Here is a 72,089-nt window from a genome sequence, read left to right as displayed (position 1 = left end):
AAAATATCTTACTAAAACATCATTTCTTCCGTCTTTAGATGCCAGCCGTTCAATCCATGCTATGTGTCATTCTCATACTAGCTCTTTAAACCAATTTACCTGTGTGCATACTAGAAGTCAGCTACGCTTAGTGAGTTCAAGTTAATCAAGCAACTTACCATAGAACCACGTTTCTGCATAAATATACGTGTCCGAAGACACATAGTCATCTATCTAACCTGCTCACCTTACCCCTAACCCTCTCACTGCACCTATGTCTTAACCAATTGTTTACGGAAGCACGTAGAGGCTTTCCCTCCCACATACATACGTTACGCCACTTTAATAACGAATGCATGTAGAGGCTTATCCTCACACTTAATATCTTCATGCCACTTTGATAACGATGACATGTAGAGGCTTGTCCTCCCACGTACTATCGTCGTGCCACTTTACTAACGAAGGCACGTAGAGGCTTATCCTCCCATGTACTATCGCCATGCCACGTTAATAACAAAGGCACGTAGAGGCTCATCCTCCCATGTACAGTTGTCATGCCACTTTCACCTTTACCAACCCCTTTCAACTTCTACCACCCTCTAACCCTACCTGTCTACAACACACTTTCTATCATTATATCGTTTACATAAGAAACAAGTCACATCATAACATACATGCACACTAAGGATTCTTCAAAACATTCATCTAGAAATCATTCTCCTTGGCGATACACGAAATATCCGAAGATCATTCACACATCAACAAGCACTCATTCATAACCTCAATATAATAACTATCACATAAATCATATATAGCATACATTTACCATTTAAGGTAATTGTATTAACTAAACATATCGAGTATGCACACGGTCCCGAAAACATAACAGAGAAATGGGGCTAGAAACTCACCTATATCCTGATTCTGATGATGGTTATGTCCTTCCTTTCCAATGTACGACTGACTATGTAATAAGGCAAATTTATCAATTACTACTTCTAGAGTTCGTTTACTTCATTGGCCTTTCTTTCTAAATCCTACTCATTTTAAACGTTACCTTTTATTATTAATTAATTATTTATTCTTATCTTAACCATCATATAAGTCTATATCTATCGCTTACGTATGTATACTCCATTTATCTTTCATTATTTGGAAACTCACCTATTGTCCGTATAAATTTTGGGCGCATAAGTCCTTCCTCGTATAAGTCATCTTAGCGTGTAAGCTTATACGTCCGTATAAGTTATAACTTATACGCTGCGTATAAGTTACACGCACAAGTGACATATGCGTTCTTAATACACTTATACGCTGACCATACATATACGGTGCATACATACATACACGTTACATATACAAATACGGTGCATACATACATACACGTTATATATACATATACGGTGCATACATACTTACACGTTATATATTCATATACGGTGCATACATACATACAGGTTATATATACATATACGTCGCATACACACTTACATGTTATATATACATATACGGTGCATACATACTTACACGTTACATATACATATGCGGTGCATGTATACATACACGTTACATATACATATATGGCAAACATCTACATATATGCATAGCATACTTATACGCTAAACATACTTATACGATGTATATACATATACGCCGTCTGTTCAGACCAGCTTTCTCTTTACACGTTTTTTGGGTTTTTCTTCGATTCTGGCGCCGTCAACCGCTGTTAACCACCATGGTTGGCCGGGGTTTGATCGTTTATGACCTAGGTAGCTTCGGGGTGTCCAAATATGAGCTGAGGTGACCCTTAAGCTCATTTTTGGTTGATTAAACACCCGAATAAAGCTACTTCTAGATCCAAACGGCTCACTCGGCATCACGGGGCTGTGGTATCGGGTTCTAATATGTTGGGTTAGCTGAGATAAATGATTTCTTACCTTCGGTTGGTCTTGGATTGTTGAATGGAATAAAAAAGAGAGTGTATGGCTTAAGTGTATGTTTTTTATGGTGTAGGCTAAGGTGAAAAATGAAAGAGATGTAAACGATTTAGGGTTTTAAGGGGTATTTATACTCCTTAAGCCCATGGACCTTAGGCACATCTTATTCTTATGTCCATATTTACTTCTATCTATTCTAACCCACTATCCTTTATATTATTATTATTATTATTATTATTATTATTATTATTATTATTATTATTATTATTATTATTATTATTATTATTATTATAACTCAAATTAAGTCTTCCAATGTAAATAATATATTAAATGTTATCCATAGAAATTTCGGGATGTTACAAGTCTACCCTCCTTAAAAAGAGGTTTCGTCCCCGAAACCTAGCTATTACTTAAACAGGATTACTTCCTGCTATTACCCTTTCATAAACGTCCTAACCTTCTTGCTTACTGCTTTATCTTTTTCCTTTTCAATTATCGAGTTGATCATGAGTTTTAGCTTTCTTAGGTAGCTTTCCATGAAGTCCCCAATGATATGATTTACTACACTATAGAAGGCACATTATCCAATCATTATCGTCTACTTTTGGCTTGCTAGTTCAAGACCATCGGTCAATCACAAGTCATTCATAAGAACTCACAAGTCATTCATAAGAAAATATAAAGAAATCATTCGGGTTTACCAAATAAACATAGGTTCAAACTGTAACATAAGACACCTATAACAAACACTAACATAAAACAAACTGTAACAAGCCACTTATTCTTCTGCAACCTTCTTGGTGGCTGATAGATCATCCTTCTACGTGTCTTCCTTTCTTCCCTCCACCGCTATGGCTTCTCCACAATCCCTAGCTATGTGACCTGACTTACCACAATTGTAACATTTATGGTCCTCGGTGCACTCACGAGATATATGCCCCTTCTTTCCACATCGGAAGCACTGGCTTGGACCACCCTTGCATTCGCCCAGGTGCATCTTCCGGTACACTTTGCATCTTTCCTTGCCCGCAATCCTCTGTGTCTTCTTCACCGCATACTCCATGACATCTGCAGATCGTTTGGTTCCTTTCTTTCCTCCCTTATCTTCCACTTCCACATCATCTGCCGGCAGGTCATCATAAGCCACCTCTGCTAACTCAACTATGGAGTCAAAGGTAGCAGGTTTGTTAGCCCTGACTAACATGCGGACCTTCTGTGGAAGTCCCTTGATGTAGCACTTGATCCGTTTCGCTTCATTGTTCACCATATCCGGCACCAGCCTGGACAGGTGGTTGAACTCACTGGTGTACTCGCGGTGCGTCATCTTTCCTACCTTAAAGTTCAGAAATTTCATCTCCATTCTCTCCACTTCTATAGTGGCATAAAACTGTTTCAGCACCATTTCTTTCAGATCTTCCCACTTCATGGCCTTTATCTCCTCCTTCGTCTTCCTTCGTTCCATCGTTTCCCACCAAGACATCGCCTTGTCGCCAAAGGACTGGGTGGCGAATCCCACTGCTTGATCCGGACGACCGTCGCTAATCCAAATAACCTTTTACATCGCGGTTATCCATCGAAGGTTAGATATCGCGTCCTCCAAGCCAGTTAACTTTGGTGGGTCACATCCCTTGAACGGTTTGTAGCTACATCCACTTCGTCTCTCCCTTCACTTATAGAATCTTACTGATCGAACTTTGGTCGCTTTATATTTCTCATTCTCATAGCCCTTTTTACCACTCTCCCCTATCTTCTCTGTAGTCCTTACATGGTTCCCAGCAGGCCCTTCTGGATGCAGGTCTTCACTGCAGCAACTACAGCTTGAGCAATGGCGGCTTGAACTGCAGGATCAAGTTGATACTCCTTATTGTTACTCTAATCTCACACAATTGCGCTTATTTCCTATCTGGTTTTAGTAACTGGTTCTAAAATAGTTAAACTAGTTGACATTTTAAAAACTACCAATCTCAACCACTAGATCATAGATCCAATGGCCTAAATTTATTCTTACTCTTCCTAAAAAGCTATTTCTTTTTATTATAACCCACCCCTAGGGGTGGATTATAATAAAAACCGACATAGTTTCCTGGAATTGTTCTTTCACCATTATTTGTAATACCAAATGTCAAAATTTTGTTGGTTCTTACCATTCATATGAAGACTAAGAATAAATCATAGCCATTGAATCATGTTAATCTATTGTTGAGATTTAAAATTACCTATAACCGACATAGTTTCCTAGAATTACTGTTTTATCATTATAACCGACATAATTTCTTAGAATTGTTCTTTTATCATAATTTGTAATGTCAAAAAATTATTGGTTCTTACCATTTCTATGAAACTATTTATTCTTATTTGAACCCTTATATATATATATATATATGTATATATAAGGGTGAGGATCTTAAGAAAATATTTTGAAATTGAGAACTATTTTAGGCAAAAAACAAAAACTCTTCAAAATAATTAGAAAAACTATAATTCGAAAAAAATAAAATTTTAAGAATTTTATAAAACTAAAAAATTTAGTTTTCATTGCGATTTTATAAAAATAATAAAACCCGAATTATACACATATGCATATTTTTTTTAATCTTGATTTACATAATGTGCATATATGTTCATTATCATTATCTTAATTGTACATATGTGTATAAAGAACAACATGTATAAAAAATCAAAAATAAGTATTATACATATATGTATAATTTTGCTAAACCAATATATATATATATATATATTTTTTAATTTTTTCCATGAAATCGGGATGAAAAATAAAAAAAATTGGTTTTTTTACTTTTTGTATTTTTGCGCTTTTTTTGTTGTATATTTTTTTATTTTTCTTAAAAATAGTTTTTTTTATGGTACAGAATGATTTTCAGAATTCTCAATTTCAAAATGGTTTCATATGATTACAGTCATATATATATATATATATATATATATATATATATATATATATATATATATATATATATATATATATATAATTTCCTACCATGAAATCCCACCTGTCGCTATCAGGTTGTCCCCCCATTCTTTAGAGCCACCAGATTGTTTGATTTCTAATGGAGGTTTCTCATGCATTTGACCCGAAACAACGGGTATATGTCTTACCAAACCCAGATAGTGTTTAAATGGGTTATAACATCTCATTTATTTGTAAAACTCTTTCATAATCAAACAATAATTTTCGCGGGTCATGGGTCTCACCAAACCCAGATAACCCTTAAACGGGTTATAACATCTCATTTATTTGTGAAATAACCCCTTAATCATCAAAGAATAATTTACACGGGTTACGGGTCTTACCAAACCCTAATAGCTCTCAAATGGGTTATAAGATCTTATTTATTGGTAAATATTTTCATCCTCAAACCCTAATTTAATTTATCTTCTTTACATGTTCTCCTTTGCTGGTTTATCATCTCCATCGCCGGTTAACTTCCGATACTACCCGACATCGTCAACTACATCAACGTCCCCTTTTCATTAGACAAATATTTGTGTTCATGTTTGTTCATTTAAATATATCAACATGTTCGTGTTCGTGTATTTTTGTTCGTTAAAAATTAAAAAACTTACACATCTCAATTGAAAATACCAACACGCAAAAAAATATAATAACAAACTAATATATATATATATATATATATATATGTATTAAATTAAAACAAACTACGTTAAAAATAAAATAAATCATCATAAAATAGCAAAACGATTAAAAACAAAAACTTAAATAAACTCCCGTAATATGGGAGAATCAAACTAGTATATATATTTATAGGGGCTGATATTTTGAGAACTTGATGTGTTGAAAGAATTTTAAGAACTCAATATGGACCACACAATCAATTAATTGGGTATTGAATATGTGGTTAAGAATATATCTGATAAAAAAATTAATCATGAGAGAGAATAAAGATTTTTGATAATTACACTAGTTTAAATTTTAGTTACACATGTGTAATAAGTCAACTCGGTGTATAAAAAATACTGTAATTTTTTTTACGTTATTTACACTTACGTATTACTTGTGTGTAAAAAAATTCAAAAAAAAATTGTTACGTTGACTTTTTCAAGTTCTAAAACTCAAAACGGTTCTAAAAAGAAATCAATCATATATATATATATACACACTCATACTTGTGGACTACAAGGTTGTTAAAGAAGCCGTATTAACAGGTGGGTAACCAAACTATAATGACACAATTTTGTAAACTTGATATTATATGAAATTAATCATTCTTTTGTGGATGGTTATTGTCCAAAAAAAAGAACATCACATTAGGGAAGAGCGACTATCGGCATCGAATTTTCCAAAATCTTGGTAAGGTACTGGTATCGAATTGTTTAGTTCGATACCGGTATAGTACTGGTATTATAGCCAAAATTTGGTTAATACCGGTATCGTACTAGTAACAAAAATCTAAAACTTAGTACCGATATCGGTAACGACGGTACCAAATCTGTATCAATGCCCATTTTGCTCATCCATGCATCACATTATTGTTATAAGGGTGAAGCATTATAAACAAAGCATCTTGTAAGTGACACTAAAAATTCATGCTAAGAAAATATGGCATAGGTAAAGTGCCATTAAATACTTAAATTAGTCGCACAGAAGCTAATGTAGCATTTGGCATGGTGTAATGATCGAGGGTGGAATGGAATGACTCATTCAAACGCAATGAAAATAGGTATGTTATGTTGAAAATTGGAATGGAATAGGCCATTACCAAAAGAATGTCCTTGTAAAAATAGTTATTTCCATTTCTCCCATCCACCTTGTTTTTTTCCATTTCCTAACTTATTTTCATGTTACTTCTTTTTTTTGTCTTTGAACAATGATTATATAATTTTTATAATAAAATGTAGCAATTTAAAACATGTTCAATAAAAATTTCTTTTAATTTCACGTAAAAAAATTATAAAATCATTGTTCAATAAACATGTTCATTATCATTTAATTTCTTTAAACAATGATTTTATAATTTCGAGCTACTATAATTTTCTATGTAACTTACAAAAGCATGTTTAATTTATTTTATATATATATATAATTAACTAGTTTGATCCTCCCGTGTTACGGGGGTTTATTTAAGTTTTTGTTTTTAATCATTTTGCTATTTTATGATGATTTATTTTATTTTTTAACATAGTTTTTTTAATTTAATACATATATATTAGTTTGTTATTATATTTTTTTGCGTTTTGGTATTTTCAATTGAGATGTGTAAGTTTTTTAATTTTTAACGACAAAAATACACGAACACGAACATGTTGATATATTTAAATGAACAAACATGAACACAAATATTTGTCTAATGAAAAGGGGACGTTGATGTAGTTGACGATGTCGGGTAGTATCGGAAGTTAACCGGCGATGGAGATGATAAACCAGCAAAGGAGAACATGTAAAGAAGATAAATTAAATTAGGGTTTGAGGATGAAAATATTTACCAATAAATAAGATCTTATAACCCATTTGAGAGCTATTAGGGTTTGGTAAGACCCGTAACCCGTGTAAATTATTCTTTGATGATTAAGGGGTTATTTCACAAATAAATGAGATGTTATAACCCGTTTAAGGGTTATCCGGGTTTGGTGAGACGCATGACCCGCGGAAATTATTGTTTGATTATGAAAGAGTTTTACAAATAAATGAGATGTTATAACCCATTTAAAGACTATCTGGGTTTGGTAAGACCAATACCCGCGATTTCGGGTCAAATGCATGATTAGAAATCAAGCAATCTGGTTGCTCTAGAGAATGAGGGGAACAACCCGAGAGCGACACGTAGGATTTCATTATAGACAATTATATAGATGGTTAGATTGGATGATGTTGTAAAAACTGGTAAACAAAATTATTTTGTAGAATGGATATTTTGATCATTTTTATCGATTGTATTTCATTCTTTCATCTTGTCACATATACCCAAGAACACGATGTAATGATACATTGCATTATCAAATGATAACCAAACATGATGATCCATTCACTTGTCCCTTGCATTCCACTGTTTATTCCATTCTCTCGCTCATTTCGTTACCTCATACCAAACAGAAGTGTCATTAACAATGTGTGTCACTAAATTATTAGTGGCATACACAAAGTGCCACTAAATCATAATTTACTAACACTAAAACTAAGTGCCACTAAATATGTGTGCTAAGAAAAGATGACATAAGCAAATTGTCATTAATAAAAGAAATTAGTGACACAAAAACTAAATGCATTAAACATGTGGCACTATATTTTTAGCGGCATACATAAAGTGCCACTAAATTCACAAATTAGTGACATTAAAACCAAGTGTTACTAAAATTGTGTTATATGCTAAGATAGCATACGCAAAGTGTCAATAAAAACCTAAATTAGTGGCATACAAATTAATGCCATTAAAAATGTGTGACACTAGATTTTTAGTGACATACGCAAAGTGCCACTAAAATAAAAAAAATTCACTAAAAATGTGTGTTAAGAAAAGATGCATATGCAAAGTGCCATTAAAAACCTAAATTCGTGGCACAAAAGCTAAATACCACTAAAACGTGTGACCCTAGATTTTTAGTGGTATACGCAAAGTGCCACTAAAATAAAAATTTCACTAACAATGTGTGCTAAGCAAAGATGCACACGCAAAGTGCCATTAAAAGCCTAAATTAGTGGCACAAAAGCTACATGTCAATTAAAACGTGTGACCCTAGATTTTTAGTGGCATACGCAAAGTTCCACTAAGATGATAAATATTGGAATTAAATTAAGTGCAACTAAAAATGTGTTATAAGCTAATATGACATGCACAAAGAACCATAAAAAAAAACTAAATTAGTGGCACAAGTGCTAAACGTCATAAAATTGTGTACCACTAAATGGACTTTCTTTTTGTAATGAACCCACCATCAATAATTCCAGTCTTCTTTAATAAACTCTTCTGAGCCTCAAGTTCCCATAAATAAGATGAGACGTCAATAGAAGAAATCCACTAAGATTGTAGTTCGAAGTAAAAGCTAAAACTTCAACAACATAAATTCTCCAAGCTTTCAGTTCACCATGAATAAGCTAAGATTTCAAATAATCCACCTAGTTATAGCAACCCTCTTCATCGGACATGAACGGTTGAAGCTCATAAGGGCTTTAATCTGGTCATCACAAAACCTGGCCATGTAAAAACACACCTATAACTCATCCTCAATCTCAACCGACACATACATACTCGCACAACTGGCTCATGAGACTTTATAGGAAAGAACACTTTCGACAACCACAAGCACCCAAGAGAGCATTTTTACCATTCGAAATTCTTGTCTCAAAACCCAACGTCAGTTATGAAAATGTGTTAGAGTATCCCTCGCACTCCCACTATTACCAAATCCAAATTCATGGTTTTGAACTCCGAATGCACTTAAGCTGACAACCTGGGGCTCCAGAATTCTTGCTTATAAAATGAATCCCCGAAGCTCTAATTGATTCAGCAGAAAAGATTTTACTACTCGGAAGTTGGTTCACTCTTTCCAATGATACATAAGAATATACCTTCCCAAAGTCTTCAATAACAGTTTCACCGATGCTTCATTGTAGTAGGTAACAAGAAATGAAGAAAAACAATATCTTGAACTGTAGAGTCTTCACTGCCTTCATTGAGGCGCAATGCATCAACATAGACAAATTCTTAAAAGCACAATTTACTAACTTTGGACATTGACTATAAAGATATCATCCATGCAACTCTACCAAGCCAGATTATGCCCAACTCACACTGTCCATGTTATCAAAACCCATGCTAAACCAACACCCATGAGATGAATCCCCAATTGTACTTCCCCAGCAAATGACATTACCTGGCATAAGATCCTCGATTCTCTCAAATGTCGTACCACTGATCACCACCAAATATAAAATAACTTCTCCGTTCTAAGTGAACAAGAAGAAACATTTACGTAAAGTTCCAAACCAACTAAAAAATGAAAATGATTATAACAATAGTAGTGCTTTAAAAGAAAGCAAGCGGTACTAAGGGTTCAACGACCTTATACACTTTCATATAACACAAACCCTAACCAAAGTATCATTCGAACAAGAAATAACTCACCTGACTTGCTACTAAACTCCTTTTCACTTATGTCATCACCAGAACATGCACTGGTTCCATTTTCTCCATATTTCCCATAATACCCCATTCAAATCCCCCCCTTGATAAACCAACCAAACTTAAAGTAAAATCATCTACTTTTGTTCACAACCATCCTGTCTCAGCTATAATAATAACAAACATAAACATATTGAAATAATGAAAACGACAAAAGAATGGACAAATCTGCTCCTGCAATGACCCACTAATCAGAAACAAACTGTAAATAGGTACCAGATGATCTCTGCAGATAAATCAGACCTAAAAAAACTGAATTCACACAACCCGGCTCCTCAATGCCACATATAATAATTTCCAGCCTAACCTGAACTTAGACAAAACATAAAATTCTAACCTTTACTTGTGAATCTAGGAGTATAATCAAACCCTAATCAATGACAACAATGAGTTTACCGGGTACTAAATCCACAAAATACCTGCCAAATTTTGACCACAAAGTGTCCATGGCTATAACAATTATAGAACCACCACCCAATACCCGACTATCAACTCAATCTCGACGACTCCAAGAAATTCACTCGCCGAAACTCGATGATTGAAATCCTAATATTGATTGAACCAAGCCGGTAAAAAAAGTTTGTGAGTCAAGAAATTGACCCAACTATTTGATTAACGAAAAAGAACCCGTTAACGATACCCACAATTAAAACCCATCTATCCGGCTCTAGCAGTCATCGATACCAACACCATCAAGAGTTATAAATAACTTTAACTGCAATCGAATAAAAAAAATATAACTGGCAAAAAACGATGGCTTCACAGTCTTTAACCAAAAACCTAGCATGGGTTGTACGTAATCATGACAGCGGAAGCAACAAATCTTAAAAAAACCAGTGATCCAAGGATTCACGACTTCCAAATTGAAAACTAAATCATCCGATCCAACTGAGCTCTAATCACCCAAAATCCTTTGAATCCGATATTCAAGTGAGAGAAACACCAAACTGCAAAGCGTCTATTAAGTGCAAAACCATGTGTTCAACAAGCCAAAGCTATGATACTACTTGTTAGTATTAAATCGAAGATGGCGAAACGACAACACACATGCACAAATGATTAAAAACCCGTAACAGAAAATAAATGAACACAACAAAATTAATTTATGTGGTACGAATCCAGTGGGGAACTTACATCAACATGATGCAACTAGGTTATTTTATTGTTGTTGCTACAACAAGTCATATATTACAATTACATTAGATATCATGATATAAAGACTTAATTAGAGTTCTAACTTAGTTCCCAAGAAACATCTACATTTAGTGGGCCTAACTAAAACAGTGCCAAAGGCCTTCACAAACCCTAACATAGCACATAAAACACACTCTTCACAAGTGTGTTTATTTCTTCAAAACAAATTTTCAACGTCTCATATTTCCATTATAATACAAACTCTTTATCTTCACAGTCAATTTTTATTCCACAACCTGATTTAATTTTCTAAAGAAAACCCTTCTTCCCTAAAAATCTTATCATATGATTATAGTAATATGTATTTTCAAGTTTCAACCATATTCAATCCCATTTTGCTCCCAGAAACTAAGGGTCTGTTTGGTATGGGTAATGAAATAGAGGAGTGAATAGAATGGAATGGACAAAGTAATGGAATGTGTCATTACCATTCCATTACCTTGTTTGGTTACGATGTGAAAATGAAATAAATCATTATTATGTTTTGTTTGGTAGGCATGAAAAGACTAAGGAAGGAAATAAAATAGACGGTGACTCGTGGTGGAGGAGGAGGTGGTGGTGGTGGTGTGTAATGACCCGGTCCTGGTGCCCTAATTAGCTTTTGATTTACTCATAAACATAGTTTCAAATATCATAGTGAATTAAAACTTTCACGAAAACATTATACTTCAACCATATATTACATACCCATTCATATCTCGTCATAAAAATCACACACTTGTCTTAAAGCATAATGTAAAACTTCATATTAAAACATCATAACATTTTTCTCAAGATGCTAACTTATTCAGTCCAATGTCTTGTGTCATCCCTCGAGCCAGTTGTTTTAACCTATTTGCCTGCGTGCATACTAAAAGCAGCTACGTTGAGTGAGTTCTAGTTAATCAGGCAACATACATTACGTACACATACTTACATATACGTGTTCGAAGATGCATATAATATACATAACTTGTTTAACTTTGTTTCATATATACAAACGTACATAACTATCTCAACGTTTTAAAGAGCATTACGCCCAACTTCCTTAGATAATATCAGGGTCTGGTCCCTTCTGTAACACCCCGAAAATCTTAATTAAGACAGCGGAAGACTTTGACCAAGTCATTCAGGTGGTGACAGACGCCGTTTCGGCCAATCATAACTAAGTACACATTTATAATGAAAGTTGAACTTTATTTGACCATCAGAGTTATTACACGTGCTATATTACACGATTATTATTCAAACTACAAGTTCAACATAAAGTCAACATTTTTCCATTCAAACACACGTCACTATTTTCCCGAACTCTTCACGAAGCTTCCATACTTCCTTTAATTACCTGAAAAGCATATTAAAATATCGATCAACACAATGTGTTGGTGAGTTTCCCTTTATATCAAAATAGTCCGTATATATATATATATATATATGAATCGAAAACAACATCCATATAATGATCTTTTGTCCGATATGAATTCGTGTGTAATCGTCACTACACCCCGAATTATATCCAAAATATCCAGTGTAAAATGGTCTACCGCCATTATATCACCAAGCCGTGTGTAATGATCTACCGTCATTACATCACAAAACAATAGGCATTTTATTTCTTAAACAAATTGAGTTGTTGTAGACGAGCAAAGAATACAACATTACGTATCTATCATAGTTGATAACCCGATACATACAATACTCAAAATATAACCACTTTTAACCCAGCGTGAATGGAAGTGGGGGGCGTCACCCCAATAGATCTACCAATATTTCTGTGCCCCTTTCTAGGGTTAACTGTTACTTATCCCAACTAGACTCATCCCGCATTGTACACCAATTTGTAAAATAAAATGCCCTTTTAAAGAAAAATATTAACGAAAATAATATGTAATAAAGAATATGTTTTTCCCCCAAAACACAATTAAATATCGTTTTGAAAACATTTCCAGTTAAAAATCGAGAGGGGTTCGATAGAGAAACTCACTGTCTTGTAGCCTTTCCGAAAATCCCGTGTCCTATATTAGAACACGTTTTGTTAATAAAAACTTGATTTTAGTTTTTATACAAAAGTCCTTTTAAATTTATTAGTCCTATTCTAATGTACACATAAGCACATAGCACATAAGCGAATACACATAGTTCGGTTTTCCGTTAGTTATTATTTAATTAATTAATATAATAAAATATTTTTAAGTTTTAGTTGCTGGAATTTTTAAAAAAATATTAATCTTTTATTTTTCACAAAACTTGACGGTTTCGTCGGTTTTGTCCGTTTTGTGATTAAAATGCGTTAATTCGGTTTTTGGTTTAAAATGTAACTTATAAATTATGAAAAACACTTGTTACATAAATATTAATAAAGTTTTACAAGTTTACTTGTGAAAATATATTATTTTCATTTTTGTTAAATGAAAATACACATATATATAACCACATTCAAAAACGAACATATAAGTACCTTTATTGCAGACAAAGTAACAAACTTTCATGTAAATTTTGTTCTGTTTTTTTGCCATTTGATGTTACAAATTTTGTATTCATTTGATGTAGTTAACCCAATAAACCGGGAAAAAAAGTGGCATTGTGTATAGTATTTGGCACTTTTTTTCTCCTTTCTTATAATATACCAATGAAAAGTGGCCTTCCGTTCTTGTCTTGTTTAACAACACTTTCTATTAAGGTATTTATAAACAGTTGAAACTTGAAACCAACCTGAACCGCCTAAACCGAAACAAGCTGATCGGTTTGACTAGTTTGAGATTCAAACGGTTTTGAGGTTTTGACAGTTTAATATTTTGATTTGGTTTAAAACTTGAAACCGGATGTGTAAACCTAACCAGCCATTTAACCTTTGTTATTTATATTATTTGTTCGTTTTTGAATGTGGTTATATATATGTGTATTATAGTTAAAAATGATCTTAGTTTTCATTTTTGTTAAATGAAAATACACATATATATGTGTATTATAGTTAAAAATGATCTTAGTTTTAAAATGTAACTTATAAATTATGAAAAATACTTGTTACATAAATATTAATATTTTCTTAAAATAACAACTTTTTAACGTTTTTGTGTCGGTTCTCGCGACACGAACCGTTTAGGACTAAGTTTTACCATCTTGTCCATTTCGCATGTATTAACTTATGTTATACATGGGTATTTTAACACTTTAGGTGCTGTTCTAAAACAGTCCCTAATAGTTGTGTCGATTTTGCTTAAAAAGCCGATTTTTCGACCGTTTAAGTTACCGACTAGTCAAATAAATTACAAAAGCCTATACTAATCATCATATGAACTAAATAAACATATAATAACATATAATTTACCATAAATAGCAGTTTTGACTATATATGTTCATAAGATACTTTAATCGAGTTTTTCAGTTCCTAGTTCGTATTTTAGATTGCCTTAACAATGTTACTAGTTAAGCTTGTTATTTTTATATGAACAAATATCATATTAATACCTAAATGTCCATGTTCAAATCATCATATCATATATGTATAAGTTCAAGTAGTTAATTAACCAATCAAAATATGAATTTTCTAAGTTTAACTAACAAAGTTTCCTATTATAGTAACTTTTAATTTTTGATAATTCTATCTAATTCAATCTTCCCACTTTGATTAATTACAATTCTAAATTTAATTTATTAAATTAGTTTGATAGGGTTTCATGCATCCTAAGTGTTCTATCCAATTTTGTTCTTTCAATTTATCATTCAACAAAGTTTTTTTATTTAGTAAGTTGTTGTCCATTTTAACCAAAGTGTTAACTAATCCATGCTTCTAATCATGCACCCTATCTTAGTTCAAAGTTGTTATTAATCACATTCATCACAAGTATTCACATCAAAATCCAAATTTCAACTTTTCTTAAATTAAAGTTTCCTTATTTAGTAATTTTAACAATATTTGTTAATCTTCAAGTTCCAACTATTAATTCTAGCATATAACTTATATTACTTTCAATTAAGTTATTCCATATCACTTTTGATTCATCAATCTATCCAAAATCCAAAACTAATCCAAAACCCAAAAATCCCCAAATTTCAATTATGAACAAACTCTTGTTTTTTTTATCTTTAACAACAATTTGTCAATAATCCAAGTCCTTACTAACAAGTGTGTAAGGCCCCAAACCCGGTAGCCCTACTTTCGTGTTGGATTTACTCATAAATGCAGTTCTAAATGTGAGAGTTAATTAAAACATTCGCGGAATATAAAAGCTTTCATAAAACATTTCATAACAAAACACGTCTTGTCTTAAAACATCATTTTGTCTTTCAAAATTAACGAAACATTAAACTTAAACGTCTTGAGTCTTCCGATGCCAGCCTCTTATTCAGTGCCAGTGTCTCCTCAAGCGAGCTGCCTCATCCTACTCACCTGCGTGCATACTAAAAGTCAACTACGCTGAGTGAGTTCTAGTTAATCATACACTATACAATACACATAAACTTATATTCTTACATTCATACTTTCATACTTTCTTTTGTATTAACTTACTTTCATATCGTACGTTATAAAGAGCATTACGCCCTACATTCCTCGAGTATTATTAGGGCTCGGTACCCTCCTTCCTCGAGTATTATTAGGGCTCGGTACCCTCTTTCCTCGAGTATTATTAGGGCTCGGTCCCTCTTTCCTCGAATATTAGTAGGGTTCGGTTCCCTAGTTCTCGAATATTAGTAGGGTTCGATTCCCTCTTCGTTACCATACAACCATCCTTTCCTTCTTTTATTAACTTTATCACATTCATACATATAAGCATACATATCATACTTACTTTATACTTAGCGTTACAACCTGACAGTACGTGCAATATCCGAAGATCGTTCACGTACCGTCAAGCCATCATTCATACATATCACATCATTCACATAAGGCATACACTTATCTCTTAGGATAAGCGTATTAACAAACATATCGAGTATGCACACAGCCCCGAAAACATAACACATAAATGGGGCTAGAAACTCACCTGAATCCTGTTACGCTCTCCGTTAATAGTTATCCCTTTCTTCAGTTGTGCACGGCTGACTGTATAACAAGTATACGTATCAATTAACTACTACTACTCATGTTGTATTTCTATCTTTATATGACCCACAACGAACGGGGGTCCGGGGGCAGCGCCCCTGGCAGCGGGGTCTAGGGGCGGCAGCCCCTAGCAGGGTCCAAGGGGCAGAGCCTCTGGCTAGGCGAAGTTAAACCATAGGCGGACTTAGCTTTATGCGAAGTTAAACCATAGGCGAACTTAGCTTTAAGCAAAGTTAAACCTTAGGCAAACTTAGCTTTAGGCGAAGTTATCAGTTAGGCGAACTTAGCTTTAGGCGAAGTTATCAGTTAGGCGAACTTAGCTTTAGGCGAAGTTACCAGTTAAGCGAACTTGGCCGTAGGCGAAGTTATCACTTAGGCGAACTTGGCCTTAGGCGAAGTTACCAGTTAGGCGAACTTGGCCGTAGGCGAAGTTATGCTTTGAAGGCGAAGTTAAGCTTTGTAGGCGAAGTTAAGCTTTTGCAGGCGAAGTTTCCCAATTCGCAGGCGAAGTTGCCCAGCATCGGCCTGTTCGTCCTTAACCCCCGTGATCATCTTCGTTTCTTAACCAAATAACTCGATTTAGGTATCAACGGAATCGTCTGACCAGCGCCTTCAAACCCCAACCATCAAATCGGCCTAACATCGATGTTTAAGGGGTGCGATTTAGGCATATAGGTTACGGGTTCTTTTATCAATCGATTAACCCATCAAATCTTAACCATTTTCAGTAAGTTTAGCTTTGTTGGATTCGTTTTTACCATACAAACACCGATCTATCATTTCTATACTAATCCAAACCTAAACGAACAAGTTATCGATATAAACGTACTGTAAATGAGTCGAACTACGAACACGAGCTGGTCTTGCTGCTTTGGTTTGTCACGACGATCTAGCACCAACAAGCTCGGGTCCTCGTCTTTGGATCTTGGTTCGGGTTGTGTGTGTGTTTTGGAGTGTGTAGAGATTAGGATGGATAAATGGATGGAATGGAAAGGATTGGGGTTTAAGGGGGTATTTATACTCCCTTAAGCCCATGGACCGAAGGCCCATATTTTCTTTTAGTCCATATCTAATCCCACCTAATTATTCTACTAAGTCTTCATATTTTGCTATTATTATTATCGTTCCACTAACTCGTTTATTTCACCCGACAAAATAATATATTAAATATTACTTTAGAAATTTCGGGATGTTACAAAGTGTAAGACCAATAATCAATCCAAACTTCATTCTAACAACAAACCCTAATATCAGACTCTTTCAAATTCACCAAAAGTTCAAGAGATTATTAACACTCAATCATCAAATCTACTAATCAATATAGAGTCTTTAGGATGTATGTATGTATGTATATATTATTGAGTTTTGATCCTCTCATACATATATACATATACTCACGGCACACATACATATACATATACCACACACATTAGCAATCTTTCAAATCAAACTCAAGAACAATAATCCTTGTATATCTATAATCAATACTTAATTAACCATAATATAATACTTACTTGATTTCTTGAGATTGTGAAAGATGAAAATGGTGATTATGTGTGAGAGATGTGTTGTGCTTCCTTCCTAATAGCCCTTTAATAGCTTAATCCTTCCTATCTTTAACTCTATAAACCTCCATTGATCTTTATCTTGATTATTAGGTATGTGTGTTTATGTATATGTGTTAGTGATTTGAATTTGTGTGTGAAGAGAGTGTGTGTGTGTGAGCCGTGTATATAGAGAGAGTGAAAGGGAGTAGGGTGGTGAGTTGTAAGGTATAGATTGACAAGTGTTTGGTGTTAGAGTGTACAACACATGGGGTAATGATTAAGGTAATCATTGGGAATGTGAGGGGGTGTTTTGTGATTGGGAGAAGGAGAAGTAGAGGGGGTGAGGTGTCATAGGATGGTGGTTTTGAGAAAACATTGGGTGATGCAAATGGCTTTGGTTTAGTAAATAGGTGTTTAAACAATAATCTTAAGTTTCCATTTTAACGTCTAACGAATTTTAGCTAATCAAACGGATCCCTTTCTTAATAAATTTTTTTGTCATACTTTGAACGAAATTGGATCCTTGATAATACAAGCCTAAGAAACTAATTTTTGGAAATTATTGACGTTAGGTCCTTACCGGGTCATCCACAGACACTCGGGTTACATATTTTGCAATTTTTGCGATTTGAGTCTTCTAAAATTAAGTTTATACATTGTCTCGACTACTTTAATATGTACTTTATTTTTTCGAGATCATTTAGCCTCTTTTAGGATTTATTTACTTGTTGACTCGTTACCCGAGGTTATTCCACATCAGGCTCGTTAGGTGGCGATTTTTGCACTTTTTGTTGACTTTGAAACGTCTAGATTACTAATAAAGAAGATATTTCTCAAAAAGATCAAATTTTATTGCTAATCGAGATTATATTAGTCGCGGTTTAGGCTTATTTTTAGCCAGGTGTCACACCTTCACTCATATATTATTAGGGCATTTTCCCTACATTCATAGATATTGTTAGGGTATGTCCCCTTCATTCACATATCTTTTTAGGGTATGTTCCGTATATTAGCAATATTATTAGGGTTTGTTTCCTTCCTACTCATACAACCATACATCTATACATACCTTCTTTCATATCTATAGATAACCATATACATCTATACATGCACATTCACATATCATACACTTACCAGATATAAAGTGTATTAACCTAACACATAGAGTATGCACACAACCCTGAAAAATATAACAGAAAAAAAGGGGCTAGAAACTCACCCGGATCCTGTTTCTCTCGGAGTTAATTGTAATACCCTTCCTTAACTGTGTACGGCTAACTGTGTAACAATTATAAGTATCAATTAACTACTCCTAACTAGATCATATTCTAAGTAAGTGAAACCCCTAACGAAAGGGGTCCGGGGGAAAACGCCTCTAGCAGCTGGGTTCTAGGGGCGGCAGCCCCTAGCAGTGTCCAATGGGCAGAGCCCCTGGCTTGGGTCGAGCTAAAGTTTAAACGAATCGAGTTTCATTTGACTCGAGTCTCATTCTAATCAAGTTTCATTCTAATCGATTTTCATTCTAACCGAATCGAGTTTTAATTCTAATTGAATCGACTTTTCATTATGATCGAATCAAGTTGTCAATCTAATCGAATCTAGTTTTCATTCGATTTATTTCTTTTTTCGATGCGATCGATTTATTTCTTTTTTCGATGCGATGTGTTTTGTTTTTTTGATTCGTTTTGTTTTATTTTACAAAAGAATCGAGTTTTCTTCAAGAACTCGATTCGAATATACTTTTCCATGCCTTTCAGTTAAAAGCGTTCTCTTTCGATCCGATATGACTGTTTTATCAATATGACGGATTCTGGGTCATAATAACTTCATTTCCTTACTTTAACAAGATTCGAACATCACTAGTTCGTCCCGACTCATCCCAAACAACTTGTTTACTACAAAGTTTATGTTTTTCTTACATGGTAAGGTCTGATTTGCCTTAGTACCAAATCTTAAAAAAACCGACATCTGAAACCTAACATTTATATCAAGAACGTACCTTTTCTGGTTTGGCTTCGAGACTAGCTACGTAGATCTGGACATGTTTCTTGCTGTTTAGTGATGCTTGAATCACGAAATCTGCCCTCTTTTAGCTCGGATTGGATCCGGGTTTGAAGGAGAGTGTTTGTGTGTGTAGGCAAGGTTGACATGATGGTTTAGGGTTTTAGGGAGGTTTAAGCGTGTTTAAATACCTCTAAGTCATGGACCTAAGGCCCATCACCATCCTTATTCTATCTTTTATCGTCTAAGCCTACACTCTATTATTATTATTATTATTATTATTATTATTATTATTATTATTATTATTATTATTTTACTTAACTTAAATTATAGCACACCATTAAGTAAACAAAATTCTTTTATTTATTATTATCAAAAGTGTGATGTTACATGGTGGTTGGCGGTAGTGGTGGTGAGTGGAGGCAATAATTGGTGGCGGCGATGGTCATAGGCGGCATCGGCGATGGTGGGTGACGGTGGTAATGTTGGGCAGTAGCGGCAGCGGGTGGCGACAATGGTGGGGCGCAGCGGGTAACGGCGATGGTACCTGGTGGGTACTGGCGGCGGCGATGGGTGGTTGTCATGGTCGGAGTCAGCGGTGGGTGGCGGTGGTGGTGATGGTCGATGATGGTGGTGGGTGGGTAGCAGCTGTTGTAGTGGTGGGATATGGTGGTGGAGATGTAGGGTGAAAGATGAAATTAAATGAAAAACAAAAGAGTGATGGATGTAATGAATTTGAGGTGTTTTAGAAGGTGTAATGAAATGAATCATACCAAATGAATGAAATTTGTTTTATTGATCTACGAAGGTTAAACGGTGTTTGCCCCTTTTACACAATAACACTTATACTAAAATATATTCCAAGTTTTTCTTTGTGATTAATTGATCGAACGACGGACCCATCCCCTAGCTTTCATTAAAGAAGCTAGCCCACATTTCATATTATACATACCGATATCCCTAAACAAATATAGCGTCTCACTTTCAAACTCGTAGTCTCATTCTTAAACCTCAAACCAAATGACACTTAATTCTTTTAATCACACGATAAACCATATTAACAATGTTAAACATATTGATTTGTTATATAAAGGTATCGCAAAGATACAAATATATCAGTTATGCAGCTTCTGCAAATCCAACTCTAAGATTGTCATAATCAAATACAGTATGATAACGACGCATAAACGCATCACCCAATTTCCTGCATCATATGAACATCAATAAAGAAAGGTATGCTAAACATGATTTTGAAGAGTTTTCAGATATCCAAATTAATCTGAAGCTGAGTTGTCCCCGTTGATATCTTAGAAGCACCAAAAAAAGGACACTTACCAAAATGAGCCATGGGATGTTGGAAGATCCAAAGGAACGAAACCACTAAGGCATTGTACATCAGCACCCTTTCCAATCTTAAGTATGTACTGTAAAAGAATTACCATGGCGTTTAAGAAGTTTAACTAATAGTCAAAATACCACATAGCAGTGTGGTCTATCGAGTTTTATATGGTGAGAGATTTTAGACGTTCATGGTGTATGTAAAAACCGTCAAATCTTCCAACCAATCATCAGTTCCGTTTGGTTTCTTGGTCGTTTTTTTTTAAATATGCGGTAAGTTAAGGAGTTTTTCAAACTATATTGAATGGTTTGGTTTATGCTTTATACAATAACATAGTCAGGAAAAAAAAAAGTAAACCAAGCCATAGTATTTTAAATCTGGGCCTCTATTTATTTTAAATTTGGATATGTGAGAATTTTGCTAACCAACAATACAAGAGGAGTTGGTGTTTTACGTTTAACTTATGAAGCATTGTCCCTTATCTATTTTTATCAAAGTTTAAGAATTCTTTTTTATAGACGCACAATAAATGTAAACCATGAAACCAAACTAATGCCCAAACGCCTAGCAATATATTTGTTTGTTTCTAACCAATAATCAGTTTCGTTAATTGGTTTAGCTGACGGTTTAAACTGAAGATTATCAAGACCTGAATATGAACACCCCACCCGTAAGGAGAGATAACAAATAAAGGTGAAATATACATCATCTGGGGAAAGCTCAAACTCTTTGCCGCCAATGATGAAAGAAATAGTAGGCATCAAAGGAAGTCTTGCACAGTCAACCGTCATCTCTTCCATTGGCAGCAACTTACATATCTATAATATATGTTGGACCCGTCAATCGTCATATATAAAATCAACAAAACAATATGAGAAAAATTGTATTAAATTAGTGAGAAAGGAAACTCACCATGCTCACAAATCCTGTAATAGTATCTTTTGTCTGGTTTTTTGCGAATGTTTTTTGAAGAAACCCAACAATCGCCTTACAGATAGTGCAAGTTGGAGGAGCCATTTCTATTCCAAACGATGCATCATCATTCCTATCTACAACACTCGCAATACCAGTACTGCGCATCACACACAAGAGCAATAGAATTACATATCAAGTTGTTAGGAAAGAGAAATGATTTAATCTCTTTGTTGACTCATTTAGAAGTCCAACGTTTTGTAGTTGATTTTTCCTTATGTGAGATGAAATTGTTTGTCAAAAAATCCCTATCCACCAGCTTTTGCGTCTTCCAAACACTAAAAAAAACCATCACCGACGACTAAGACCTAATTTTCAATGTCTAAGAGAACATTTCTTGGTTAAATTTACTATTTTGGCATATTTCCCTTTCTTATAACCATGTGAAGAAACACGTACGAAGTGCATCATTTTGGTAAGGACCAAAATTTATAAAGTAAAGAATGCGTGATATAATTATACATAGAAAAATTACAACTTACTTCTTTTTGAATTACCTAAATTATGGAATTAGTCATTTTAAAAAATGAGTTTCATTTTTTATCATTTATTTGCATTTTTTCCTCGATTTTAGTCTTTTATACTAACCAACGATCATTCAGAAACCCAGTTAAGTCTTGGCATATACCAAATATATGAGGGCTAAAAGATAATTTTAAAACATAATGGCATAAAGGTAAATTTATTGTATTTGAAAAATAGTAAATAATATCAAAATAATCTAAATCCTTTTTTCACATTTAGTGGGTTTTCACATTATTTAAATATTATTTACTATTTTTGGCTTTTTAAAATACAATGAATTTACCTTAAATAAGGGGATTTCAGGTTAGTGAAGGCAATCAAGTTGTTGGTGGTGTAATATAGTGGGAGACATAAGGTTATCCGGTTGAAACAAAGGTGGCTGGATGTGAAATTGGGGTCATAGATAAGGTTTGAGAAAAGTAATAAGGTCACTGGTGACGGTGTGTGGATGATAGGACGTGATGGAAGATGGCAGCGGGAAAGAGTTGTAAGGGTTTTTAAAGGTAGAATTAGGGTTTGTTTAACATCGAAATGTGAAATTACGGTTTTTTGTAATTGATAGAGGAAGAGGAGCATTCAGGCCTCACAAGTGGGCTCTATGATGAAGGCCCAAGTATTGACGAACAGGCCATGTTATATTTGGAGGGCCATGATCGTGTCTTCAAAGTTGGCCCATGAAAACGGGTATAACTTGGCCAACAAAGCTCCGTTTCAAGCCTATTACCAGTCAAATCAAAGCTTGAGACGAGGAGCCCATTATGGCAAACAGCCGACGGTGGTTTGGCCCCTGTCCGAAGCCCAAAAATGCCTCCTAAATAAAGTTTTGGACCTTTTTATCTTTTTTCAGCACTTTTTATCTTTTTGTTTTTGGGTTTGTGTTTGGCCCATGACCTATTTTAGGCACATTTCGTATTTGGAAGTCTTTTTATATGCTTGTAATTTAATTCCAAAGGTTAGACTTGAATTTTAATAATTATCAATTTTCTCTTAATTTTCCCTAGAACCTTTGGATGGGATTTGGGAGTTTCGAAGTTCGTCACGGGTATTCACCGAATCAATGTGATTCGATCTTCATTTCGTTTATACCGCTGTATCAGTTGGTATCAAAGCTGAATTCCTGGTTCGAAAATGGCTCCAAGGAGACAACAGAGACCGCTCGATGAGGTTTACGAATGAGAATTGGAACAACGATTTATGGCGCGGGTGGAGCAACGATTGGATCAAGTGGTCGATCAACTCACTGATCGAATGGCTGACTTGATGAATCGTAGAAGACAGGTCCTGAAAACAGGGAGGGGCATGACTTCGATAATCCACTTTTTGGTCATGATGGTTCGTCTTCCGAAGAGGGGTACGAGAGGGGGCCAAGTCAAGAACCTGGTGGTGGCAACCGGCGTTGGGATGCTGGGATCCATACGGATATCCCAGAATTTGATGGGACTAGTTTGGATCCGGAAGGGTTCATCGATTGGTTGGTTATTGTAGAAGAGGTGTAGGAGTTCTGAGAGGTCCCTGAAAATAAGCTGGTCTCTTTGATCGCTACCAGACTACGTGGGAGGGCGTCAGTATGGTGGCAACAGTTGCAGATGACACAAAATAGACTCGGGAAGTCACGGATCATGACATGGGCCAATATGAGAAAGTGTTTGCGGGACACTTTTTTACCTCACAACTTTCAACGGTTGATGTATCAACATTTGCAGAATCTGAAACAGGGATCCAGATCGGTTGATGAATATATGACCGAGTTTTATCATTTGATTGCTCGTAATGATATTCAAGAAACCGATGAACAAATTGTTGCTCGGTATATTGGGGGTTTAAGGGTTCAGATCATGGACTCTGTAAATCTTTTTGATCCGTTAACAGTCGCCGAGGCATACCAACGGGCGTTGGCTTTTGAAAAACAAAACCGTCGGGTGGGCGGTTCGTATTCACCATCCCCTGCTGGAGGAAATTCGGGGTCGGGTAGTGGAGGGCCTCGTGTCGTGCCAAGTCAGCAGAGGTCGGGGGCTAACAACACTAGGTCGACTTCTAAGGGGGCTAGTAGTAGCGGGGTGAAGTGTTTTAAATGTGGTGAGACAGGTCATCGGCATGTTGATTGTAAACAGGCAGGTAAGAGGCATTTGTTTGTTGAATCTGATGATGAACAATATGAAGAATATGAAAAGGCCCCAGAGTATGATGAAGAACCCGAGTATGAGAAGGAGTTTGTGACCGGAGATGTGGGGGTGAACTTGGTGGTTAGGCGTTCTTGCTACACACCAAAAGGAGATGGAGACGGATGGCTTAAGCATAACATCTTCCACTCCACATGTATCATTCTGGGGAAGGTTTGCACGTTTGTTATTGATTCTGGATGTTGTGACAATCTGATTTCTGAAGAGGCAGTCCAAAAGTTGGCCTTGAAGACGGAGAGTCACCACAAGCCTTATAAGCTTCAATGGCTTAAAAAGGGGGGAGAGGTAATGGTCTCAAAAAAGGCCCTTGTTTCGTTTTCTATCGGGACCACATATAAAGATGATGTTGTGTGTGATGTGGTTCCTATGGATGCGTGTCACTTGTTGTTGGGTAGACCTTGGGAGTATGATCGAAGTATATAACATGACGGACAGTCAAATTCTTATAGCTTCATGTTTGGTTGGGTAAAGATAACGCTTGTTCCTAGCAAGCCCAAACAGCTAGTCACAAAGTAGTCGGGTAACCTATTGACCATTAGTCAGTTTGAAGATGAGTTGGTGAAGGCATACAATGTGTTTGTTTTGATAGGGAAGCCAGTGGCCGAGGAAGTTGAGGTTCCTGAAGCTATGATTCCTTTACTTGAGGAATTTTCCTATGTTTTCCCTAATGAGTTGCCTGATGGGCTGCCACCTTTGCGTGACATCCAACATTATATTGATTTGGAGCCTGGTTCACAATTGTCCAATAGGCCGCATTACAGGATGAGCCCAAGAGACATTAAGAGTTGCGTACACAGGTTGAGGAGTTGATTTCTAAGGGTCATGTTTGTGAAAGTATGAGCCCGTGTGCTGTTCCTGCTTTGTTAACTCCAAAGAAGGATGGTACCTGACGGATGTGTGTTGATAGTCGAGCCATCAACAAGATTACTGTGAGGTATAGGTTTCCTATTCCTTGACTCGATGATTTACTTGACCAGATTAGTGGTGCCCCTGTTTTCACAAAGTTGATTTGAAGAGTGGTTATTACCAGATTCGTCTTAGACCTGGGGATGAGTGGAAAACAACCTTCAAGACTCGTGAAGGGTTGTATGAGTGGTTGGTGATGCCTTTTGGTTTATCAAATGCGCCTAGTACTTTTATGGGTGTGATGAATCAGTTGCTCAAGCCTTTTATTGGGAAGTTTGTGGTGGTATATATTGATGATATTCTTATTTATAGTGCTTCTTTCAGTGAGCATGTCGTGCATGTCAAGAAGGTTTTGGCCTTGCTTCGCAAAGACAGTTTCTATGCAGCAACAAAGAAATGTGTGTTCATGACCCCAAAAGTTTTGTTCTTAGGGTATGTTATTTAAGGTGATGGGATACAGGTGGATGAATCTAAAGTTGCAGATGTTCAAAACTGGACAAATCCTACCACCATTACTGAAGTCCACAGTTTTCATGGTCTTGCTTCTTTTTATAGGCGGTTCATTCCACACTTCAGTTCCATTATGGCCCCTATGGCAGATTGCATGAAGGGAAAGACATTTGTATGGACGGAGGGTGCAGAGTTAGCTTTTTAGGTTATCAAGGAAAAACTCACTACCGCACCAATTATGGTATTGCCTAACTTTTCACAAGTTTTTGAACTTCATACTGTTGCCTCAAAGGTTGGGATTTGCGGGGTCCTCAATCAAGGGGGTCGACCAATTGCTTATTTTAGTGAGAAGTTAACAGGGGCAAAGTTGAGATATAGTACTTATGACCTTGAGTTTTATGCAGTGGTCCAAGCTGTAAAGCATTGGCGTCACTATTTGTTTCATAAAGAGTATGTTTTATTCACTGATCATGATTCTCTAAGGAATATTCGCACGCAAGACAAGATATCTCATAAGCACGGGCGTTGGTTAGCTTTTCTTGAAAAGTTTACTTTTGTGGTTAAACACAAAACTGGTGTTTCAAACCGTGTTGCAGATGCCTTGAGCAGAAGGGGAAATCTGCTTGTTGCTGTGAGAATCAATGTGCTGGGGTTGGATGTTATTCATGAGCAGTTAACCACTGACTCGTATTTTTCATTTGTGTTGCAGGATGTGCAAGCGGGTCAGAAGTCAGACTTTCTTCTGCATGATGGGTTTTTGTTCAAAGGGAATCAGCTATGTATTCCTGACTCCGGTCTTCGGTTGAAAATTATTCAGGAGTTACATGGGGAGGGTCAGGTTGGTCGTGACCGTACTTTACATTTGGTGCAGTCTTTCTACTTTTGGCCTACTATGAGGAAAGAGGTAGATCGTTATGTCAAAAGGTGTCGAATTTGCCAAGTCTCAAAGGGCACTGCTACTAATGCGTGTCTCTATATGCCTTTACCAGTCCCTTCAAAGCCTTAGACTAACATTAGTATGGATTTTGTGTTGGGGTTACCTCGGACTCAGAGTGGTAATGATTCGATCTTTGTTGTTGTTGATCGGTTCTCCAAGATGGTGCACTTTATTCCTTGCAAGAAGACGACAGATGCAGTTAATGTGGCTCAATTATTCTTTTGGGATGTTTATCATTTTCATGGTTTGCCTTCTTCTATTGCATCTGACTGGGACATTCGTTTCTTGAGTCATTTTTGGCGCAGCCTATGGAAAATGGTGAACACTCAGCTTAACTTCAGTAGTGCCTATCACCCTCAAACGGATGGGCAAACGGAGGTTGTTAATCGGTCAATTGGTAATCTTTTACGATGTCTTGTGGGTGATCATGTGAAGTCTTGGGATCAAAAGCTATGTCAAGCTGAGTTTGCTCATAATCATGTTTTCAATAGAAGTATCGGGTTTAGTCCTTTTCAGTTGGTTTATTCTGCTCAGCCACGGGGTCTCCTTGACCTGATGTCATTTCCTGTTCCTGGTTCTGTACCTAAGAAAGTTAAAGATTTTGTTGAAGGGCTACATGAGATTCATAAAGATGTGCATGACAACCTGGTTCGAGCCAATTCAAAGTACAAGCAGGCTGCTGATCAAAAACGAATACAAGTTGATTTTGAAGTAGGAGACTTTGTGTGGGATGTTTTAACTAAAGATCGTTTTTTAGTTGGGGAGTATAACAAATTGTCAGCCAAGAAAATCGGGCTAGTGGAGATTATGCAGAAAATAAATCTGAATGCTTACCGTCTGAAGTTACCAAGTCATATTTGTTGTTTGGATGTTTTAAATGTCAAACACCTGCTGCCATTTTATGGGGATTCGTCTGAATATGAAGTCACTGCAGATTCGAGGTCGAATTTTGTCTATCCAGGAGGGAAAGATGAAGGCCCAAGTATTGACGAACAGGCCATGTTATATTTGGAGGCCCATGATCGTGTCTCCAAAGGTGGCCCACGAAAACGGGCATAACTTGGCCCACGAAGCTCCGTTTCAGGCCTATTACTAGTCAAATCGAAGCTTGAGACGAGGGGCCCATTGTGACAAACACCGACGGCAGGTTGGCCCCTGTCCGAAGCCCAAAAAAGCCTCCTAAATAAAGTTTTGGGCCTTTTTATCTTTTTTCAGCACTTTTTTTTTTTTTGTGTTTGTGTTTGGCCCATGACCCATTTTAGGCCCATTTTGTATTTGGAAGTCTTTTTATATGCTTGTAATGTAATTCCAAATGTTAGACTTGAATTTTAATAATTATCAATTTTCTCTTCATTTTCCCTAGAACCTTTGGGTGGGATTTGGGAGTTTCGAAGTTCGTCACGGGTATTCACCGAATCAACGTGATTCGATCTTCATTTCGTTTATACCGCTGCATCACTCTACAAGGGAGGCCTGGAAAGAATGATGAAAATGGTGGTTGCATGGGGAGGAATGGTGGCCATCGATGATGAGCTTTGTGACCATTAGGAGTTGGGAAGAAAATATAGGGTCCGAGGTTTGGAAGATATAAAGGTTATTTTGTTTTTTTTTTTGTTTGACATGGGTCCCTTTGTTACTTTATCACGCATTTTATATTTATTTTAATAATAAAGGGTTGAAAATGACCAAAAGGTCCTCACATGTCAAGATTTATGAGTTTTTGGATAACCGTTATCCTAAAGGATTAAAACCAAGGAAAATATGTAAATAAGGAATAAAAAGTATAATTCATTTTTGAAAAGAACTCATTCCATAATTTAGATAATTTAAATGGTCAAAAACTGTAATTTTCTCTTATACATTAAAATCACAATGGAAAACTAAAAGGTAATATTGCATTTATATGACCCATTTTGGAAAGGGGTTCGTCCTTATAGGCTTTGGAAACGATTACAGGAAATTATCCACTTTTTGTATGTACTGGATGGATACTTATTAAAAAACTTTCAATCGGATAGGAAGTGAAAGTTTTTGAAAGATGGATGCGATGGGCACGGGTACTATCAGTGTTCGTTGGAATTTGTGGGTGCATGCATTAGATATGAGTGCCTCTCAAGTTGGGAAGCTCAACCTTTTTTCCTTTTTTTTTCACGTTGGCCACCAAACGTTTGAAAAGTCTCTGTGTCCCCTTACATAAAAATGGTCCATTTGGAAAACATATACGCACCGGTGAGGTGAAAAACCTTGTGTTTGTAGATCCACTAATGTTATCAGACAATATAGGGTTAATGGTGTACCTTAGGCAAAAAAAAGGTCGTGTGCTTTGTATGATTTTATCGAAATTATAAGTGTGTTCTATTGAAGTTAAACAAAATATTAGTTGTATTATAAGTTATAAAGGTTTGTTTGCTATTAGATTAAAGTTTGTTTAGGGGTAAAAGTGTCAATGTAAATAGGTTAAGATCAATATTGTAAACAGATTGGAACGGTTATTGTTGAAACGTCGCGACGGTATCGATTGGCAGGGTCTATATATACCCTCATCAATTCTTTTGATTTGTGTCAGACAATATTTATTAATCAAAGAATTTGTTTAACATCATCATTGTGTTCTTATTCAATATTCATATTCAATTGTTTGATCACCATATTTCCAACAGTGGTATCAGAGCCAGTTTATCAAAATCGTTGGGTTCGTGAAATTGATTCATTACTTTGATCAATTGTGAAGGCTCTATCAGAGCGCTTATTTTCAATCAATCGTTCCAGGGCATTAGCATTCAAGGGCGTCAAAATTGGAACTATTTGATCAAGGAAGTTGGAAACCAACTCATTAATTGAAATCTGATATAAAGGTTGCAAAGTAATAAATTAAGGAATTCTATTAATTGGGCAGATCGAAGGGTACAACAAAGAGATAAGGCAAAAAATCAAATATTGTAGGCACCATATATAATCTGAGGAATGGTTTGGTTTCTTTAAATTGTAAATAATAATTGAAAGTAGGAATCCATATCCAGATAAGTGGTTTTTCAATTTATTTATGTTTATCGAATTGATTTGAGAATTAGGTAGAAAGTTTTGTTGTTTGTTAGGCCATCATCAAAGATTATCGTTTGTTGTTGGTTGGTTGGTTGGAAGAAGAGGCAAACGAAACAATAAAACTAAGTTTTTGTTCTTGTTATCTTGATAAGGAAAACAACAGAAGTTGTTAAAGATTAAAGTGTTATTTTTCTCAACATCAAGATATTGCAAATCTTGATTATTGGGTAGAAAATAAATTGATAGGATTGGAAATAAACGGTTAAGATTTTTGGTTAAGGAGAATCGTGATCAACGGCGGAGAAGCGGGATTGCTTGTCAACGACAGAGAGGCGGGTTTGATTGTCAACAACAGATTGGTGGGATTGGCATCAATAGCAGGCAGGTTTGACTTTCAATAGCGAAGCGGGTTTGATCAGAATAAGGAACCAAAAGGATAACCAGGTTTGGTTTTGTTTTGTTTTGTTTTTTTTTTAATCTTGTACAAGTATTATCATAGTTGACTAGTACTTGTGGGAAGATAAGGAAAGGTTTTAGTAGAATGGTTTATTAGTTTAGAATATAAAGTAGGCAGACATTATGGGGGACGAATCATCTAACAAAGAACCGGTTGCGATTAAGGAAGGAGGAACGTCAATGACTTTCCAATGTCCAATTCTTAACTCCACAAATTACACAATTCGGGCTGTAAGGATTCGAACAATTTTTAATGTCCATGGAATTTGGGAAGTAGTGGAACCAAATGCGGAAACAGAAATGGAAGTGGATGAAAAGAAAAATAATATGGCAGTTGCATTACTATATCAAGCACTTCCAGAAAATATGGTTTTGCAAATTGCAGATCTTATTTCAGCAAAAGATATTTGGGATGCATTAAAGGTTCGACATGTGAGGGTTGATAATGTTAAGGAAGCACGCATTGAAACACTCGAGTCAGATTTTGAATCATTAAAGATGAATGTTAACGAATCACTCGATGTTTATGCCGGAAAGATTAGTCAAATCGCATCACAAGCAAGCAGTCTTGGGCACACTTTAGATGATAAAAGATTAGTTCGAAAGCTTTTGGGTCTGTACCAGAAAAACACATTCAGATAGTAGCAGCGATCGAACAATTTTCAAATCTTAACACGATGCCGTTCCAAGAAGCAGTTGGGATGTTGAAGGCTTTCGAGGAACGCACTAAGAAGCAAACTAAGGAGGAAAACGTGTCAGGTAAACTTCTATTCACTAAAATGAATGAAAAGGAAATGGGAAACACCATAAATGTGAGCATTGCGGTTGTGGGAACTCATATTGGGAGGGCTTTGGAAGTGACCCTGGAAAAGGTCGGGGTCCGGTAGAAGTCGAGGCGATGGTCGAGTACAACAGGACAAGCGTCACATACGGTGTCACAAGTGTCATGAACTTGAGCATTACATGAATGAATGTCCAACATGGGAAAAGGAGGAGGCGAATCTGATCCACGAGGAGGACGAGGAACCAACTCTGCTTTGAAGAAGATTGAAGACCTCACTTAAAACTATATTTAGTTTAAGGGGGAGTATTGAAGTTAAACAAAATATTAGTTGTATTATAAGTTATAAGGGTTTGTTTGCTATTAGTTTAAAGTTTGTTTAGGGGTAAAAGTGTCAATGTAAATAGGTTAGGATCAATATTGTAAAAGATTGAAATGGTTATTGTTGAAACGTCGCGACGGTATCGATAGGTAGGGTCTATATATACCCTCATCAATTCCTTTGATTTGTGTCAGACAATATTTATTAATCAAAGAATTCGTTTAACATCATCATTGTGTTCTTATTCTATATTTATATTCAATTGTTTGATAACCATATTTACAACATGTTCATCATGTAGAAGTTAATAAACCAATTACGTAAAGAAGTCAAGAACAAGATAAGAATCTGACCTAACTTCCAAATCTTCACTTTTGGGACAAAATGCAATAACCGGGCATATCCTATTTGGGTCGACCTGTTTTCAGATAAAGCAACACATGTTGTAAGTAACCCGATCAACAAATAGATTCCACTGTAAAACAATAGTAAACAATTTGCTTACCCCCGACGAAATCAAATCAAATATCAGTTTCCAAAATGCTTCTATCGCACTCTTGCAATACACATTAATAAGTCCATTTACCCCGATGGCGCGATTTATCTGTTTGATTACATCCTGAATGGCAACGTGCACAAAATATAAACAGTACACTTAACCAGCTAATAAGATCACCACTACAAAGCTAACGGATCATTAACATCATTTCAATCAACATTTTAAAGAAAATAAGGTTTTTTAAGTACAACATAATATCAAGAAATAATTGACACGAACCACTGGACCTGCTACGAATGAAGTTCCTGAATCTGCAATTGCCGAACATCCACTCGTACAAAATCCTATGAGGAAACACCACAAAGGCACAAATCATTCGAGATTCAAGGTTCAAAATCCTACGAGGAAATATGATACCCCTCAACTGCGTACCTTTGGCTTCTCCACCAATAAGTACATCGTTCATATTAAACTAGCAAGGAATAAAATCACAGAGAGAATAAGAATAAGAAATAAGAATAAGAATAGAGAAAGCAAAACCATTGTCACAAAAAAAAATAATAAAAAACCCCAATGGTTTTAACTTTTATAGCAATATATAACGATGGTTCATTTTTTTAAAAACTTTTACTTCTTACATTCAAATTTATATGTTGTGTACATAATTAAAAACCATTAAACAACATTTTCATGTTTTCTTTTATTTTTATGCTTTTACAAAACTGCAAACATTAGTAATTTATTTCATGCTTGATTTCTTTCTGTTTTAAGGTGCTTATTAAGTGTACATATATAATATACAAGGATTATAATTAGTGCATAGTTAAATGCATATTTTTTTAGAAAATCTTATTTTGCAATAATATAATCAACATAAAAATAATAATTTTTCTATAGCCGTAATTCTGATATATGGTGGAACCAGATTTAAACCCTATCAACAATGACAGTGCAGCCACTTTTTACCCTTTTGGCCTTTCACTCTTTTAGCCATGTTATTTATCATTTTTTCATCACCATCATAAGTTCTTAAATATTGGAATAATTGGAATTAATAGTAGAAAATGACTTCGTATATGACCTAATGTCTGTATGTGTGCATGTATGTATGTGCATGAATGAGGATTGAACCTGCCAATAACCCTTTTGTGTGACTGGAACGTAAGTGTGCTTCCCTTTGTAATGCTTTGGATCAAGACCACCAAACACAATTTCACCACCTTCGCTTTCCTCAGATTGTCGATTTAGCCAAAATGAAAAGATGTGATTTCTAACTAGATCTTGATTGACAATATTATCCCTGTACAAAATACATTTAAATATGTGTAGCGTAATTAACACACACATATATATAGGATTGATTTCTTTTGAGAACCACTTTGAGCTTTAAGAATTCGAAAGAACTCAACGTAACAAATTTTTTTTTTTGAAATTTTTTTTACACATGTGTAATACGTAAGTGTAAGTAATGTACAAAAAATTACAGTATTTTTTTACACACCGAATTAACTTATTACACTTGTGTAACTAACATTTAAACTTGTGTAATAATCAAAAATACTTATTCTCTCTCCTGATTAATTTTTTAATTAAATTTAATCTCAGCCACATATTTCATACCATTTAATTAAATGTGTGGTCCATAATTGAGTTCTCAAAGTTCTTACAACTCATCAAGTTCTCAAAATGATTTCTTTTAAGAACCACTTTGAGTTTTAAGAACTCGAAAGAACTCAACGTAACAAAAAAAAATTTTGAATTTTTTTTACACACGTGTAATACATAAGTGTAAGTGATGTACAAAAAATTACGGTATTTTTTTACACACCGAATCGACGTTTTACACTTGTGTAACTAACGTTTAAACTTGTGTAATTATCAAAAATACTTATTCTCTCTCTTGCTTTATTTTTTAATTGAATTTAATCTCAGCCACATATTTTATATCATTTAATTAAATGCGTGGTTCAAAATTGAGTTCTTAAAGTTCTTAAAACTCACCATGGTTCTCAAAATAACACTCCCCTCCCTATATACAGAAGGACATGTTCAAGAGGGACCTTAAAAAAAGTGAGAAACTCTTCATTTTACATGTAAAAAAAACTAGAAATCATTTTTAATGTAAAAAACACAATTTTACATCATCTTTTGAGAGTTTTTTTTACATATAAACACATGTAGAAGCCGTAATCTAAAAAATATCAGTTAAAAAACGGTAAAACAACTTTTTTACAAAATTAAATGTTTTATGTTGGAATTTCTTCTTCATTTATTTATAAACAAAAAGTTTATGCTAAAACAAATATTTTACATGTGAAATTAAGCTTTATATTATTTTTTTACATGTAAATGAAGAGTTCCCCAATTTTTCACTTTTTTTGAGTTCCCTCTTGAATCTGTTTGTTATATTATATATATATATATATATATATATATATATATATATATGATTGATTTCTTTTGAGAACCGTTTTGAGTTTTAAGAACTCGAAAGAACTCAACGTAACATTTTTTTTGTGAATTTTTTTTTACACATGTGTAATACGTAAGTGTAAGTAATGTACAAAAAATTACCATAATTTTTTACACACCGAATCGACTTTTTACACATGTGTAATTAAAGTTTAAACTTGTGTAATCATCAAAAATATACTTATTATCTCTCCTCATTCATTTTTTAATTACATTTAATCTCAACCACATATTCTAACTCATTTAATTAAATGTGTAGTCCAAAATTGAGTTCTTAAAGTTCTTACAACTCATCAAGTTCTCAAAATATCCCTCCCATTCTAACTCATTTTTTTGTGAATTTTTTTTACATATATATATATATAGGGGAGGGATATTTTGAGAACTTGATGAGTTGTAAGAACTTTATAGACTCAATTTTGGACCACTCATTTAATTAAATGAGTTAGAATATGTGGCTGGGATTAAATGTAATTTAAAAATGAATGAGGAGAGAGAATAAGTATATTTTTGATGATTAGACAAGTTTAAACTTTAGTTACACATGTGTAAAAAGTCGATTCCGTGTGTAAAAATTTACGGTAATTTTTTGTACATTACTTACACTTACGTATTACACATGTGTAAAAAAAATTCACAAAAAAAATGTTACGTTGAGTTCTTTCGAGTTCTTAAAACTCAAAGCGGTTCTCAAAAGAAATCAATTATATATATATATATATATATATATATATGGGGTAAGGATCCTAAGAGAACCCTTTGCAAATTGAGAACTTTGAGAACCATTTTGGACCACTAAAAACACATTTAAAAAATATTTAAAAAAATCATAAAACAAACAATAATTAAAACTTTAAAAAGTAAAAAAAATCAAAATTCTTATATTTCATTCTGGTTTCATTAAAAAATAAAAATAAATAAATAAAACGTTGTATTATACACATATGTATAATTTTATATAATCTTTAGTTACGTAATATACACATGTGTACAGTATCATTTATCTTAAATTATACACATATGTACAAAAAAGCATGTAAATGTACATATATGTATATATTATACATATGTGTATATAATTTAGCTAAACCGAGGTTCTTTATGAAACCGGAATGATAAAATAAGAATTTTGTTTTTTTTACTTTTTTTATTTTTGTGTTTTTTTATTTTATGATTTTTTTTTATATTTTTGGGATTTTTGTGGTCTAAAATGGTTCTCATGGTTCTAAATTTCAAAAAGGTTCTCTCATGATCCTGATCCTATATATATATATATATATGTGTGTGTGTGTGTGTGTGTGTGTGTGGACAAGTTGAAAAATGAACTTAAAAAAAGTGAAAAACTGGGGAACTATTCAATTTACATGTAAAGAAAATACTTAAAGAAATTCATTTTTCATGTAAAAAACACATTTTTACATAATTAATTTAGAGACTGTTACATATAAACACACGTAGAAGCAGTTTAAAAATAAATCAGGGTGGTGAAATTACGTTTGTCAATCAAGATCTAGTTAAGGATCACATCCTTTCATTTTGGCTAAATCGACAATCTAAGGAAAGCGAATGTGGTGAAATTGTGTTTTTTTACATGTAAAACATGTGGAAGCCGTTTAAAAATAAATCATCTAAAAAAATTACGTTTTTAGACCAAAATGAAAAGATGTGATCGTTAACTAGATCTTGAAGACAAAAACCCAAAGTATACATGGTTCGTATGGTTCGTTTATTTGTATGTTTCAAAATAGATATAGACATAAAAAAGTACCTAACTAACATACCACACTGGGATAGCACTACCAACAGATATTTCTTTAAATCCAAGCCCAAGGATACCATCAAACTTCCCAGCCAAAAATGTTAGACCAGGCTCTTTTGTTACCTCGATAAATTCCTGATTAGATTACAAGTGTTATTAGTTGTACACTTCAACCTTCTAAGCAACTTGAATGCAACGGCAAAACCTGACGTCAAATTTGTCAAATTCACCTGATGTTGGATAACTAGATCACCAACTTTTACAATGTCTTTACTAAAGTACCCAGATATTGATTCAATGTTGTAATGGATAGTAGCTGGTCTCCCTGCAGGAATGAAAGTCACCAAATATAACTTAAGGAAATGTATATGCCAAAATAAAGTTTGCTTGAGAATGTTTTGTGAACTAAAAGTTTCTATAATATAATGCCTAGTGTTTGAAGTCTTACATATCCATCAACTCCATTCCCTCATGAGAAGTTATGATATAAGATATTGTACTAAGATTTTGAAAAATGATTTAGCTATGTTTATTATTTGAGATGGTGAATTCGTATTAGAGTGTGCAAGGCAAGATAACGTGACGTGAAAGGTACAAGTTAAATGGTAAGCTGTTACTTCTAATATAAGCTAATTAAAGGTTTAAGTTCATAGGATATGATTTATTAAAAAATAATTCTTATTATTTTATCAATCCTATGTATAGTCTAACATATCTTTGTTTATATATGTCGTGTAGGTTTTCATTATTGTAGTTAAGTTTTTAATGAGTTTCTTTTTACAATAAACATTCGGGTGTTTTGGCAACTATTTATGAATATCAGTTCTAATCATGAATTGTTATCGAATCCAAGATCAAGAAGTTATTACTAATCACTAACGCATGATCGATAACCCACCGTCATCGAAGGAGCTACCATAGAGCGTAGGGGTGTGATCGAGAATTTATGGTCGACCCACGAAGTGTTGATACATCGTTTGTCTTCTCGGGTCTTTGTTAACGTATTGGAAATTAGCTTTAATGTATCGGCGTATTGTGGTAATTTGATGTAAGGCTCATTCTCTATGGGTTGTATAGAGAATGAGACTCATATGTTTTGGACCTCATTCGTTTGGGTTGTTAATGAATGAGTAGTATGAAGGCTATTCATTTTGGTCTGTATAACGAATGGCGTAATGAATGGGACGCTCATTCGTTAAGTATGTATAACGAATGAGCCATCACCTATAATTCTCAGTTCTTATTTCATTACGTTTTGTCTCGTTGCGCTTCCCAAATTCTCTCTCGTTATACACATTAAAAACCTAGTTAACCTAATTGATTATTCACTCAATCATATCATAAGACTAGATCCAATTGATCCATTCGAAATGGATAATCAAGCTCATGTGTTCTCAAGTAGTATCAGAGCTTCGGATGTCTAGTTGATTGTTATCAACTCGAATTAGGACAACAAATCTATGTTTCGAGAAGTAATTGTTAACATAATTGAACGAATTTGAAATCGGATATTATGGACCTAAAATCAATTAATTGAAGCTTATACAGATGATAATTGATACTGATTTGGTTATAGGTTTGTTCGTAATGATATGTAAATGCTTTGGACTGATCTAATTGTATTATTTTGATCATTTGGATTGATTTCAAGTTTAGAAGGAAAGTACAGTGTTTAAACGTATTGAATTTTGACTTTTGGAGTCAAAATTGGTTGTTATTTTGACTGAATTGAGGAGTTTGGGACTGAATTGTGTTCGGATTGAGGTTGATATGGTTTGGTTTTGGTATTACGAGTTAAATGGTAGTGGTTTGGATTGATTTGGTAAAGGTTTGGATTGTTTAGTGAATCTAGATTGGGTGTTGTGGATGAGTACATTCATTAATTTCATGAAGACTTATGAGTTCATTCATTATAATTCATTCGTTAAGCAGTTACTAGGTTGTGGTAACCGTTTCAACAACCTATTCTTTATTGTTCACACATTTGTTATGTTATTTCCTATTCACTACTTGTTCATTCGTTACCTGGTTCATTACCTCATTCGCTATCATTGTTCATTACACTATTTCATTCATCATACTGTTTTAAGTCTCATTCGTCAAGTCTTATTGTTGCTCATTATCCTTGCTTATTCATAACTGAATAGTTTCTTTCACTATCTAGTGTCATTCATTACCCTTAAACTTCTCATTTGCTACCACAGTTTTCAAAGTTATCAAGTTTCATCCCTTAACTTTCAAGTATTGACAGATTAAATTCTTGAACTTATCAAAATGGCAAATTACTATGCTTTGGCTTCTTAAAATGCAATTATGCAACAGATATTGAATTACGATATTGAGATCGGGTCTCAAGCTAATACCCCAAAGCTTAACAATCTGTGTGATTTTCCAAAGTGGGATCTAAGATTTAGGGCTCATTTGGGAGTGGTTCACCCAAAATGTGTGCAAAGCTTGGAGCATACATATATCAGATTGCTTGTTGATTCTCCTGGCTATGGTCAGATGGAAAAATTAATTTCCCAAATGACATCCGAAGAACTTAAAGCCTAAGATATAGAAACAAAGGCTTATTCTACATTAACCATGGCTTTAGCTTAACATAGTTTCCATCAATTCAACCATTTTAAGCAAGTTGATCCATTGTATCAAGCTTTAAAATTAAGAAGCTTGAGAAACACACAAGAGAATAAGAAGTCCATGTTGAAGTTTCAGTTCCAGAACTTTTATGCATGGTGAAACTGTTGGAGAGTTATTAGCAAGGTTTTGCCATTTGATGGCTGAATTAACCAGATTTGAGATAAACCGGGATGAAGGAGATCAGATTGATACCTTGAAGAATGCTCTTCCAAATTCATACTCAACTTATTTGATGGTACTTACTGAAAATGGATATTTTAGAAATCCAAGGCTTACTAGTATGGATTTTGTGCAAAAATTGGAAGCAAGAGAGTTTGAATTGAAGTATCAAGGTTCATCCAAGGGTAATTAGAATCCTACATTGTATGGTGGGAAATTCTTGTGAACAAAAGTGTATCCACTCTATTACAGCTGTTTATACTCAAGCAAACCATGAGGTTCCTCCTCTAGAAGCTAATCCTGAATCTCATATGTTTTCTAGTTTACCTGGTACTAGTAATGGTTCAATTCTTTCTGTCGCACCACCTAATGTAAACGTCAAGGAAGAAAAGCAACATTTTGTTTTCTTGGGTGCATTTATGTTTTCATATGAACAATTGGTGGGTATTCAAGTTGCAAATTGTGATATGACTGATTAGGATTATGATTAAATAAATCCTAATGATCTTGAGTTAATGGATTTGAAATGGAACATGGCTATGATTGTTAGAAAGATCAAGAAGTACATGCACAGAACTGGGCATGACTTGCTAGCCATGAGTAAGAGAATTGGTTTTGATAAACTAAAGGCGAAATTCTATAATTGTCTAGACTTTGGGCATTTTGCTAAAGAGTGTGATAAGCCAAGAAAATAGTATTCTCTTGGTCAAAGGGCTCAAGATAGAAACTCCAAAGCGGGAAGTATAGCACCAGTGAACCAAAGGTTGTAGAATTAGTAAAGCCAAGTGAGTCAAAGGCAATGATAGCACATGAAGGGATAGATTGGTCACTAAGACTATTAGGTGAGACATCTATTGAAGTGCAGCAAGCTAACCTGGTTATGATTAGCCAGAAATAAATGATTGTGGATGTAACATTCGTCAAATTTATAACCCGAAACCCGGCCCCTTAACCTTTTTTTCTCGTCCCGTTAACTTTTTTTTCCCGCCCGTTAAACTTTTTTTCTTTCATCTATTTATTTATGTATTTATTAATCAAACGATCGTTACTCATTTAATAAAGACGATGAATTATTGTTATTATCAATACTTTTAAATCTATTCGGTCATTATTCGCTTAATTCGTATGCGAGTTTAACTAGATATTAAACAAATTATAGAACTATCAATTGTGCAAATTCCACCCCTAAACCATGCAAACCTAATTTGTTTCGCCAGCCAAAGCCTAGGGACCCAATTGAAAAATCCTTAAACTTTGTTTCTTCCTTCTCCCTCATTCTTCACTATCATGACATTACCCATTTTTTCTTGATTTCTTGATACGTGAAATAAGCCATAAACCACGGAATTGGTCATAGCCACAAGTCACTCAATCATTCAAGTAAGCGTTAAATTTCGTGCTAAACATGTTAATAATATGTTAATTGATAGCTAAATCATCACTAACAAACTCGTGGATGATTAGACCTCGTAACCCTATAAAAAATGCCTATAAATCAATTGAATCATCCTACATACTCTTTATCAATTTCCAAAACAAATTCCTAGGTCAATTGCAACAAGAGAAGTTGTTTAAGATCGTTTTGTGTTCATGTTCTTAGCCAAAAGCCTAACTTCTCGTTTGCCTTCAACTCAAGCCTATAACAGGTAATTGTTATAAGATTTTGGGTCGGATTTTGATGCTTAATCAAAGCCCTCGGTCATTTTTGATTGACAGAGGGAAATGGATCTTCAATTTGGGGTTGAACAAATTAGGGTTTATGAGGATTGGGACTAGTTACAGGTTCTGTTTAAGCTTTTCATGATCTATTTCATTAACAAACTGAAGCACCGACCCAGTTGGGTGCATGGTTTTGATTTTTGTTGTTGTTGTTATTATTATTATGATTATTATTATTATTTAAATAATATCTATATTAAAATAAAGACTATTTTCATCCTTTTAACGAATCGAACATATCTAGACACACAAAATAAATTTGTCTTTCGTCTAAACTTTTCCGAGTATGTATATATTATTATATATGTCACTATACACACACACACACATTTATTTTGTTATTTATTTATTTCTTTGTTTAACCTAGTATAACTATATAAATAAATAAACTAAAATAGTTTTACTTGTTTAATGAACCGGTCACCGCTAAAGTCTTAATAAAAAGTTTTAATTGTATAAACATATATAATATTGAGATGGCATTTTTGTTTAAAACCCCAAAAAAGTAACTTGTAATAATATCTAAACATATATAACACTTTATCGATCCCCAAATCCGTTATAAACCCTTATTATCGAGTCTCTTTTTATGTTTGGTTATTTATTTAGTTTTGTCACTATAATTAGGACTTATCGTTGAGACTCCTTGTGGAACCAACTAGTTCGCCTTAACCGTTTCCGCGTTCACATTACTGTCCACCTTACTTAAGGTGAGTAATCACATCCCTTTTTTCTATTTTTTTGGGGGCATTATGTGTGTTATTATTATTATTATTATTATTATAATACTCAAACTAGTTCCATTATTTGTGTGTTTGTGATATTACTCGATTAATTGTTGATTGCTATATGAATTATGTGTTTACTGCTTTACTGATTGGTTGGTATCTTATCCTCATCCTCATTGATCATACATCGTCGAGGTAACTCGACACCTATTATTATTATTATTATTATTATTATTATACTAAAACCATGGTTACTCGCTCAACATGTGTTGTTGACAAATTATTTTTACGCGTAATGCAGGTGGTTATAGGAAGTTATTTGAAGTGAAGACACATATTGGACTTTAGGCTTAAAAAATATAAAGTTTAATTGTTGTATTTATTCATTTTTCCTTTGAAATTTTTTTGTATAATTGTTGTGAATAAATAAAATTATATGTTGACAATTATTATTATTTTAGTGTCTTTGAGCTATGATACAAATTATGGCGTGGCCTGACATGTTCCGCGTAGGTTGGGGTGTGATAGTGGATGCTAAGTATGAGAAGTTGATTGAAGAAAGTGATGAGTCAGAGACAGATTCCGAAATCTCATGTATTGATCAGTATGGAACCTTCGCTTGCATGACAAAAATTGAAGATGTTAGTTCTAACTCCTCTAATATTGTTCCTTCTGTTGCTGATGAAACTAAGAAAATTGAGTGTTCTCATTGTGTTGAATCCAAGTCTAAGCTTGAATTGATACGTCAACACACTGAGCAATTAGTGTGTGATCTTGTTATTGTTTGTAATAATTATTGGCAAATGGTTGACAACGATATAAAATATAAACAAAAGGTTACTGCTTTGTCCAAAAGAAACATGATTTGAAAGTAGAGTATTATACTAAACTGGGAATCATTGAGAATCAGTTTCAAGAGATTTTAAGGTTAAGAACCAAAATAACTGAGCTAGAAAATGAGTTAATGGAGTAAAAAAAATAACTTGGGAAAGTTCAGAAAATCGTCATTTTATTAAATGAAATCATTGAAGTCAATAATAATCATCAAAAAGTTGTTAAAGTTGGTTTAGGGTTTGTTGAAATCCCTCATCCTTTTCATAATGATTATACATAACTACCAGACACAGAAAATTTACAAAAAGTGGATATTGATAGTCTGTTGACGATAGATCCTTCTGTGACTGTGAGTAAGGATAAAGTTATTATAGAGGAGAATGTTAAACCAGTGGAACCAATAAAATATGTTGAAAAAAAGTTAACTCCAATATCTCATGTTCATAGCAATTTGGCTTTCTCTGAAACTGATGATGGTATATTAGTTGAAGATGTGTTTGAACCAACTGTGATTCACAAGAATAAGAATATTCCCTTTGAAAATCATATTCAGTGTGAACTGTGTGATTTTGAGAAAACTAGGCTTGGTTCTAAGATTTCTTGTGTGAGTGAGAGAATATCTGAAAAGAAGGTGATTTCAGATGAGGATTTAATGAAGTTTATAAATCCTGTTTATAATGATAAAGTGAAAAAGGGTAGGGTTTACAAGCTCAAAGGGTTGAATCAAGTGTTTGCTAATGAAGATTTTCCTTTGAGTTTGGTGAAACCTGAATTGATTGAAAAGGTGTTTAATCGTAAAACACCGGGTTTAACTGAAATTGACAAAGCTTTTGTGAAATCAAAAATTTTTAAAAATAAATCTCAAAAGAAAACTAATCAAATTTTCTAAAACCCATAATGTTCGTGAAGTCATCTGCATTAGATTCACTTCACAGTTTCTCTGTGTGTTCTAATTTAGATTTTTAAAAAAGGGGCATTTACATATTTTCCCTTCCTAAGTGGCTCAGTTACATATTTCCCAACTTAAAGAAAACAATTACATATGTCCCCTCTTTAAACCATGTATATTACATATTTATGCATTTCATTTAAATTAATTTATTAGTTGGCAATTATGCCCTTAGTTTTTAAAATAAAAAATAAAAAAATAGAAAGCTGAAAGCATATAGAAATGTGGTTTGGTGCACCACAAAAAGAAATTAGAGTAAACATGGTAAGTGGTAACCCCACCTTCACAGTGGTCCTCTTCTCCGGCCAAGTTCCTATCTATCTATCTATCTATCTATCTCTCTCTCTCTCTAACCTAACCATCACACACAACCCACCAGGCAAACAGTCCACCACCATCTTGTTTTAACGGATTGGTCGACCCATCTCCGGCGACCACCACCACAACCATGTTTTTCAAATTTGAAGAGAGTGTTAGATATAACGTGGTTGATCTCGTTTTACCCGTTTGAGAGCTTCGCAGTGGGGGAATTTGCGTCGTGGAAGTGGTTTGTTGGAGGGCGACGGTGGAAGAAGAGAGGGCGTGAGATAGAAGGTGGAATTAAGGTTGGAAGAGATATGAGACATGAAGAAAGAGGGAAAGTGTGATGGGAGTGGTGGTTTGTGATGGTGATGTAGTGGCTGGATAATCGAGTTCGTTGGAAGTAGGTTGAAGAAGATGATGTGGGTTCTAACTATTAACATAACTTTGTTTTTTTATTCTAAACTGATTCAATATATTTGTTAGATATTTTAAACAAGGGTTAAATAGGTCATTTGATTTGAAAAAAAGGGAAACATGTAATTAACTTTAGTTAGTTGTGGAAATATGTAATTGATGTTGTTTAGTAAGGGGAAATATGTAAAAATTCCTTATAAATATAAACATGAAAACAAGTTTGGTGACACTAATGTGAAGGTTGTGACTTTTCAACCTGATGATTCGCATGATAAAGTTGGTTCACCACAAATATTTGTGGATGTGAGAACATGTTTCTAATGTGGTGAATGAGGTCATGCTGCAAAAGTTTGTGAATCTAAGGTTAAAATGTGTGAAAAACCTTTAATCAAGGAACATGTTCTTGTGATTAGGAGTATTTTTAAAAGGCAAGTTACATGAATCAAGATTGATGATACTAAGATAAATTTTAGTGAGACTAGCACTAGGAAGATGATTAGGGTTAACAATGAAAAGAAAAGTGTGAGTATCAAAAAGGTTAAGCTTGTTAAACCTATATGTAAAATGTGAAAAATGGTGTGATTTGTGATGAATCTTATTTGAGGAAGAAGTCAAAGGCAACTTTTACTTATAGTCAGTTTCATCAATTATATCAACATAACATGGAAACCTAAAGTTGTGTTATGCCGAAAGGAATCAGAGGTTTAGCCGCTTGGGTGGCCTTTTTGAACTAATTAATTACTTGTATGTGTAGAGTTCATCCAAGATTATTTCAGGAGACAAATGGTTCATGGATAGTGGATGTTCTCGACATATAACAGACAGTATTAATCTCCTTTCAAATGTGAAAGATATTCAAGGGGGTTATGTTGCATTTGCGGGTAATAAATGTGGGTTGATTATTAAATAAGGTAAAGTTTCAAATAGTAGAATCACATTTGAGAAGGTAAATTATTGTGACAAGGTTGATCATAATCTGTTGAGCGTCTCACAGATCTGTGATAAATAGTATACAACCTTGTTCACTGATAAAGAATGTGTGATTCTTAAACAATAATTTGTTATTCCTGAATATATGGTTGTCATGTGATCACCCCGATTGGAGATATTTATGTGCTTAATATAGCATCGACAGTAACTTCCTCATTGACAACATGTTTTATCTTAAAAGCAACTGAGAAAGACAAGATCCTTTGGGATAGGAGGAGGGTCACATCCACATTCGTAAGATGAATCATTTGATGACAAATGATTTGGTGGAAGGTGTTTTGTTGAAGAACTTTCATATGGACGATCATTGTATTTTGTGCAAGAAAGGGAAACAAAAGAAGAAGTCACATCCATTGAAGTTGATCAACTTAATCAATACACCTTTGGAACATCTACACATGGATTTGTCCGGTCCCGTGAATAGAGAAAGTATTGTTGGAGATTTGTACTGTTTAGTCATCAATGATCACTATCCAGATTCTCGTGGGTGTTATTTACGAGCACGAAGGATCAAACAACCGTTCTTGTGCAAAATCTGTTCACCAAGATCGAATCAATTTACAAGTTTAAAGTGAGACGTGTCTGAAGTGATAATGACATCGAGTTTAAGATTAACATGAGGGAGTTCTATTGTATTTAAATCCATCATGAATATAGTGCACTCTATGTGCCACAACAGAACAGGGTTGCTGAAAGGAAGAATCGAACCATAAATGAGGTGGCTAGAACTATGTAGCGGATTCTAAGCTTTCCAAGTAATTTTGGAACGAGGCTGTGAATATTTCTTTTTATACATTGAATCGAGTTCTCTAGGTGAAGAAGTTGAAAAACACAAGTTATGAGTTGCTTAATAACCGTAAGCCGAACCTTCAATTCCTTGAGCCATTAAAGTGTCCTTGTACTATGTTGAAGAAAGATGCGGGTGAATTTGAAGATAAAGCTATAGAAGGTTATTTTCTTGGGTACGTGTCGCCTAAGAAACGAGTATTTAATCTCTCTATAAGGTGTGTTAAAGAATGGTACCATGTTGATTTTCAAGGGTACACCACTCCACCTGATGGCAAGGGACCTGATTGGATGTTCGATTATGATGGTCTATTGGATTCTTTCCCTTCCTCGGTTGATGTACACAATGAAGATTTGGTTCGTGTTTATATTAAAGGAGAAATTCTATATGTTCCAAGATCTTATACTTATCAAGATCCAATTGTATATGATCAACCAGTATTGTCAGATGATGTTTCTGTTTCATCTGATGATGCCGACTTTGAAGATTCTACCTCTGATATCGTCTGTTGATACATCGTTTGCCATCTCAGCCTTTGTTAACGTATTGGAAATTAGTTTTAATGTGAAGCCACCTCGAACATTAAAGGAAATTGGTGTTGAATGTGAAGCCACATCGAACATTGAAGAAAGTTCATTTAAAGACTTTTCCTCAAAGTCTTTACAAGAAATTCAATATGTGGTACTACAATGACAAGACGGGAGAAGTGGTGACTGTGTTGGGTTCTGGGTTGAAGATTGAGTTTATTTGGATAATTGATCCAATGTGGCTTGTTAACTCGTCTGAGTCTGATAACAACGTGTTATTTCATCTATGCAATTTCAATGTGTTGTTCGAGTTTGTCATGCTTTTGGAATTCATAGTTGTGCTGAATGGAAGACCAGAAGATTCAAGAGTTGAAGATCACAAAGCTCGAGACCAGGGGGAGTTTGTTGATACATCGCTTGTTGTCTCAGTCTTGTTAACGTATTTTGGTAATTTAATGTAAGGTTGATTCGCTAGGTTTGTATAGCGAATGAGACCCATATATTTTGGGCCTCATTCGTTAAGGTTGTTAACGAATGAGAAGTCTATTCGTTATGGTCTGTATAACGAATGACGTAACGAATGGGATGCTCATTTGTTATGTATGTATAACGAATGAGTCATCGCCTCTATATACCCTGTAAATTATCAATTTAATTATCAGTTCTTATTTTATTTCATTTTGTCTCCTTACACTACCCAAATTCTCTCTCATTACACACACTGAACACACAGTTAACCTAATCGATTATTCACTCAATCATATCATAAGACTAGATCCAATCGATTCATTTACTATGGATAATCAAGTTCATGTGTACACACGAAGAAGCCATATTTTTCTTTTTGTTATTTCGAGTCTATTTTGAGTCATATAAGTTAGGTTACTATATTTTGGTTTATGGCTTTAAATTAGCTTAGTTTTTCTTTAACATATTGTTTATCACTAGTAATTGGTGCCCGTGATCCTTTTCTGTTTAAATTTATCTTTACAGTGATCTTAATGGAGTGTTTCTACGAGCCCAGATTCTGCACGGTGTTTGATAAGATGGGAAATGTTCTCGTTTGTAAAGACTCGTATGGCACAATGATGGATGACATACCACATCCAGAAGAGATATTATACGATTTGTTACGTTTCATCCACAGTTGTAACAAAAATATACCAACTTCCTATATGTATGAGAGATTATAACCCCGAAAGAGATATTGAGGAGCTTGAAGTTTTCTTATTAGAGGAGTCGGTTAAGAAACTAAATGTCAAAGAGGAATCACTAGGGATATACGAAGAATTGAAGAATGAAAAATTGCATCTCATTGTGAAACATCATTCGCATTTGCATGGAGCTGGTCAGAAATAGTTTTCCGTGGATCGCCACGTAAATCAAGAGCCCAAAGAAGAAAGATATATAGACTCATGAATCAAAGTATGCCGAATTGGTCATATTATCAGAATTTCAATAATGGGTGGATATAGCCGAATGCGTATATTTGGGCCTACATGTGTTTGGAAATTAGTTCCTTCCCAACTAATTGTAAAAGAAGAGTGGTAAAGAGAACTAATGGGAAGTTGATCAAGGGAAGCCTCCGAATTGAGGTTTCAGGAGCGAGTCCGACTGAAGATTCTTTTGTAAACTTAGCGCTTCCTGGGAGGCAACCCGGTCCTATGTTTTCATTCTTTTTTTTTTTTACTTATTTGCTCTGCCGGGTGTTTCTTCTGTTACTTTCAGGTTGATCCAGGTTTGCTTATGAGATGGTTGATGAGATATGGTTTTAAACAAGTGTGAGGATGCCACTTGCTTCAAGATTGCCGCTTTCATGTGTGAGTAATTACATTATTCAAATTTAGTTTGTTGATCGCATTTGAATTTGAGGGTACGACTCACGAGGCATATCGTCAATTTACCAGGATAGTCTGTTCAAATTCATTAGTTTATTTTTATTTTTTGCAAAAACTTTATTTGTAATTTATTTTTTTCACATAGAGGACAATGTGAAATTTAAGAGTGAGAATGGGGAATTGATGTTTTCAGCAAAAACAAAAATAAATATTTTGAAAAAAAAGTTGAAAAAAAAGAAAAATGTCCCGTGAATTATAAATTTAATTTTTTTGCAAATAACGGAAAATGATAGAAGAATTGGAAATTGGTTTTTCAAACTACTAATATATATGAGATAATATAACATAAAGCGTACTAAGTTTGGGATGTGTCGGTAGGCCCAACTAGTTTTGAAAGGTTTCCCATTGCATAACCTAATCAATCTTAGATTTTGATCTTAGATTTTGTTGGTTCTCATCCTAAAGGGGATAGTGAAATTGAAATTCGATAAGGCATAGGGAGTATTACAATAAGACAATTACCCTAAGGTGGTGAGAATTGAATACACTTTAAATTAGCACGCCACTCCGTTTTATGAAAATAAATAAGGAGTGGTAGCGCCCCACAATGTCCAATGTTATATGAGCTTTGATATTTAGTTATATATTTATAAGTTAAAGATTCCTAAAAAAGAAGAAAAAAAGAAGAATAAGTGTATTTCAAGAATTGGTCCGAAAAGCAAGTAAAAGAGTGAGAAAGTTATGTAATGAAAAATGCCAAAGAAGAATTCTCAAAAATAGAAAAGGAGAACAAAGTGCACATATTAGAAGAGACTGAAAGTTTACGTTTTACCAAGGGAATGGTGACTCTGAGGATGCACTATTGGGACTCGAGACTTTTAGTCAATAAATATTTTCTTAGGAAATATATATAGGACGAAGTCCAACAGTATTAGGGTATGCCCGTACGACCTCACTTGACCTATCATTCATAATTCCATCTAAGTGTAATTTCTTCTTACCAATAAGGATTTATTATCTTACGGTGATAAGTTGAACCAGTTTGCTTCAACCCGATTTTTAATTGTCTTTATTATACTTGAGATTGGGTAGCGGATCTTAACTCTAAAGGTGTGAGACCCATAGGTTTTTGATATCAGATGAACTTATTTGCTTAATGTGGGTGGGGCTTGATAGGATGTAGCTGGGTTTAAGTGGACAACAATATCGGCAATCATAGTTTTAACGTTTATCTGAGCTTTAAGATAACCTGTATGTTTTAAGATCAGTTTTCCGATTATGATTCCATTGCATAACACTTTTTCAAGGACGGAAAAGTTTAAGTGTGAGGATATTTGATGTTGTCTAAAATATACATATTAATATATAACTATTTCCTACACTTTTAAATACTTTTAAGCTAGATTTTTAATGAATATTATTCTTAGTTGGTTTATATGTGGATTTTAAAAGGTTTAAAAGACAACGAGCTACAATGGAGTATTTTTAATAAACTTGAAATAAAATAATAATAATAATAATAATAATAATAATAATAATAATAATAATAATAATAATAATAATAATAATAATATGCTTGAATTCTGTTTGAATGCGTTATGAGATGATGAAATCAAAATTTTACAAATTGAAATACATATAATGCAATTGGTTCAATTATTTTGAAGGGCCAGTTGATTTAACGAGAGATTTGGGCGGCCACTGGGCACCAAAATCAAAACGGGCTCTAACCTTTGTGACCATTAGAGAATTAATAAAAGGAGTCGTAAAAGAGAAAACCAAGGAGGGGTGGAATCTTGTCACGAAAGCAGGGAACAACATAAGGCAATCGAAGGGCTACCCCTATTGGTTAGAGTTCAACGCAAAAGAATGACAAAAAGGGAGAGGAAGCTGTTAGTTCGAGCAGAGAATGCTTGGGTTCAACACCTACCCCATCAAACATATTCGGTTTGAATTTATTATTTTCTCTATGAATACAGTTTTTGAACCTTATCTATTTAGTTTGTTTTTGAGTATGGTTGTTGGCTAACTCCTTAGACTGCCTAGTCTTATGATGAACTTTTGTTGATTTTGGGTTTTTGTTTGTATTTTGTTTTATTTATGGATTTATGATTAAGTAAGAGGTTTATTGTTATTTGGTCGATGCATATGTGTGCTTAGGATTGTTTGGTGAGTTTTATTGTTTCACGGAATCCTTGGTGATTATTTCATATGATAGGATTATGTTAGGTCATATACTGTCTGTTTTTTACTAGTTTGTGGTTGATTTGCACTAAAACCATAGGAACAATATTAATAAATCAAGTAGACCTAAGTGTGATGCAAATCTGAATAGTTGTAAGGTGACATATTATGTGATAGGTCTTGGTTGGTTAAGTTGCTAGATTTAGTTCTTTGTAAGGAGTCCGTTTAGGGTTGATTTATCAGCTTTGTCTATCCAGTCGAGTGAGTTCATTAAACTACCTTTGATTTCCGCTCTGTAAGGTAGGATTTCGTACAGAGGTACTTGTCATCAAATAAATTAGCGATTGTGAGCGAGTATAATTAAAACGGTAATTTTAATCGCTTATTGGGGTTCCATAGGTGTCTCCTTGAGAAGGGTCAATGATGATGTAAGGTTCCATAGGTGTCTCCTAGGACCTAATTAAGTCAATGGTTCTTTGTCTTCATCTGAATTAGGTCCAAGTTCTAAGTCAATTCGTCTTTAGTTTTATTAATTAGTTTTAATATTATTTTAATCTTAATGTTTTAGTAACCCCCCCCCCCCCTATCAATAAATAGTTGTGTATGTAGTTAAGTCTAATTTAGCCAGTTTATGTAATCTAAAGAGTCTGTGGGTTTGATATCTGGACTTACTAAACTGACTTAATTTGACTGGTACATTTTTCAATTAGTAGTTTTAGTTAAGTTTAAGAGTCTAAAATTTATTACTTAGTGTCTATATTAACGTGTTTTTATATAAATACTTTTAGCATATCAATAATGTTCACATTGCTAAACCCAATTTGAAATGGACTAGGCGTCCACAGTCGCTGTGGGATCGATTGTCCGGCGTCTAGCCAAGAATCCTTTCATCTCATATGCTTAGATATAAACAGAAAACTTATTCAAAGTAAGCCTTCACCCATTTGCTCTACATCATTTACATACAAACTTCAAGGTTAATCTCTTCCATTATTCAACTGTAATTAATCTTCAATTATCTAGAGAAAAAATCAAAGTGTTGTGCAAAAATAAGAGCTTTTCTAAGCTATAAATCCAATCATCTTGTATTTTGAGGAATAAACACTAGAGTTTGTTCGAGTATATTGGCAAATAAGGATTCATAATTTTTTTGATGATTTGAGGGGTAGGAGAAGGAGGGGGGGGGGGGGGGGTGCACACACAATTTTGACATAGTGTTATCTTGTATTGCATCTAGAACTCTATCTTGATATAGAGTTAGTTGTTAGGTGAAAACTTACTATACTGAAATAGTAAGACTAAAAAGAATTATAAAGTTAAATGTTGGTGTTCTCTGTAAAGAAAGTGATCAAAGTGATCATTTCCTTTGAAGAGTGGGACGATTGTATTGATGATTCCTACCATTTAAGGGAGTCGACTTTATGAAGAAAACTCTTAATTGGTGGATCAGGGTGAAGACTTAGAGTGAATAAGTTAACCCTTCCCCTTTCTAGTTTTCTACAAAAAAAAAGGAAAGGATTCCTCATATTCAAAGGGAAAATCAGAGAATAAAATCTTTTGAACGACATCTACTATATCTCAAACTTACAAAAATAGTATTATTAGTCTTGCGCAATCAACAAAATACGGTTGTAATGTTCAAATGAGGTTCGCCTTCCAAATAATGCGTAAAAAATATGGAGTAATGTTAATAAAAGTCACGAGAAACAAGAGTTGACTCTACATGATAAACTTAAAGGTGGGGAGTCCAGTTTTCCTAAGACAAAGACCCGTGGTATGGCACACGAGAATGGGTCACCTCTAATTCGAAATGTTGAGGACGATGAGGAGAATGGTTACGGCCGTTCTCAAGATTCATCAAGAAAACTGATGGTGTGAATCGAGCATGGCGGGAAAACAAACGAGAAAGTCATTCATGAGCAAAAACATCTTATCGAGCATCAGCTAAAGTGGTTATGTGAAAATAAAGGAGTCGCGCCGTACACGCCAAAACAAAACTGTGTAGTTGAGACACGAAATCGAACTCTCATGGATATGACCCCAAGCATTTTGAAGGCTCCAAGTTATTTATAAGGAGTGGTGGTTTGACGGGGAAACGCATTTGATCAACCGATCTTCTACCCGAACATTAGAAGGATGAAAAATTCAAGAAATTAAACTGAATCTTGAACATCCTTGCGTATTTGGGTGTGTTGCTTATGCTAAAATTGACCTCGGGATGGAACTGGGTACCCACGAAACCGGAAAATTATCATTTGGACTTAAAATTGAATGGAATATAGGGGTGGAACTGGGCCGAAACAGAAAATTCTGATGATATGGATTCCAGAAAATCGGGTATGTTTAATGTATATTGGGAAAGCACAATTAGACATTGAGACTAGGCCTAATAAACAACAGCCCAATCAACTATATCCACCAATAGTGATGACCCACTTGCAGGCCTGCGTGGAGAAGACAACAGCGTGTCGATGAATTCCAACACTTTCTCAAGCGCCGAACTAAATCTGATGAGCAAATAACAGCTCGACGAGTCGTTCAGCTACCGGTAACAGTTCCGTTATCATAGTGAACCACAAATGAATTTGAGTCTTTCGACTCGACCCACGGTTATAAATGTTAAATTTAGAGATTACGGTTAAGCTTGAATGAGGGCTTCGAAGAGATATTGCCACTACGAATAAGCGATGAACCGAGCATTTTTCACAAAGAAAAATTGAAACCTGAATGGATGAAAGTGATGTGGTTCGAGATGAATCAATTGAGAAATCAAAATGTGGAGTTTAATAGAGTTACCAAGCGGCGTTAAAGCATTCGGTTTAAAATAAGTATTCAAAGTAAATCGAAATGCTGACGGGTTGATAATAAACACAAGGTGTGACTTATGCAGGATAAGTACACCAACCTGGGATTGACTTTGATGAAATCTTTGCCACGGTAACACAAATCGAGATTCCAGTGACGGTTGGGAAATCCTAGACTGAAGACAGTGTTTGTACAATGTACATGGTGATTTAAACTGTTTATATTCACCAACCTTAAGGGTTTGAGAAACCAAAAGAAACATGTAAGGTGTATAAACTGATTCTGAGTGCTTCAAAATTTAAACTCGATATTGGAACCTGAAAGAACACACCATTTATCGAAAAATGACTTGAAAATTTATTTTAATTGTGGTTGTCTATGTTTACTCATATTCGTTATAGGTTCTTGCTTAAATATGATAAACGAGTTCAAACAGAATTTGGCATCAAAGTTCGATATGTTCGATTTAGGAAAACCTATCTATCATGTCGCAAATCAAAGACGGGATTAAAATTAAACAAATGCTTGAAAAGTCATTAAAAGAGCGTGTAGGGGAACTTGTCACACGGACTTACATACCTGTGTATCCGTATGTGAAGCTATCAAATGCCAAATATGAGATGGAAATTTGAAGCCACCAGATACCAAAAGATAGTCAGATGCCTTCAATATTCGCTACAAACTCGACTCGACTTCGTTTATGATGTCGAGGTTGTTAGCCAAAACATACAACAACCAATTGAGTAAAACACAAATGCCATAAAACGTATACTTCAATACATGAAAACGACACCGAGTTATGGTATCAAGTAAAAGCAAGGACAAATAATCGTGTTAATCAACTTCAATGACAGTAGTCCCAACATTGATGAAGATGACGATAGGAGAACTACGGCCATATATTCTATTTTGGATCTTCGCCGATCTCTTGGTCTTCTAAAAAACAAGAAACAGTCACTCTATCCTCATGTGAAGCAGCATATATATTGGCTAGCTCAGGTACATGTTAGGAGGTTTAACATGAGGAATTACTAAGCGGTTAACCGAAAAACCACTTCAGAAAGTGTTGTTATCTTTTGATAACACGTCCGCTATTGCTCTCATGAAAAATCATGTCTTTCGCGGTGAGCTACATACATCAATCATGTTACTACTACATCGGAAATGTGATGAAGGAGAGGAGGTGGATTCTGCGCATGTAAGTAGCAGAGAACAATGAACCGAAATAGTGATATACTAACTAGAGATCTCGCACGGATTGAGTTCAAGGAGATGCGAGACGTTCTGAATGTTGAATGTCGCAATTTCAAATTAGTGTCTTGGTGTGCAACACAAGAGTTATATGGAAACCTATTACAATATCTACTTGTCTACAACCACCTCAGCAACTGGCTCTAGGTCTTCCTAAACCCCGCTATATATCACCGCCTCATCATCAGTGGCGGACCCAGGATTTTTTGCCAATGGGGTCCCATATTTTCGGTGTTCAAATTTTTCGGGTCGGTCGTTGTTCAGGTCGGGTCGAGGCGAAGAACATAATAAAAAACAATATCATAATAAAACTTTCTTTTCAATCATCACTACCTGAACGGGTCAAAATGGGTCGGGTTGACACATAAACACTTTGTTTTCCCTTTCTTAAACATTTTTGAGATAGAACCTAGATCCACCCTTTCATAAGCATGTGTTGAAAACCATTAACTTAAACTAGTGAAAAATAAAACTGATATTTTAAAGTGTTTGAATGTTTCTAAAGAAAACCATGCATAAAGTTGAAAACAATGATATGTATTTTAGAGGTGTTTGAATGTTTCCAAAGTTATCATTGCAACATTAGCAATCAAATGATTGATTAACACTAAAAATTAACACAAAAAACCAAAAATTGAGCCTTGTAAGACTTGAACCCATGACCTTTCAAAGATAAAACAAGGGACTTTCCACCAGACCACATCAACATTAATAGTATGGGTTCCAAGTATTAAATCTTATGGGGTCCTCAAAAAATTTAATATACCGCTTCTAATAAATTTTTAAAAAACATTGGTGTCCCGGGACCCCGATCCACACTATGTGGGTCCGCCCCTGCTCATCATGACTGCCTAGGATACTTAGTTTGATGAAGTTGTTGGAGATAACTCAAACAAATAATCAGTTGGAGTTTGGCACGTGCTTGAAAGTTTCAATTTGAATTTTAAATAATATTAAATCTGTTGTGGTCAAGGTTGTTGTCCTGGTTTCTAGCTTTATTTACGTTTTATTAGTTTGTTTGAAAGTCTATTTAAACAATGGTTTATTTCATTGTAATCGTATCTTTCTTTGATCAATAAACAATTAAGCATTTGGTTTTATTGTTCTTATTCTTATTTACTATCAATATCACTCTGATTGCCAACATTGTGGTATCAGAGCCACAGTTTGGAGATTCAACTAGCAAACCCTAGAGCAAGATATGGCTGATAAGTCACAGGGTTCAATCACCAATCAAGTTATACCAGTGTTCAAGGGCGAGGGCTATGAACACTGGAGTATTCGCATGAAAACCATCTTGAAGTCTCAAGAACTCTGGTAGCTGGTTGATGCCGGTGTCACTGCTACCGGCGCTGATGCTGCAAAATTAAGGGAAGCCAAAAAGAAGGATGCTAGGGCAATGGCCCTTATACAACATGGTGTTCATGACATGTTATTTTCACGTATTGCTGCTGCTAACACCGCAAAAGAGACCTGGGACACTTTACGCCTGGAGTTTCAAGGCGATTCACATGTTCAGGGGGTTAGGTTGTAAGGGTTGAGAAGAGAGTTTGAAAAATTGGTGATGGGTGATGATGAAACTGTTGGGGACTATTTCTCCCGTGTTATGGGAATAGTCAGCCAGCAAAGGGCTTATGGAGAAGAGATTACAGATCAGAAGATCATGGAGAAAATCCTTAGAAGCCTCTCTTCTAAGTTTGATTTTGTTGTTCCATCCATTGAAGTTGCCTTTGACTTGTCTGCTCTCACACCAGTCAAGTTAATGGGCTCACTTCAATCGCAGGAGGAAAGACTGAATGTAAGAGGTGCACGCCTAAAGACTCCTGAGAAACTTGATGAACAAGCTCTACAAGTTGTGCATCAACACGCTAGAAGATCACCAAATGAAGGTATGGGTAGCAGAGGTCGTAGTAGGAGTTTTTTTAGAGGCGGAGGTAGAGGAAGAACTCCGGAAAGGACTCCTGAGAGAAGGGGTCCACAATGTTTCAACTGCATAAGATTTGGTCATGTTAAGAGAGATTGTTGGTTTGATGATGAAGCTCAGGCTCAAATGGCTGCTGATCAAGAACCAGAAGCTGACCAGAATGATGATCAACGATTATTTTTTGCATGCGAAGAAACCACTGATGTACCTTTTGCCTTAATGGCAAACACCATAAGTAACTCAGTAAACCTTAATTCTCTATGGTTTATTGATCCCGGATGTTCAAACCATATGACTGGTTGTAAAGAAAGCTTCACTAGTTTGGATAGCAATTTCAGACTATCTATCAAACTAGGTGATAAGAAAGAGTTAGTTGTGATTGGCAAAGGTGAAGTTAGAGTGGATACTGAGGATGGGCAATACAAGACTCTAAGTAATGTGTATTATGCTCCACAGCTGGAGTATAATCTGTTGTCAGTAGGACACCTTATGAGGATGGGATATGCTTGCACTTTAAAGATGAAGCATGCTCTATTGTGTACAAGCCAACTGAAAAGGAACTCATGAAGGTTCAATTAGCCCAAAATAATATGTTTTTGCTTGATGCTTCCAACCCTCAATCTGAGGGGAGTAATGCTGATAGCACATCTCTACTATGGCATGCAAGATACGGGCATCTTCACTGTGATGGGCTACAACAGTTGTATGCAAAAGGTATGGTTTATGGATTACCTAAGATTAAAACATTTGATTCCTGTGAAGGGGTGTGTTTTGGGTAAGCAAACAAAGGAGTCATTTCATACTAACACATGGAGAGCCTCATCTAAACTGGAACTAGTTCACACGGATGTGGTTGGACCTATGCAAGTAAACAGTATGGGTGGGTAACAGGTTGTTTGTTCTCTTTTTTGACGACTTTACAAGAATGTGTTGGATATACTTTATTGCTAATAAGTATGATGTTTTTAGCAAATTCAAAATATTTAAAGCTATGGTAGAAAAAGAAAGTGGGTGTAATATCAAGATTCTAAGGTCAGATAGGGGTGGAGAATATTGCTCAAAGGAGTTTAATGACTATTGTGAGCATTATGGAATAAAAAGACAACTCACCCCTCCTTATACACCTAAGTCAAATGGTGTAACGGAGAGAAATAATAGAACCATCCCTGGGCTCACTAGAAGTATGTTGAAGGCAAAGAACATGCCTAATTTCTTTTGGGCGGAGGTTGCAGCCACATCAGTTTATGCTCTCAATATGGCTCCCACAAAGTCAGTTTCCAATAAAACCCCTCAAGAAGTATGGTCCAACAGGAAGCCTGCAATTCATCATCTTAAAGTCTTTGGTTGTGTGGCATATGGGTTGATTCCTGCTTAATTAAAGAAGAAGCTAGATGACAAGGGTGAGAAGTGTATCTTCATTGGATACTCCACACAAACCAAAGGATACAGGCTATACAACCCCATAAGCAAAAAGATCCTAACCAGACGTGTTGTTGTGTTTGTTGAAGATGGTAGTTAGAATTGGGCAGGTGTGAATCATGACGCAAGTTATCAACTAGTGGAAGAAGATGGAGCAGATGTTGCAAGCCCATCAACTGGTAATACCACTCAATCTGAATCTAATACTATGACTAACTCTCCGTCATATGGCACACCTGTGCAAGGTACCTCTAGAACGGTTACTAGATCTCAAACTCAAGGTGGTGTGAACTAATATGCTACCCCTCAACAATTCAGTACGGGAGCAAGTTCAAGCTCAGCTCCTAGAAAGTTTAAAAGCTTACAAGAAGTGTATGTAAACTGTCAGTTTACATTAATTGCTGTTGATCCTGTCACTTATAAGAGGATTGTGAAGCAGAAGTTTGGCAGCAAACTATGATTGAAGAAGTGAATGCAATTAATAAGAACAACACCTGGGATCTTGTAAGTCTTCCAAAAGGTAAGAATGTTGCCCGGTTGAAATGGTTATTTAAAACAAAGATGGGGCCGGGTGGTGAAATCCTTAGACACAAGGCCATACTTGTGGCTAAGGGATACTCACAACAAAAGGGTATTGATTATGAAGAGACATTTGCTCCAGTTGCAAGATTTGAAACAATTCGTACAATTCTGGCTGTGTCTGCTCATTTAGGTTGGACTTTGTATCAACTAGATGTTAAATCAGCTTTCCTTAATGGTGAGCTTGAGGAAGACATCTATGTTGAACAACCTAATGGGTTCATTAAGGCAGGTGAAGAAGATAAAGTGTATAAGCTCAATAAGGCTCTTTATGGCCTTAAACAGGCTCCTAGAGCTTGGTACTCTAAGATCGATGCTTATTTTGTTGAGAAGGGGTTCACTAGGGGTGCTAATGAGCCTACCCTTTATGTCAAGAAAGTTGGTAATGAGGTTGTCTATGTATGTTTGTATGTAGATGATATAATATATACAAGTTCAAGCCATGAACTTGTAAGTGAATTTAAGTCAGGAATGATGGAAATGTTTGATATGACAAACTTGGGGCTTCTAAAATATTTTCTTGGTTTGGAGATACAACAGACTAAAGGTGGGATTTTTATTAGCCAAGAAAGATATGCAGTCAATCTATTAGATAAATTTGGGATGAAGATTTGTGGAGTGGAAGATACTCCTATGAACATGAATGAGAAGCTAATGTTGGAAGATGGAGGAGAACCTGCCGATGAGATGTTGTATAGAAGTCTCATAGGTGGCCTTATGTATTTAACGCACACCAGGCCTGACGTTGCTTATTCTGTTGGCCTGGTGGCTAGGTACATGCAAAAGCCATCTAAGTTTCATTTTGGAGCAGCCAAACGAATACTTAGATATATCACTGGCACTTACACTTTTGGGTTGTGGTACAAGTATGAATGTGGGGATATTAAACTTATTGGATTTTATGATAGTGATTGGGGAAGCTGCCTGGATGATAGAAAGAGCATTTCTGCACATGTGTTCTCTCTTGGAAGTGGTGTTATTTGTTGGAGCTCGAAGAAGCAGCACATAGTGGCATTGTCCAGTACTGAAGCAAAATATGTGGCTGCTACGTGCAACTTGTCAAGCTATATGGCTGAGAAGGGTTCTTGATGATCTGGGTTTGAAGCAAAGTAATCCTACTTCTATTTATTGTGACAGCAGGTCTGCCATTTGTCTCTCTAAAAATCCAGTGCTGCATGGAAGGTCTAAGCATATTGAATTGAAATTTCATTTTATTCGTGATATGGTGTTACAAGAGCAAGTCAATTTGGAATTCTGCAATACATATGATCAAACTGCTGATGTTTGAGTTATGGGAGGGTGTTGGAGATAACTCAAACAAATAATCAGTTGGAGTTTGGCACGTGCTTGAAAGTTTCAATTTGAATTTTAAATAATATTAAATCCGTTGTGGTCAAGGTTGTTGTCCTGGTTTCTAGCTTTATTTACGTTTTATTAGTTTGTTTGAAAGTCTATTTAAACAATGTTTATTTCATTGTAATCGTATCTTTCTTTGATCAATAAACAATTAAGCATTTGGTTTTATTGTTCTTATTCTTGTTTACTATCAGTATCACTCTGATTGCCAACAGAAGTGAGTGTCGGGCATGAAAATAGGATCATTGGAATTTTGAGCATACACTTGGTCAGAGTGGCTCTGAAACCAATTGAAAGGTATCGGCGGGATCTAACAAACAACCGGCTTCTGCAAACAAGACATAGCAATAAGCAAGTATTTGAGGTCACCCTACCCTACCCTACCCGACTCTTTTCTCTTTGTTAATTAACTTGTAACTTACAAGAACATGACTAATTATTATACTAGTTGTTCAAAACATATTTATATAAAAAGAGAGAGACAAACTTTAAAAGTAAACCTACCTGGTAGGAGAAAAAGGAAAAAAAAAAAAGGGGGGGGGGGGTCCATTTGTAATCACCCTCCATTGTACCTAACATAATTATCTACTTACACGATTCAGTACAAACCTTTTAACATTATTTTGAAACTGATTAATTGGACTGATTGACTATAGTATTATCATCAAGCTATGTATACTTTTTTGTTACGATTCCAATATAACAATTTATCGTTTTAACCATGATTAAAGTGGCATATTTTTTTCAAGTTATCATAGAAGCATAATGGCAACAAGAACACTAACCATTTGGTTTGTAGGTGCTTGACTGACTTGAATCGTATTTTGAGTGAAGAAAGCAAGATGCCTGCAAGATTATTATATAACCTTCGCACATTACACTTTGTTCATATCTTAGCATATATATGTTGGGTCATTGTTAATGAATTTAAAGTAGACAACATAAAAAAATAAAAACCTAAATACATGTCCTTATTGCTTTAACCAGGATGAAGCATTTCTCCAACGCTATGTTGTATTTCTTAAACCACTATTTAGTACTGATTATGCGATTCTCATAGTTTTAATTAAAGTAGGCTTTGTGTCTGTGTGTAAGTATATATGACTTACTGAAGATATGCATTCCGACGATGGTATCCACAAGTTAGCACTGCCAGTATCAAAGATGACCTTAAATTTCTGAGCTGGGGTGCCAATACCAATCTCACCAAAGTAGTGGGCATCCATATAGTTGTTCAGGGATATGATACCAGACTCTTGGGACTCACCAATGTTATTAACACTCTGTCTATACGACCTAGGAGCTAGCTTTAAATAATGACCATCGCCCAAGCGGAGACTGGATTCAATAATATTGTTTTCATCGAGTTTCAACTTTTTCAGCTCAATTCTTATAAGCCCGTCAGTGGATGTTGATTGGATCGGAGAAGAAAGCAAGGCCGATATGAGAAGGAAAATTGATATTGTTTCCAATTTACTTCCCATGCTGGCCTACAAGTTAATCCGATATTAAAATTAATTAACCGCATAATTAAGGATATGAGAAGCGTACCAAAAAAAATCATGGAACTTGATGTTATTTATAGCTGAAAAATCACAATTTTTTTTTACGTTAGTGGATATTCAAGAACAAAAATTCTGAAACACACATATATATGAAACCGTTATTTCACATATGAAACAATCAAATAAGTCTAACGTGGTGACTATAAATATTTTGACGAAAATTAAAGAATTAATGACTTGCTGGTTGAAAATATTACTTAATTTATGAAAGACATGTATGGAGAATTCTAGAGATAATGAATTGGGAAGTGTCAGGTCAAAACTAACGAGTTTTTGAAAATTAATGAAGATTTATGTAGGAAAAGATTAAAATAAATCAGAGAGAGAGAGAGAGAGAGAGGGTCTTGGCCAAACATAACCTTTTAATTATTTTTATTTTTTTCCTACATAAATCTATATACACCCCTGACAAAGCGATAAGAGAATATATAATTACAATAATCCTACGAAACCAATATCAAACTCTACTAAACAAATGAGCATGAAAGGCGAACGATTATGTCAGAAAACCGTTGGTAAAAAAGTTACTGACAAGAATCCGTAGGTGATGACCCGTCCGAATTTTGTCAGGGTTAATATGATTTTCGACGAATATCGACAGGTGATTCATGAATACTAAATTAATTCTGCTCAATTTTAGTTCACACAACAATTGAAAGCTAGAACTTTAAGCTTTTAATGGAAAAAATTTCAAAGCAATAGTAAAACTCAAACTGATTGCGTACAACCCCAAGAACTGTAATAAAGCTTTTACTAGTAAGAAGCATATATTGAACAATGACAATACAAATTCTAAACTAATTTTACTGGATCTAGTGGCTAACCAACATGAAAACTGCAAGGAATTTAGGGGTCATATATACCTGTGAGTTGACGATGAACCCGCAAATATGTATGAACTCGTATGAAAATATTGTATATATAACACCTTTCAATTCTAATAGTTAGACTAACTAGGTTACGTGACCTTTATTCTTGTGATTCCCTAAAACATACCTTATGGTGTGGATTGATTAGGAAAGGACACACGTATGATGTGGTATAACCAAACATGCACATTGCGTTAAAACACAATTGAAAATTGTTACAAAAGAATGACGAGTCCCAATTGCCTGTTTTAAGTCGTTCTTGTGATGATTGAGTAATCGTATACAAAGTTTTTTTCTTTCTTGTTTTCTTCCTTTTTAATTGTGATATAGTTTGTAGTTTTTTTAAATTCAAATGGAATACTAATCACTTTAAAATAAAAAATCAAAATAAAGAAAATGTAATTAGAGGAAATCCGAGTTTGTAGTTTTGTAAATTTGATTTATTTTCATAAAAACGCTCCCTCAAATTAGGCCGGGGGTTGTGACGTAAACCGTCAAACCATTAAAATTGAACCGTAAACCGGGTTGTATATATTTTAAACCAGTCAAGGGGCCGACTTTTATCAGTTTGGATGGTTCACTCGATTTCAAAAAATTTTTAACTTCAACTTAAGGAAACTAAAGGCGGGGAAGGTGGAGAGCCCAAAGGGTTTTTGTAATATCACTTTTATTTTAGCTGGCTTATTTTTTAAATTTTACCTTTTTTATAATAAAAACTAAAGTTTCTTTCAACACCAATAGGGTTATTTTTTAAACGTTAACTAAAAATGTTAAAATATTGAATATTAGTTAGGGTAAAAAGAGATATTCATATTGGATTTGTTTTTCTCCCAAATATATTCTAAATTTAGGTTGTATAAGTAGGGAAAAGATGACCTCAAAATGAATATTAATCAAATCCATGGCCACAAAAACAGTCTATTCTAGTCAAGGGCAATATCTAAATGTAACATAATCATGGGGAAAAAAACTTTAATTCATACAACATTAACATCCCATAAACACAAAAGGCAACAGTTGATTGGAGAGCCAGAAACACAAACACATGAACAATGTATAGGAAGCAAGAATCATTAACTAGCAAAGAGAATCATTAGCTAGCAGTTTTTTTTTCTTTTCTATTGGTCAATCCATGGCATATAATATATGTGCAGTAGCTGCTCATAATATCCATAAGTCGTCTATAGGTTTGTATCTACTGGGTAGCAACCAAGAACGCGAAGAAAACTAGAAATTTCCTGCAAAAGAAATTGAATATATTAATATATAAGTTACATTTGTATTATAATCGTAATCATTGAGCATATAGCGTTCTTTCAAGGTAAGAGACTAAATAACAGTATGATACATTACTAGTGATATCCCATCTTTTGCAAGAATATGACTACTTTGACTTTGGAGAGTCGAACATACGATTTTTCGAATACAAATTAGCCTTACATGTTTGCGGTTTCTATTTCCAAATGCTTTGGCATCACATATATAGTTATATGTAATCCTAGATAATATTTTCAGATATTTATATAGATCTTACCAGTTTAAAAGTTAAACAATACCTCGGTTGACCTTGAGGAGTCAACCACGGACAATCATATAGACAGTAATAAGTTTACAGGGTACTTTATATATTTGATCATTCGAACCCAGTCCTTATTAGATCATATTTGCGGTATCAATACTTAGCATTTTGTAACTAACTTATTTTGAGGTTGCAATAACTCATTTGACTTTGAAGTCAAACTCTAAAGAATTATTATGTACTATGAAGACCAACCTGCAGATGACCAAGAGCGCATTGTGCACGAGGCTCTACCGTTGAAGCTTCAAAATCAATGTAGAAGAAATAGTCGAAGTACCTGTGAAAATTACATCAAACGTCAAAAAAATAATATAAATGAATAAAATTCAACAGAAGAAAAGGTCAACAGTGAAGTTGGAAGATTAAACTCACTTGGCACTCCCCTTGTTTCTGTCATCAACGATTCTAAGTGGACGATTTCTTTGAGGCCGGCTCTCGATCTTTAAGTCATAAAAATTAGAAAAAAGTCTAACGTTGACTTTTTAACTAGTGAAATTTGTAAAAACGAAGTTACCTTGGATAAATTGATGTCCCTGAGAGCAAAAACTCCTAAAGCTTTGAACAATTCTCCTGGGCCTTCTTTTAAAGTAAACACAATGCTCGTCTTTGATATAAAAACAAATAAAATCATTAATACATCTATTCCAACTTGTTAGCAGGGGCATAGATGAGCCCTGTGAGTTTTCCCTACTAATGAACCATTATTTTTACCTTATAAGGCTTGTCGGCTCCCGGGATAATAGGTTCCCTAGCTAGAATTAGAAAGCGCATGACATTATGTAAATCATCCTAAGAAAGCAATAAATGCATGATCAGATTTCTTTAAGTATGACTATATGAGATTACACAGAATTACGTAAGTAGGCGTGTGAACGAACCGAACTTTCAGAGAATAGTTCGGGAACTATTTGACTAGAGTTCAATAATATTAATTTATTTAATGAATGAGCAACTTGTGCATATTTGTTCAAAAGAATGAACAAAAACACATCTTATTTGATCATTTGAATTCATTTATTTTTGTTTGTTTATGTTCATTCATGAACATTAGGTTACGTTTGTTTATGTTCTTTCTTTTACATTCAGTAATATATTCATTTAATTCTTTTTGACACATGTCAACTTAATCTAGTTATAATAACTTGTTAAACCCAACACATTGGTCTTCACGTTACTTTTTTTTAGCTCAGTTATGTTCGTTCGTTTACGTTAGCAAACCGTTCGATTATCTTGCTAACGAACAAACACGAACATGTTCATTTTCTTAACTAATGACCACAAACAAGAAAACCCCTGTGCTTAATTGTTTGTATTAAGTTAGAAGAATGAGCATACCATGTTTTGTTTGTGTTCGTTCAGTTTGATTACAAGCTTATTTATACCTGAAACTTCTTAGAGAGAATGTGGAGTCCATATATTTCTGCTGCGCGAGAACTGGTAATTGCTCCGGTGTCTGCTATGCCCTTAGAGGCTACAATCTGTTGCAAATTTAAAAGTTAATTAATTATAAAATTATACATAGAAAATTTTTGAAAATAAACCAAAGGCTATATAATACAGTATATGTAATAGATTCTCAAGATTTACCTGAGCTGCAGCAGCAGTATCTTCAGTATTAACTCAAACAACGTTTAATTCATTCAGCATCATCTTACATTGATCAAGTGCCTGTGTTATTAACTTAGTGTCAACACGGCAAAATATATCTGCTTAAAACTTAGTATCATATTATATTTATAAAACAAGAACAAAATTATAGCATCATATTTACCATAAAAATATCTGCTCAAAACCATTTTCTAATTTATGACATTTAAACCCATCCTTTAAAACTTTTATTAGGGTCCAAGAGTTTTTGAGTAAGGAAACACAGAATTAAGGGTATAATTTTCATATTATAAATTTTATTTAATGAAATGAGTGTATTTGATATTAATTTTTTTGCTTAGGTGAATATGACAATACGTAAATTTTCATTGCATTACACTCGCATTTGTGTCGGTTGGCATGCTTGATGCTTCTATAGATATATCAAACCCTACTCATAGCGAATTTCAAAATTTTGGTTTTATTTACCATTTAGTAACCTGTCATCTATGAAATACCTACTTTAATAACCAGAATTTGTGAAACACTCAAAGCTTTAAATTATACAATTTTCACAAACATCTAATTATTGAATATTACATAACTGATGAGGTTGCTGTTCAAAAAAAAAACATAACTGATGAGGTACAGTACGCACCTTCTGGTGGCTTAACACGCACTTTAAATCCCCCGTTTTTACACCGGGCAATCCCAAAAGGCAATGATCAACTCTGAGTTTCACTTCTCCTACAATATGCAGCCTATGACGAAGAACTAAATCATAATTTCTGTGGACGCTTTCTCCTACTGAGTCCTCAATTTGGATTATGCCTTTGTCCGCTAACCATAACTCAACCGCCTAAAAATCCTTACGTTTTAAGCATTCAAACTAAAAATATATATATTGTTGTCATAGTAATACATATCAGATTTATGTTTTCGTGAAAGCAGTGCTTACTCCGGTTAAAAAAAGAAAAGAAAAGAAAAGAATACAAAATGGGAAAATATATTGAATACCTTAAATACAGATTCATATTCTTCATATGGAATCGTCTCACATTTCGGATACGCTTTAAGAGCAGCAGCCTCACTGTACGATCCAGGTATACCCTGTATAGTTCGAAAGATTTTATAATAAGAATCATATAACAAAAAAATTTCACATGTGATCTATGGCCATGCATCTACTCTTGCTCGACTATATCCTAATTTTTTGATTTATCGTGTATCTCATGGCTAACTTAGAGATCATATGTTTTTGACATGGCTATACAGATATAACACACACAAGAACATTATTATTTTGTGAACTTTCTAAATATGAGGTCTTAGTTTATTGTTTTTAACAAAATTAAATTGTAAGCGATCGAGCCAAGTCTGAACAATTTCATGCATATTAACGTGGGACACATGAATCTGTGGTTGTGCAACTATTCTTACTATCTAAATCCTTTAGTCTATACGTGAATTACAATATATTTGTGAATCTATATGTGATATGGTGTCGTGATTACAATTTAGTGTTACTTTTTTTAACATGTCTATACAGGAATAACACACTGAAGAAAATATATGATGTCTTAGTTAAATGTTTTCAATAGAAATACCTTGCATGCAAACCGGCCAGTAATATAAGATCAATATGCATATATATATAGCCATGTCATACATGAATCTATGGCCGCATAGCTACTCTTACTCGACTAACTCCTAGATATTTCCGTTCTATGCGTGAAATGCAATATATATGTAAATCTATACTCGATACAATTTATGTCATTATTAAGGCAAAAAGTAGATATGTTTTTAGCAGTGCTCTATAGATCCGTATAACATATATTCAAGAAAATTATTTTGCAATTTTCTCTAAATATATGTTTTAACAGAATTACCTTGTAAGCGACCCGGACTTTTGAATTCTCACTATTAGGAGAGACAAGATATGTCGTAGATAACGCTTCTGCAACAAGAGAAAAAAAACATGTATTGTTAGATTGTAAGCAAATATGCAATTTAGGGTTTCTTAATATGCTATTTATGACTAGTTTCATGCATATATATCTGATATTTAAACTTATAATAAGAACCTTGAAATGTTATAATAATATATTCCCAGTATTTAAACCTCAAATGCAGAACAATACTTAACATGCATTTGTTCCAAATTTAACAAACAAAAAAGGAATCTAGTTTCTCTATGCAGTAGTAGTTATATAAAGGTCAAAAAAAGTTGTATCTTGATAAAATTAGAAAAAAATAAAATAAAATCACATGCATGGAATTCTGAAGCCAACATCATCCTCGAGCCCTGACGACTAAAAGTCAAAATGATTTTTTTTCAAAACTTAGGGCATATGACAGAAATGCTAACCACAAACCATTGAGATCATGCAAGTCGTATGAGTGTTATACAGGATCATATGAGTATTATAGTAGCTAATCATATGGGTACTATGAGTTGGTGTTCTTACAAATTATATGAGTCATATGATGTGTTAAACAGACATAAAAACAATCGATGTGACAACACACTTCTAACACAGGCTCTTAGACGTACAACCCATATGACGAGTGAGGGGGTATATGTATATAGTCTAAGTGCAGAAAACAACAATTTAACAATTATACAAACTCTAAGTGCAGAAAGCAAGAAGACCATCCTAAATAAATAAGAATTTGTTCCAAATTTTACACAAGAAAACAAAAATTTAAAATATATGAAGTAGAATTATGAAGGTCAAAACATATGTCTTATTAGAGTTTGAAAAATACACATAAAAGATCACAGGCGTAGACTTATGAAGAGAACATTAGCTTGGATCAAGACAAAAACTCAAAATATACTTTTATTTTATTTTTTTCATTTTTGCTCAAGACTAGTACACTTCAAAAAGCAAAATCGGAAAAAATAATAAACTAGGTTAGCAGCAATTTGTTGTTCTGATTGATAACTTTTATCAAATATTCTTCAAAAAATATTAAATTAAAATCATTCTTGAAATTCAAATCCCCTTTTGACACTAAAGGCAAAAGGTGTAGCCTTAACGTGAATTCAATGAATTAACAACTGATATGATGTTTGTCCCCAAAAACATGGTATGTTGGTAAGATTCCATCTATTCTAAACGTCAAAGTTTAAAATCCTGGTGTTAGGTGTAGGTGTAGATGATTTATAAGACTTAACAATATTTAGGACTATATTAATTTGTCGTTAAAAGAACAAATACACCTTACTGTGTCTTAAGTAAATTACAAATTTTGTAATTGAGTCAACTCACTTGATCCTGGTTATAATTGTTTGCGGGTCAAGTAAGTTTAAAACTTTTTGAGGCGAAAAATTTGTAGAAATGGGAAAAATGAAAGAGATGAAATGGTTTGTAGGAGAGAGATTTTTTTTTGTGTTCCTAGGTGTTCCGCCATTTGAAATAGCGGAACTCACACTGGTTGCAGAGCGTGTCAGGAATTGTCTGGTGAACTGAAGGTTCTTCTGGTGTTCCGTCATTTCAAATAGCTGAAGTCACTTATTTTCCACGCACACCACTAGTTAAAATGGCGGAACACCACTTTTACCCCTTTATAGCATGCCCCTATACATTTGTTGCAATTCTACAATTTCAAATGACGGATTTGAATAGTAATATTCAAACACGCGTCTGACGAGGCGTTTGACCACACTATTCACTTATGTCATTTTAAAAGACGGAAGTGAACAATACTAACGATTATGACAACTGACAAAATTTTCTTTCCTTTTTAACCAATAATATTTACTAATGTCATTTCAAATAGCGGAAATGAACAGTATATTATTATTATTTTCTTTCACATTATTTTTTTTTTAAAATTTTTTTATTTGAAAAATAAATTTTTAAATTTTAATACTAATTTAAAATATATTAAAATTTAAAAATATCTTTTTCAAATAATTTTTTTAAAAATAACTATAAAAGAAAATAATTACATATATTAAAATTTTAAAATACATTTTTCAAATTAAAATTTTTAAGAAAAGTAATACTGTATTAGAAAATAATAATATAAAGTACTGTTCACTTCAGCCATTTGAAATAGCATAAGTGAATAGTGTGGTCAAATGCCTTGTCAGACATGTGTTAGAATATTACTATTCACTTCCCCCATTTGAAATGACGGAACACCAGAAAACCCCAGCTTGCCAGACAATTCCTGACACGTTCTGCAACCAATGTGGGTTCCGCCATTTCAAATGGCGGAACATCTAGAAACACAAAAAAATTTATCTCTCTTATAAACCATTTCATCCTTTCATTTTTCTTTCAGTTTTCCTATTTCTAAAAATTTTTCTTTTGAGGCACAATTTAACATCTACTAATAATATTAACAAAAGTAAAAGCCAAACAAAAGAGAACCCCTCGAACGTTTTGAGGCACAAATCAAGATACAATAATAAAAATAATAGTAACTATAAAACCTAAACAATAAGAAACCATAGAGCTTTCTTGTCAATATTAACTGAGTCAACTCACTTGGTAAAGAACTCAAATCTTTATGAAACTTGGATATCTGAATATCATCAACTCTTCCATTTCCTGACTTTAAAACAAAGCCAGAAGGTTTTTAATCTTCCAAATGAGGTTTACTTTGACCCAAATTTGAACTCAAGCAACTCCATTTCCTCAATGAGGCAACCTGAACCCTAAAGTAACCAGCTGTGAACATAGAAATTCTGCTATTGTTTGGAAAAAGACGGGTGACACCCCATTTAAAATGAGGATGATTAGTTGAAAAACAAATTGGTACAACGTTGGAAGACATGTCTTTTTGTGCCAATTTTTCAGGTTTTTAAGAATGTATTAGAGATTACCACCTAATTTGGGAATGAATATATGTAGAGTCAATCAGACTCTGCATTTGTAACTTACCTTTGGGAATGAACACAACCGTAATATGATCATCTTTTTATTTATTTATTTATTTATTTATTTATTTATTTTTACCTTTTATGTTCTTTCCCAAGATGTTTGATCGTATCTTTTGATATTAATCACCTGATTTAATTTGAAACTAAAGATAAAAGGAAATATAATAGTTTTGAGATTATGTTTATTTAATAAAGTTCAAATAGTAGTTATTATCTATTAAATGCAATTAATAATCTCTTTTTATTGCTTGTTTCTCGCTATATATTCAACTTAATGCTTTACTTAAAATGTTGCAACTTATTCATTATATACGATATTATCAATAATGGTTTAATACTTTCCTTTAATTATTGACAACATTTATTATTCTAATATTTATTTATTAGTTTTGTTATTAACTAAAGAGTTAACTTGCATAGTTGATCAGTGTGGTTTGTATATATTGCAGGATTGATCTTTAAACTTAACCAGGTAACTCCGCGCCGCGTTGTGGCACCGTAACAACGCAAATTTGATTTGTGGTGGTTAGATTCGTAACGGTAACAATAATAATCCCAAAAAAAGTAAACGTACATAATAGTATTGACAGTACTTGTATAACTTATGATAAAAAACATTACAAAACTTGTAGTCAGCTAATAAAACCCGTGCGATGCAATTGCGAGTCGACACAAACTCGATCAGTTTCAGGTTAACGCATTTAAACAAACACAACAAATTAATGTATTTACAAAAAACAAAACATGCACGACGCGGCAACAAACCGACGAGGATTCGGCCATATAATTACGACATCGGAGCTAAATAAGAAAATAAATTCGTCAGGACCCAAAAACAACAAATTAACATATATAAAACAAATAAGAAGCCCGTCGTTTGTACAACGATAAACTAATGTGAATTTGGTCGGTATCGTGTTATAAGAGTGAAGCGTAATCATAAATTAATAACGAAAAAATAGCATATAAGATATCAATGTGGTTTTAGGACCAATATGCTGATGGCCCTCCAATGTATTGAAATAAATGAAAAAAAATGAAAACCCTAGCATGGAGTGGAACCTGGGAGAAAGATATAAAATCATGTGTAACAAATATACCACTTAGCCATCGGAGAAACACACACAAGATTTATTAATAGCTGGAAATAACTGCATTTAAAGTCTGTGAATTTCAAAGGAAAAAATTGTGGCACCCACAATCCATATATATATATATATATATATATATATATATATATATATATATATTACAAACTTGATCTTAGTAGTTATAAACTTATTACTAAGAGCTTTCTCAGTCTGTTTCTAAAATAAGGTGAGGGAGATTTGTAAATCATATAGTATGGTTACTCTCTTAAAGTCTGTGAATTTCTAAAATCCTTGTTATGTCACATTTAGTTTTGTCAAAACAGAAAAAATGTTACTCTCTTCGTCTCATTTTAAGTGTCCACATGTTTTTTTATTTGTCTCATTACAAGTGTTCACTTTCAAAATATATTAGCCAATTTCCAAGTTTACCCTTAAACACACATATATAACATTAATAAACAATATTGATCGATGGACCCACTTTTCAAAGGCATTATTGTTATTTGGTAAGAAAAAAAATTAATCATTCAATCCACCTTAAACTTTGTGTTTTCCAAACCTTGACACTTTTAATGGGACAGAGGGAGTATATGTGAAAGTTAAATTTAGGGATTC

General features: G+C 34.3%; 1 protein-coding gene and 1 pseudogene across 1 annotated transcript; both read right to left on the bottom strand.

Moving 5' to 3' along the window:
* Positions 1-20,956: 20,956 nt before the first annotated feature.
* LOC143546434 (aspartic proteinase oryzasin-1-like) lies at positions 20,957-61,367 on the bottom strand. Its single transcript, XM_077038103.1, has 13 exons — positions 60,993-61,367; positions 60,669-60,729; positions 36,708-36,802; positions 36,500-36,612; positions 33,378-33,546; positions 32,679-32,718; positions 32,526-32,590; positions 32,253-32,366; positions 32,101-32,165; positions 22,089-22,248; positions 21,881-21,994; positions 21,173-21,261; positions 20,957-21,041 (listed from the first exon to the last, which is right to left on the bottom strand). Exons 1-13 carry the CDS (start codon positions 61,365-61,367, stop codon positions 20,957-20,959), a joined length of 1,545 nt encoding a protein of 514 aa, XP_076894218.1.
* A 2,131-nt stretch (positions 61,368-63,498) lies between these two features.
* LOC143546433 (arogenate dehydratase/prephenate dehydratase 1, chloroplastic-like) lies at positions 63,499-70,396 on the bottom strand (annotated as a pseudogene).
* Between the last annotated feature and the right edge of the window lie 1,693 nt (positions 70,397-72,089).

The sequence above is a fragment of the Bidens hawaiensis genome, unplaced genomic scaffold, assembly GCF_021521415.1.
Source record: "Bidens hawaiensis isolate Kalapana, Puna unplaced genomic scaffold, B.hawaiensis_p1.1 tig00014339_1, whole genome shotgun sequence".
Lineage (NCBI taxonomy): Eukaryota > Viridiplantae > Streptophyta > Magnoliopsida > Asterales > Asteraceae > Bidens > Bidens hawaiensis.
This window is presented reverse-complemented; position numbering and strand designations above follow the sequence as displayed.

What these genes read in the sequence shown, in the direction of transcription:
- LOC143546434 (XM_077038103.1), bottom strand. Translation starts at nt 61,367, where the DNA reads ATGGGAAGTAAATTGGAAACAATATCAATTTTCCTTCTCATATCGGCC. An exon ending in CACAAAAGGGTTATTGGCAG is followed by an intron (nt 32,719 to 33,377) that starts GTTCAATCCTCA and finishes ATTCCTTGCTAG; the next exon opens with TTTAATATGAACGATGTACT. An exon ending in AGTGAAGATTTGGAAGTTAG is followed by an intron (nt 22,249 to 32,100) that starts GTCAGATTCTTA and finishes TGTGATGCGCAG; the next exon opens with TACTGGTATTGCGAGTGTTG.